Raw genomic sequence first — 72,089 nt, 5'->3', positions numbered from 1 at the left:
TTGATCGTGCATGCAAGGTGTTCGACAAAAGTCTGCAGCAAGCTTGCATACTTGCGCGCGTGCGGCTGACGCCCAGCGCCCAGCCCTTCCCTTTTAGCCCTCCCGACCACATTCCACTTTCCAACACCAAAACCTCTTCACCCCAACCATTGATTCACAAATCCCCGCTCTTACAAACTNTTCAAACCCTAAACCGTAAAACCCTAAACCTTAAACTCTAATCCTAAACCCTAAAACCCTAAACCCTAAAATCCTAATCCCCTAAACCCTAAACCCCTAAACCGTAACCCTTAAACCCTAAAACCTAAACCCTAAACCGTAAAACCCCTTACCCCTAAAACCCCAAAACCCTAAACCCCTAAAACCCTAAACCTTAAACCCCTAAAACCCTGAACCCTGAACCCTGAATCTTAGACCTCTAAACCCTGAACCCTGAACCCTAAACCCTAGACCCCTGAATCCTGAACCCTAAACAGTTAAAACCTTGAATCCTGAACCCTAAAACCACTAACCTCTGAACCCCTAAACCCTAAACCTCAAAACCCTAAACCTTAAACCCCTAAACCCTGAACTCTAAACCCTGAACCCTAAACCCTGAACCCTAAACCCCTGAACCCTGAACCCTGAACCCCAAACCCTGAACCCTAAACCCCTAACCCTGAACCCTGAACCCTGAACCCCAAACCTTGAACCCTGAACCCCTAACCTCAAAAACCTGAACCTCGAACCCAAAACCCAAAACCCTGAACCCCGAAACCCCAAACCTTGAAACCCTAACCCTAAACACGAAATCCGAAACCCCAAACCCTTAACCCTAACGCAAAACCCCAAACCCTAAACCCAAACCCTAAACCCCTGAACCAAAAACCCCTGAACCCTAAACCCCAAACCCTAAACCCCAAACCTAAGCCCCTAAACCCTAAACCCCAAACCCAAAACCCCAAAACCCTGAACCCAAAACCCCAAACCCTAAGGCTTAAAGCCTAAAGCCCAAAGCCTAAACCCTAAATCCTAAACCCCTAACCCCTAACCCCTAAACCCTGAACCCTGAAACCCTAAAACCCTAAAAACCCTAAAACCCTAAAAACCCTAAAACCCTAAAAATCCTAAAACCCAGAACCTTGAACCCTGAACCCTAAAACCCAAAACCCAAACCCCATGCCCTAAACCCGAAACTCGAAACCCGAAACCTCAAACGCCCAACCCCAAACCCCAAACCCCAAGTCAAAAACCCTAAACCCTATACCCTAAACATCCTTAGATTTACCTCTTGTTACTGCTAGTGGAGCCCTAATAACTGAACCTGATAAGATCTTACAAAGAAGACAGAAGAAAAAGAGGAATCAACCTGGAGTGGAGGTTTTAATTCAATGGAAAGGGACTACAGTTGAGGATGTGACATGGGAGGATTTCGAAGACATTCCAAAAAAAAGTTCACTGACCTTGTAGGCAAGGTCATTTGAAGAAAGGAGCTGTGTTATGTGTTGTCAAGCTATTGATGGTACACGTTACTATATTTTAATAAGTGTCATTTCTCTTAACTGTAATTTGACTTGGCATGGTCAAAGTGGTTGTTGATTGAAAATAGAAACAATAATTCACAAGTCATCCCGTAAGTGGAGCCTTTAAACTTTCTAAATTTCTTCCTTCTAATAATACGGATATCTATAGGGTCGCACACATGTGGGTTGAGCTCCCTCCTTCAATGGAATTTTATGGTCATGGCTTCTAGGTGAGGGTAAACTAGTTGGCTCAGAGGAAACTCCTGCAAATTCTTGTAAGAGTACTTGAATACCTTGTGGAGTGGGAATCGTGGATTTTGGTTTGTGAACTTCTAGCAATTGGGGCCATACTCTTTTCCCAAAGTGTCTGGTGCACTTACTAATTTTTTCCTCTTCTTCCAAATTTGTCTTAGAGGGCCTTACACCTTGTAGTCGAACAGTGGAACCATTAAAAGGAAACTGCATGGTAAGGTCTGTAAAATTCCATAAGATTGGTCCAAGACGTCTCAACCAATCCACTCCTAACACCAAATCATAACCTTCAAGAGTTAAAAGATGCAAAGTAGCCTCAATTTGGAAGCCTAGCAATTGGATTGGAACAGCCTTGCAGTAGCCATGGCAAGGAAGATTGTCACCGTTAGCAATCTGAACATTTAGTTGGCTATCTATTATTGGTAGCTTAGCCTTCCTGGCCATATACTGGGATCACAAAACATGGGTACTACCGGTGTCAATAAGAACCATTATTNTTGGGCTTTGAAGTGAAAAATAAATAATTGCAAAATTGCCCAAGTATATATAAATGCAAAAGGTTGCATTTTTGTTCATAACACACATTGTTCACTCAAAGCAAAACTAAAACTCTCTCTAAAAGCCACGACCACTCTCTAAACCTCTCAAGGTGGTGTTAAAGTGTGGAGGTCTCATTACTTTGAGGGTAATCTTCATCAATCCAAAGCAAAGGAGTAGGTATAATCTCTTTTCCAAGCTTTGTTTGAAAACCAGTTTTAGAATCCATGCTTTCAATCTCCATCTCCACCACTCTTCATGCATGCTGATTCTTTCAAGAACAGATAAAAACCTAAACCCATTAAAATGTGGATATGATGTAGGTTACCTGAGCCCATGCCTCCATGTTATATGAGAAACCTGCGGGCTTATTTGAAGCACCAAACCCAGGAAGGTCAATGGCATAAACAGTGTAGTTCTTTTCCACTACAGTAATGTTCCTGATAGAATTTAGTTGACAGATAGATATTGTTGATACAGAAATCTACACCAAGTAGAGTGATCCGATCGACCTTGGCGGGATTAGAACCAGTATGTGCGTGATTCCGGATAACTAGCAATGGATGAATAATGAATGCAGTAATGTAAATGGAAAAAAAGGATTTTAAAATGGTTCGGTGAGATGAACTCTTAAGCCTACGTCCATTGTTCTTTGTATTTGTTGTGTGAGCTTACAGTGGTAATTCTAGAAGTATTTTTCAACCTTTTCCTCATCGTTTGAGGAGGTTTATATACGAAGTTTGTACAAAGGAAAGAGCAAAATTAAGGGATTACAATTAAATTGAAATGCGACTATGATATTCTCGTGATTGGGCACTGTGATTGCGTAAGGATTGTTGTCAATCTGATCATTCTTGAGATATCTTGGATCTAAAATTACATGGGAATTGATTGAATGATGACTCAGATCATTCGCGACTAGCTTGTGCTAGGTTGAGCTATATCTCGATGAGTTTGTGCTGGGTCGGACAATCAATAGAGTCGGACTGATTCTAGGTCGAACTATTACCTCGCAACTCCTTGAGCTTGATGGAAGAATCACACACAACAGATATGCATTTGGATAATGAAATGTGTGGTTGGTATTGCATATAAAAAAAAATTATAAGAATGATAATATTGAAAAGTAACCTGCGTTAGTGAGGAATAAAGGCACCGAAGCCATGAACAACAAGTAGGGAAGAATTGGAAAGTGAATTAGGATTAGAAGAAACCAAGTAATTAATGGAGTACTAGCCCTTCCATTGCCATTTTTCGCATTTTTTTCGTATCTCATCAACCTCCAATACACTAGTACTGGTGTTGGTGCTAGTAGTACAAGTGATAATGTTAAGTCTCTTTCTTCTGCAAACGCAAACTCTTATTATTACAATTCAATGCTCATACACCAAGAGGAAGGGGAGTCCTCACTACCCAGATGCCCATTCCTATTCTTCCGGTGGAATTAAGTACCAAAATCCTCTTTTTGATGCGAGGATGACAAATAGTTTGCCAGATATTGTTATAAAGAGTAGGAATTATTATAAACTAATGGGAAAATAACACTGACGTCCTTAACGTTTATCCTTAAATAATTGGAGTCCATAAGNCGGATTGATTATATTTGTAACAAGCTGGGCATGATTAACATCTATGCTCCATCTTGAGGGGGAGTGTTGTAGATAATCATGCAAAATGTTACAAATATTGCATGATTAAGTGTATAAATCTATAATAGGATATTAGGATTGTAATTAATACATAATAGGAACAAATCTGTAAAATAGGAAGTTAGATTTTTTATTTCCTAGATTAGATTATTTATTTCCTAGATTAGTTCTTTATTTTCCTATATATTGATGTATAATTTGTCAATACAATATAAGAAAATTACAATCAGTTCTCTGTTTGTAACAATATACAAAGATGGCTTACTCTTTCCAGGTGCTAGGAGTGTTTGGTTCCGAGTATCTTGTAGTTTTTGAAAAAATTGGAACCAGATTCGGCCTATGGGAAAATTTAATTACCCCATAATTTTTGAAAAATGATAAATACACCACCAAAAAATTACAAATACACCCCTAATAGTTTACAAAAATTATAATTTAGTCTCTATTCTTGTTTGGGTACCCAGACCTCGATTCCAATCCTGGTTCCTAGTTCCAACACTGTAAGAATCGGAACTGGACCCGGGACCCGGGAATTGCCAGTTCTAATTTTCCAAAACCAGAATAGGATCTTAATGGGGCCGGTTTCAGTTCCTACTTGGAACCGGCGGATGGATACCCGCAAATTCCAGTTCTACCCTTTACCCATGTATTTCTTTTATTTAAGCATGCGATCTATCAGGTAAAGGTAGGTGTAAATGTGGCATGAGTAAATGATGGCTCGAATGCATGCTAGCCACCTGAGCCTAGATTGACTACTAAGAATATGTAGAATAAAACCCATCCAACTTATGAGATGCTAACTTGTTGAGTCAGGCCTTAATACCTAAGATAATTAAAAATCTACCTCAAACTTTATGAAAACTTAGTGGGAGACTTTATGATTGGCTGATAGTACTCCTAATTTGTTTCCAGAACGAAGAGAAGTTATTTTCTTGCTAGTGTATGCATTGAACACCAGTTCATACCAGTCTGTAAGGGTTGCCCGATGTTTCTGCTAACATTACTGTTGTATTTGGGCAATGCTGATCATTTGTATACATTTTTATACATTGCATCAACTTAGTATTTTTCCTGTGAATTAACTTAGTATTTGGGTTGCTGCTGCTGAAAAAGTGATTGAAATTGATGGTAAACAAAGTTTAGTTTGAACTGTCATGCGTCATTAGAATAGTAACTAATGGGAGATAAGGGTCACACAACCGGATTAGTAATCGGTGTGTGGTTCAGATGGAGACAGTAGGATAGTAAGTTATACACTTTTAACTTTCTTTCTTTACACATTTATTTTGAGGAAGGGCAAAGGCCTTTATTAGAAAGCAAATTATAGGAGTTAATGGAAAAAATTCCTGTCAAACTTCACATCTCACCCTAACACAATATGAGAGACTTGAAAATTGTACTTTTAATTATAAACTGAAACTTTGAATTGATTCTACATTGAATTCTTTAACACAAACCAAGCTAAACAAGACTGAAGGGTTTGGTGAGCTTGTCATTCTCCTTTAAGCTAAACGAAGATGGAAGGCTTGAGCTGAACAGCTAGCTGCTGCAGCCACACAAGTTCAGAAGCAACTTGTGCCAAAATACAAAGTTTTGTAATTGTTTCTTAAGAAATTTCACTTTGTATACAAGCAAAGAAAGCAAAACTAATTAAGACTCATCAGTACGAATTCAAACTCACAATGCCACAATTCTAAACATTTTCTTTCAGGGGCTGGAGGCACAAACTAGTTCTACCTCACCAGAAAGTTTTAATTACAGTACTACTAGTTCTTAAATCCAGAGACAAAAGAGATATAGTATCATTGTTCTAATTATAATAAAAAAATTCTAGCTATCTCTATCTCTCTAGGCTTGAAGTCTTCAGTTGTCACCAATGTCTGTTGAAATTATTCATGGTCTTGAGTGTATCAAATGTTTGTTTCAAGTCACATGATTTTAGGGTTTTCTTTCTCATATTTTATTAGTTTCATAAAGTTTTTCTAAAGATATTCATAACATTTATGCATGAAATTGATCACTTTTAGAAAGGTACTTATACATTTGAAATCCGTTTTGGAGAGCTTTTCTTGGAAAATGGGTGAAGTACTTAACGATTATTTTCAGTTTTTTGTTGCTTAATATTTTATTGAATTACTATTGTTTGGTAAAGATTGAATAATCTATGCATGTTCATCATTCCTTTTTTATAGCATTAGTTTTCAATTTTGAGGCTTGCATCCCAGTTCATATGATGCATATTAAGGCACCTATCTTCTGTGGGTTTATTAAATGATTGTGAAAATAAATCATCTTGTTGAGTGGACATATTTCTCTCAAATAGTTGGATTTATGCAACAGTAGTACTTGAAGATGGCTGCAAATGCATGTGGAACATTTTGATTCTTGATCTTTTTATTTTTTCTTATACTTTTTCGTTTTGCTCTATCTGAAGCATTTTTCTTTTATTTATATTTTTGCAGCCAGTTTTGTGCTATGACTGAATACCTAATCAATATCTAGTTGCTTTGCCTGAATATTGCATGCTAGTGTATTGTTAGAGTTTTCACTTACAGCTTAACTCTAAACAGATACTCAAACAACTATGTCCTGCCAGTTTTGTGTGGGTACAACTGTATGTATGCTGCTCCATTGTTCTTTAGAAGGATTGTAGGTGAATATGGTTTATAGGCATGCATAAATCTGGGACTAGGCATCTGTGAAGAGTCAAAAGACCTGGGGAGAGAAAATAATTCTCATATGTCTTCAATATAACAATTTTGTTTTCTTTTGTTGTGTCATGTGATATAATTCCCATTACCATGTACCATCCTATTTCCTTGATGCACGTGCCTTTTTTCATGTAATAACTGATGTTGTGTCGTTCACGCAATTCCTCTTCCATTGTTGCTTTTCAACAAGTGATTAAAGAATCTGTGAATTATAGGTGAAGACTTCTTGACACAGTTCTTGTTTCTTCTTTCTGGTTGATGTATCCTTCTTTTCTTTTTTTCCCATGTTTTCCTTATTTATGTGATTCTTTATTGGATCTTTTGGAATATGGGGATTTGGTTACTTTTTACACAATGCTAGACAAGCAATATTGATGTATTGGATAGTGGATTTTTGGTTCTCTTAATCATTTAAATTATTCTACTCTTTTTTATTATGTTTATTTGGTTTACTCATTGAATGCTTGACTGTATGTGGAGGTGGTAAGCATGAGATATGATTTGTGGAGCAGAACTGGGAGAACATTGTAACATTATATTGTGATTGACCCATGGGGAAGTGCAGACTTTTGGTACACCTTGAACACTAGTTGTACAGCTACTATTATTACCTCTGTTTGAACTTGTTGATTTGATGTTTATATTGTTCTTGAACATTTTGACAATTTCCTTCATCTTCTGCGTTTTAAAAAAAAACAATACTTGATCCATTTGTATGATATTGCTTTTAGGTTTGTATTGAGAGTCCTGGAAAAGGCAAGCTGCGAATGATATTGAGGTTTGAGTTTCTCCTGTTTCGAAAGCCTTTGATGTTCTTGGAAATGCTACAAAGGTATTGCTTGCCTTGCAGTTATCTTTTTTTTTTTTTTTTTTTTTTTTCACCTGAAACTTTCTTAGTTGAAGTAAAATTTGATCTCTTAAATGCGGCAGTTTCTGTAAAAATTATGTTCGGTTCTGCTGTAGAAGTTATTCAATTTTCTTGGGGATAATTTGCTTTCTGCCTTTTTCTTAGAGGTATCTTCTATCACCCAACATTCTGCAATGATGAAGATGCTACCTATCTTGATAAAAGGTCTCATAGGTATAGTTGGAATAATATCTTTTCCGAACCTATTCTTACAAAGATTTACGAATTTCCCAATCATGATTCAACGTTGTACTCTGCTTTTTGACATTGTGTTAAATTTCTGGATAGAAGGTAATTTGGAGACAGATGATAGTCCATATAATGTTTCTGGATTAGGTTTAACAAAGACTCACTAGGTTGTTTGTTATTGAACTTGGGGCTCAAAAAATGTAGTCTCTGAAATGGTGTAGCCTCTGAATGTAGTTAGTACTCTGATATTTATCTTAATGATGACTTTTTAGTGATTGTTCTATAGTAGCTGTGTTGAAGTGCAAGCTTTTGATACAACTGAACTAGTGGTAAGGTTACTAATATACCTTTTTTTGGTCTTCTTAACAAACTAATGTTTATTATGTTGAATTGCATGACATACTCCAATAGCACTGCACATCAATGTTATATCTGCATTTCTTTAATTTTGCACAATTTTCGTTCTACTATCATTAACCTTGAGATAGACTTGAAGTTTTTTTTTTTTTTTGTCAGAAGAATTGTTTGAAGTATCTGTGATGGGAAAGAGTTATCTCAATGATGATTATTGATATGCAATTGGGAAAGAGTTATCTCAATAATGATTATGAATAAGTAATCTTCCCAGGCTGATTCTTTTTAATTTACATGCTTTTTCATGCTTCTGCTGATGCTTGACCAATGTAATTTTCGTTTCTTTTTTGGTGGATTTCATGTAATCATTGGTTTTTTGTTGGATTCCTCCATGCTTTTAGTTATGGGCATTATAAATCAGTTATTTAGTTTCCCCTAATGATCTAAATTGCCTAATATCGATTGAGGATTGCTTTCCTTTTCTTGAACAAGAATTTGGTACATGGGGTGTTGGCTTGGAAGTCTCGATGGATGGGTTGGAAGTCACAAAATTCACCCACTCCTAGCAAATATGTTGTTTTACACTTAGGCTTATGTGTTTATCATTAAAAAGCATGTAAATTCTCAGTGTTTTTTTTTTTTTTTTTTTTATTGATGTGTTCAATTTTCGCTGTCTCTATCTCTCTAGGCTGGTGTGTTTAACCCTGAACCTTGAACCCTGAAACATAAACCCTGAACACTAAACCCTCAACCCTCAACCTTGAATCCTAAATCCTAAATCGCAAAACCCTTAACCTTAAACCCTAAACCCTAAATCCTAAACCCTAAACCCAAAACCCGAAACCCTAAACCCTAAACCTTGTCTCTATCTCTCTAGGCTGGTGTGTTTAACCTTGAACCCTGAACCCTGAAACCTAAACCTTGAACCCTAAACCCTAAACCCTAAACCCTAAACCCTAAACTTTTAACCCTAAACCCTAAACCTTCAACCCTAAACCCTAAACCCTAAACCCTAAACTCTCAAACCTTAACCCTAAACCCTAAACCCTAAACCCCTAAAACCTGAAAACCTGAAAACCCGAAAACTTGAAACCCTAAACCCTAAAACCCTAAAACCCTAAACCCCAAAATCCTAAACCCTTAAAACCATAAACCTTAAACCCTTCAAACCTTAAACCCTAAACCCTCAAACCTTAACCTTAAACCCTTAAAACCTGAAAACCCGAAAACCTGAAACTCAAAACCCTAAAACCCTAAACCCTAAAACCCTAAACCCTTAAAACCTGAAAACCCGAAAACCCGAAACTCAAAACCCTAAAACCCTAAACCCTAAAACCCTAAACCCTAAAACCCTAAACCCTTAAAACCATAAACCTTAAACCCTTCAAACCCTAAACCGTAAAACCCTAAACCTTAAACTCTAATTCCTAAACCCTAAACCCTAAATCCTAAACACTAAATCGTAAAACCCTAAAACCCCTAACCCCTAAAACCTTAAACCCTAAATCGAAAACCCGAAAACCTGAAAACCCAAAACCCTAAAACCCTAAACCCTAAAACCCCAAACCCTAAAACCCTAATCCCCTAAATCCCTAAACCGTAAACTGTAAACCGTAAACCCTAAATCCTAAACCATAAATCGTAAAACCCTAAAACCCCTAACCCCTAAAACCCCGAAACCCTAAACCTTACACCCCTAAAACCCTAAACCTTACACCCCTAAAACCCTATACCCTAACCCCTAAACTACTAAAACCCTAAACCCTAAACCCTAAACCCTCAACCCTGAATCTTAGACCCCTGAACCCTGAACCCTAAACCCTAGACCCCTAAACCCTAAATCATGAACCCTGAACCTTGAACCCTGAACCCTAAACCGTTAAAACCCTGAACCCTAAAACCCCTAACCCCTAAACCCCTAAACCTGAACCCTGAAACCCTAAACCCTTAAACCCCTAAACCCTAAACTCTAAACCCTGAACCCTAAACCTAAACCCTAAACCCTGAATCCTAAACCCCTAACCCTGAACCTTGAACCCTGCATCACGAACCTTGAACCTTGAACCCCTAACCCCAAAACCCTGAATCTCGAACCCTAAACCCTAAATCCTGAACCCCGAAACCCCAAACCTTAAAACCCTAACCCTAAACCCGAAATTCGAAACCCCAAACCCTTAACGCTAACCCAAAACCCCAAACCCTAAACCCAAAACCCAAAACCCTTGAACCCAAAACCCCTGAACCTTAAACCCCAAACCCTAAACCTTGAACCCCAAACCCTAAACCCAAAACCTAAACCTCGAAGCCCTGAACCCAAAACTCAAAACCCAAAACCCTAAATCCTAAACCCTAAACCCTAAACCTCTAAACCCTAAATCCTGAACCCTAAAACCCTAAAAACCCTAAACCTTGAACCTTGAACCCCAAAACCCAAACCCAAAACCCCAAACTCGAAACCCTAAACTCCTAAACCCTAAACCCCAAACACTAAACCCTATACCCTAAACATCCTTAGATTTACCTCTTGTTGCTGCCAGTGGAGCCCTAATACCTGAACCTGATAAGATCTTACAAAGGAGACGGAAGAAAAAGAGGAATCAACCTGGTGTGGAGGTTTTAATTCAATGGAAAGGGACTACAGTTGAGGATGCAACATGGGAGGATTTCGAAGACATTCCAAAAAAAGTTCCCCGACCTTCTTGGCAAGGTCCTTTGAAGAAAGGAGCTGTGTTATGTGTTGTCAAGCTATTGATGGTACACGTTACTATATTTTAATAAGTGTCATTTCTCTTAACTGTAATTTGACTTGGCATGGTCAAAGTGGTTGTTGATTGAAAATAGAAACAATAATTCACAAGTCATCCCGCAAGTGGAGCCTTTAAACTTTCTAAATTTCTTCCTTCTAATAATACGGATATCTATAGGGCCGTACATATGTGGGTTGAGCTCCCTCCTTCAATGGAATTTTATGGTCATGGCTTCTAGGTGGGGTTAAACTAGTTGGCTCAGAGGAAACTCCTGCAAATTCTTGTAAGAGGTTCTTGAATACTTAGTGGAGTGGGAATCATGGATTTTGGTTTGTCAACTTCTAGCAATTGGGGCCATACTCCTTTCCCAAAGTGTCTGGTGCACTTACTAATTTTTTCCTCTTCTTCCAAATTTGTCTCAAGGGCCTTACACCTTGTAGTCGAATAGTGGAACCATTAAAAGGAAACTGCATGGTAAGGTCTGTAAAATTCCATAAGATTGGTCCAAGACGTCTCAACCAATCCACTTCTAACACCAAATCATAACCTTTAAGAGTTAAAAGATGCAAAGTAGCCTCAATTTGGAAGCCTAGCAATTGGATTGGAACAGCCTTGCAGTAGCCATGGCAAGGAAGATTGTCACCGTTAGCGATCTGAACATTTAGTTGGCTATCTATTATTGGTAGCTTAGCCTTCTTGGCTATATACTGGGATCACAAAACATGGGTGCTACCGGTGTCAATAAGAACCATTATTGTCTGAGAATGTATTCTTTCCTTCAATCTCATAGTCTTCGAAGCAGGAGCTCCCACGATGGCATGAAGTGAAATCCCCAAGAGTTCTTCTTCTTACGTTGGAATCATACTCTCAGCTTCCACCTTGATCTCCTCAAGGATGCTATCAGAAGTCAGATTGGGCTCTCCAAACTCCATTCCTTCTAATAAGTAAATTCTAGGTCGAGTGCATATATGTCCGAGTTGGTACTTGTCATCACAATAATAACAAAGGCCTCAGTCTCTTTTTTCTTGCATTTGAGTTGTTGAAATGCATTTAACAGGTAAGGCGGGCTTATGGTTTATTGGATTAGAGGCAAGTGTTTTTGGTGTGTTTCTAATTTGTGAAGATTGAGGGGGTAGTCGTAAAGGAGGAGTTTGAGTAGGCAGCCCAAAAGCATTAATTCTTGAGGAGCGGTAAGCCACTAAGAAATGTTCTAATCCAGAATTCTTCAATGAGCCTAGAAATTTTATTGGATAGAATTTCGAATTGGGTCTGATGATCCTCTATGCTAGTAGTGTGTTTGAGTTTGGTGAAGGCTCCGATAGGATCCTCATATGTCGTCGGTCCAAAGTGGACTGTAAGCGCCTTGACAAATTCTTCTCTAGTATGAATAAGGGTTGCATCCATAAGCTAGCAATACCAAGTGAGTTCCATGTGGAATGCTGCAATTTGAAACCTTGTTCATCTAGAGTATTACTATATGAAAAGAATTGTTCAGTTTTGAGAATCCATTCAGTTGATCCCAGTCCATCAAACTTTAGAAACTCCAATCGCAAAGTTCTGGCTTGGATGGCTCCACCTCCCTCAAATAATGGATTTTCCTTGAGTTGCAAAACCTCATCCTTATAAGATTCCTCACCAATTTTTGAATTTCCCAAGGTAGTAGTTAGCTGATCGTAGCTTGTGGCAAGTTGGTTAATCTATTGTAAAACGGCTTCCAATAGAGTTCTTTGGCATTCTTGTTATGCCTTTAATTGAGTTGTTTCACCTTTTAAAGTGGATACAGCTTCTGTTAGTTGAGCATTGCAGGTCCCATCAGCCATGTCGTATGAACAAGGCTCTAACACCAAATGATAGCTACTGAAAAGGAAAAAAAAAAAAAAAAGAAAGTTTTTGTGCTTCGAGGTGCCAAAGTCCTCCAATTCACACTTGTTTGATTAGAAAAATGGTTATATCTTATTGAAAGCATCAACAGCTTTTATACATAAAAGAGTGAGCTAATTGTCGAAACTAACTCCTAAAATTATTACTAAAATAGAGGAACAAAGGCCACGTGCCTCAATAGTCCAAAGACTTATTCAATCAATAACCACTTTGACCAAGCCAAGTCAAATTACAGCTAAGAGAAATGACACTTATTAAAATATAGTAACGTGTATTATTAATAGCTTGACAACACATAACAATCTACATTTTTCAAGTAAATAGATCAATCCTAAGAAGATGTTTTGTGAGAGATTATATTAAAATGGCAATGGCATTGATAAAACAGCAATATATACCTCCACAACTACATCATCCACATATTCCTTATTTCCATTGATCGACAGTAAAACATTCCTCAGACTATCTCTACATAGCCGAGCCATAAATTTTAGAATAATTTTTTTCATTCCCTTAGACATTTTGAACAATGATCATCGGATTGGATATTGATATACTAATAATACCTTTGTTTCACATCACCCTTTACTTCAACAAAAAAAATCAAAGAACCAAAGCAAAGGTAGTAACAGTTTGATCCTCCAATCATCAACAATTACATTATTGTTCATGCCACCAACACAATTCAACAACACAAGCCCTTGAACAAGATTTTGACTGTACTCTTGTAGGGGAAGTAAAATAAGCCTAAATGCAAAACCCCAAATGATAAAAAGGCTAATATTAGGAGCAACTGTTTTCTTTGCAACCAAGCATACCTAAGTTAGCAATCACACAAGCAAGACTTCCAACAGAGTTCCCTATAAGCACAATTGGCTTCCGAACAACTTCAGCCAAGAAATCCAATATTAACTGTATGCAATGAGTCTTAGGTTAATTAGCAGGAATATTCCCAGTGGATAAGAAATTGATGTGGGTTAAACAAAGGATAAATAATTTAATGATAAAAATTTCTATGATTCCAAGATTTGTCACCAAAACTCACAGACCTCATTAATCAAAACAAATATTCAACAACTTTGAAAACTAAATATAGGATAAAACTCAATTATCCGAAGAACAAATAAAAGCCTGAACCCATAAAAATGTGGATATGATGTAGGTTACCTGAGCCCATGCCTCCATGTTATATGAGAAACCTGCGGGCTTATTTGAAGCACCAAACCCAAGAAGGTCAATTGCATAAGCAGTGTAGTTCTTTTCCACTACAGTAATGTTCCTGATAGAAAAATCCTAATTTAGTTGACAGATAGATATTGTTGATACAGAAATCTACACCAAGTAGAATGATCCGATCGACCTTGGCAGGATTAGAACCGGTATGTGCGTGATTCCGAATAACTAGCAATGGACGAATAGTGAATGCAGTAATGTAAATGGCAAAAAAGGATTTTAAAATGGTTCGATGAGATGAACTCTTAAGCCTACGTCCATTGTTCTTTGTATTTGTTGTGTAAGCTTACAGTGGTAATTCTAGAAGTATTTTCCAACCCTTTCCTCATCGTTTGAGGGGGTTTATATACGAAGTTTTTACAAAGGAAAGAGCAAAATTAGGAGATTACAATGAAATTGAAATGCGACTCTGATATTCTCGTGATTAAGCACTGTGATTGCACAAGGATTGTTGTCAATCTGATCATTCTTGAGATATCTTGGATCTAAAATTATCTGGGAATTGATTGAATGATGACTCAGATCATTCGCGAGTAGCTTGTGCTAGGTCGAGCTATATCTCGATGAGCTTATGCTGGGTCGGACAATCAATAGAATCAGACTGATTCTAGGTCGAGCTATTACCTCTTAGCTCCTTGAGCTTGATGGAAGAATCACACACAACAGATATGCATCTGGATAATGAAATGTGTGGTTGGTATTGCATATAAAAAATATTATAAGAATGATAATATTGAAAAGTAACTTGCGCTAGTGAGGAATAAAGGCACCGAAGCCATGAACAAGAAGTAGGGAAGAATTGGAAAGTGAATTAGGATTAGAAGAAACCAAGTAATTAATGGAGTACTGGCCCTTCCATTGCCATTTTTTGCATCTTTTTCGTATCTCATCAACTCCAATACACTAGTACTGGTGTTGGTGCTAGTAATACAAGTGGTAATGTTAAGTCTCTTTCTTCTGCAAACACAAACTCTTATTATTACAATTCAATGCTCATACACCAAGAGGAAGGGGAGCCCTCACTACCCAGATGCCCATTCTTATTCTTCCAGTGGAATTAAGTACCAAAATCCTCTTTTTGATGCGAGGATGACAAATAGTTTGGCAGATATTGTTATAAAGAGTAGGAATTATTATAAACTAATGGGAAAATAACACTGAAGTCCTTAACGTTTATCCTTAAATAATTGGAGTCCATAAGAATTTTAACAGAGTAAATGACTTTTTTCCACCCTAGGGTTACCTTAATGACACTTTTCCACAAAAACTAAAAAAAGTTTAAAAATACCACTTTAATATTCCATTACTACCCAAAGCCGATTCCGGTGGTAAGAATTCTCTCTGTCACCATCATTTGAACCTTCAGTCTCCTTTCTATAAAGCCCCTCTTACTTCAGCATTTGATTTCTCACCAATTGCCAGCCATTGCAAAGTTAGGGTTCCTGTTCTTAGTTGATTTTCGGTTGATTCCAACAATGAATATTTAATTAGTCACAGCCATTCGATCTACCAGCCTCTACTCAACAAAACCCCTCTTACCCTGTCTTGGTAACTCGTCGAACATCAACTAAGAAACTGAAGTGTATTTTGGGTATTAACAGAATATAAACTTTAGGTAGAAAAGTGATATTTTGAAACTTTTTGGGTGAAAAATGTCATTAAGGCAAACCTTGGGTGGGAAAAAAAGTCATGTACTCAATTTTAACAACTTAACGGATCTTTATAAATTAGTGTTGCAAATTTAAATTGTATCATGCAGATAAGTTCATTATTTTTCCCCTCGGTTTCGGTCTATTATTGTCAAGATCCTTCAAATACTTGTAAATTCTCTCCTGAAATGACAAAAATTACACCAAACAGTAATGCTAAATATTTATTTAAATATATTAAATTTATAAATTTAATTAGATTTTTTTGTTTATACATCTTTTCCAATATCAAATTTGAACTTAATTTTCTTCTTTACTTTTTCTTCTTCAAATTTAAATTTATTTAAATGACAAATTTAGTCAAAAAAATCCAATAATTAACCAATTATACGTTAATAAAACAACAAATGATACATTCCTAATATATAACGTTAAAATATGTTAGACTCGATAGTTTAACTCGATTCTATCATTTAATTGTACAATTTAACATTTTAGTTAAAACAAGCTCGACTACGTTAGATAATGCTAGACTTGGTTGTCTAGCGAATTCTGGCCATTTTTGTCCTTGTTATTTTCATTACGGCAATTAAGTTAAGTCGTATGATTTTATAGTTAAATATATCCTTTAAAAGTTTTGAGAATTAAGATTAGTAAAAATAACTTAATTGAATTCTGGCCATTTTTGAAATATTTGGGAATATTTCAAAAAATTAAAACAAAATGTTAAATAGAATAAAGGTGTATTTAGAATTTATAATTTTGGTTTTAATAATTTTTAGGAAGACTGATAAAGTGGATTTCAAATTCATTATCGAAATCTAAATTTTAATTTTGAATTCTTAAATTTAATTTCAGTTTAAATTTCTATTTCTATTATTGTTCTTGTTCTATTTATTATTCAGATTCTAATTCCAATTCCTATTCTTATTTTATTATATATTCCAATTTTAATTCTCGTTCTTATTTTAGTTTCAATTCATTTTTCAATTCTCGTTCTTACTCTAATTCCTACTCTTATCTGGATTTACATACTCATTCTTATTCTCATTTTCATTGACATCACTAGTCATATAGTCGTATATCCCATTTTTTTCCTATTCTACTTTCTTTCCCAGAATTTATTCATATTCCAATTTTTATTGTTATTTCTATTTCTATTCCGATTTGTAGTTGTATATCAGTTTTTATTTCTATTATTGTTCTTATTTTATTCCTATTCCTATTTTTATTTTTATTCTATTTTAGTCTCTATTCGTATTCCAATTCTTATTTTTATTCCATATCTATTTCTCTTCCCTTTGTTATTTTTGTTCTATTTTCCATTTCTATTCTTATTCCAGTCCCCTTCCTATACTAATTCCTGTTTCAATTGCTATTCTTAGGCTCTGTTTAGTTTATCATTCTGATAGTTTTTAGAATAATCTTTTGAAAAAAGTTAAATTGAGCGGGTATTACGATGTAGGATTTGGAAATTAATAAAAATATCCCCTATGTTTGTTTATTTACTAAACACCCCTATAATAAAATATTAAAAGTTAATAAAAACAACCCAAACCCACCCATTAAATACGGACAGCTGACCACCACCGCCGGAGGGTGGCTGGAGTGTTTTTGTAATTTTTAAAGAAAACATTTGGGAGTGTTTAGTTAAATTAACAAATTTAGGAGTTTTAAAAGAAATTGAAAAATATAAAATAATATTTTGGGAATAATGACATTTTACTGTTTAACTCTTTGGGAACCAAACGAAGCCTTAATTCTTATTCAAATTCCACTTGTATTCGTATTCTTTTTTTTTTTTTTTTTGATAAGTTATTCGTATTCTAGTTGCTATTGCTATTGCTATTGCTATTTTTCAATTTCAATTTCAATTTCAAAAAGTAACTGTTAGCAGTGTTATTAATTGTATTTTTACCTAAACACGTGATTTATAGATTTTATGGGTCTTTTTTAAATCAAATTAAAAGGATTACTGTATTTTTGTCCAAAATCAAAACGGTAACAATCATTTCCACGAAACCATCTTAACAAACAATTGATGGGGCCTGTTTCGGTTCACTGGCTGTAGTCTCTCTCGTCTCTTTCAACTTCATTGCTCTCGTCTCTCTTGTAATTTTTTCTTTAATTTCTTGGTAATTCGAAATTCGAAACTGATTTCACTGATCAATGTTTTCTTACCGTCTTTGTATCAGTTGAAGTTCTTGATGATCTCAGCCACCTTCAACATTTATGGGATACTAAAGTGGTGAAGTTCATAAATAGCGGAATGAGTTAACAGGTGGAGATGCCTTAGAGAGAAGTTCCTTTTATAAATCGGTTTGTACCATTGATGGTGTTACTGTTCCTTCCTTTCTTTTGCTGTTTACTTTTTATTTGTTATCACTGTATTTCTACTTTTATTATTCTATCATTTTGTTAGACTATATCTTTGATTTTTTTTAGTTGTTTTTATTATCTTTTTTGTTGGATGAATCTAGATATTGTGGAATTTTACTCTTAAGGGATTCTTCTACTCTGTTCAGTGGCTACAAAGAAAAAATTATCCGGACTCATTGATTAAACGCTGACCGTTTAGAGTAAAGTCTGCTGTGTTTTGTTCTTGTCTCTGTGCCTTTAATTTGATATAGGAACAGGCAATTTATGCACTTGATATATTTAATTAGCTTTGTGATTGAAGTTAAATATCGTTTTTAATCATCTTTAAATAATGCAACAAAACCCCTCTTACCCTGTCTTGGTAACTCGTCGAACATCAACTAAGAAACTGAAGTGTATTTTGGGTATTAACAGAATATAAACTTTAGGTAGAAAAGTGATATTTTGAAACTTTTTGGGTGAAAAATGTCATTAAGGCAAACCTTGGGTGGGAAAAAAAGTCATGTACTCAATTTTAACAACTTAACGGATCTTTATAAATTAGTGTCGCAAATTTAAATTGTATCATGCAGATAAGTTCATTATTTTTCCCCTCGGTTTCGGTCTATTATTGTCAAGATCCTTCAAACACTTGTAAATTCTCTCTTGAAATGACAAAAATTACACCGAACAGTAATGCTAAATATTTATTTAAATATATTACAATTATAAATTTAATTAGATTTTTTTGTTTACACATCTTTTCCAATATCAAATTTGAACTTAATTTTCTTCTTTACTTTTTCTTCTTCAAATTTAAATTTATTTAAATGACAAATTTAGTCAAAAAAATCCAATAATTTACCAGTTATACGTTAATAAAACAACAAATGATACATTCCTAATATATAACGTTAAAATATGTTAGACTCGATAGTTTAACTCGATTCTATCATTTAATTGTACAATTTAACATTTTAGTTAAAACAAGCTCGACTACGTTAGATAATGCTAGACTTGGTTGTCTAGCGAATTCTGGCCATTTTTGTCCTTGTTATTTTCATTACGGCAATTAAGTTAAGTCGTATGATTTTATAGTTAAATATATCCTTTAAAAATTTTGAGAATTAAGATTAGTGAAAATAACTTAATTGAATTCTGGCCATTTTTGAAATATTTGGGAATATTTCAAAAAATTAAAACAAAATGTTAAATAGAATAAAGGTGTATTTAGAATTTATAATATTGGTTCTAATAATTTTTAGGAAGACTGATAAAGTGGATTTCAAATTCATTATTGAAATCTAAATTTTAATTTTGAATTCTTAAATTTAATTTCAGTTTAAATTTCTATTTCTATTATTGTTCTTGTTCTATTTATTATTCTAATTCTAATTCTAATATTCAAATAAGTATGTCTTGCCGGTACAAATATTTGTATGTTGTCCCATTGTTCTTTAGAATGATTGTAGGTGAGTTTGGTCTATAGGCATGCATAAATCTGGGTTTAAGAGTGAAATTCGGTTCATGATTCTTCAGTAGAGTAGGCATGTGTGAAGAATCTAAAGACCTGGGGAGCGAAATAATCCATCATATGTGTAACAATTTAGTTTTCCTTATTTGTGTCATGTGATATTCTTAACATTACCATGTACTATTCCTATTTCCTTGATGCATCTGCCTTGTTTTATGCATTAGCTGATTTTGTGTCGTTCACGCAATTCCTCTTCCATTGTTGCTTTTCAATAGACAATTAAAGACTCTGTGAATTATAGTTCAAGACTTCTTGAAACAATTCTTGTTTCTTTTTTCTGGTTGATGTTTCTTTCTTTTCTTTTTTTCCTATATTTTCCTTATTTATGTGATTTTTTATTGGATATTTTGGAATACGGGGAATTGGTTAGTTTTTATACAATGCTATACTAGCAATATTGATGTATAGCATACTGGATTTTTGTTCCCTTAATCGTTTAAATTCTTCTACTCTTTTTGATTGTTGGTGGACACGTTTCGATCATATGAGAGGTGAGAGATTCATGAGCTAATGAGATAAAGAAGGAGAAAACATTGATGGGGTGATGAGATCAAGAAAATGATGTCACCAGTCTGACCTGCCGATCGAACCGGTTCAACCGGTCAACCTGGGACTTGGTCATCTGTTCGGGTCACTGATCGGGTCGGTTTTTAAAACATTGAGTTCTTGAGGTTCATACCCTGGAAGTCATTTGTTCAAATATCATCTCCACAACATTCTATTTTGTTTTGATAATAAAAGTAGGTTTAATTAACAATTGTCTTTTTTGATAGGAGGCTTTACCTCAGATGATTGTTAATAGTACTCTTATAGACAAATGCATGATAATTCAAAAAGCACTATATGCTTGAAGCTTGTTATTTTCTTTATTTTCTAGAGATTTGTCTCTATTTGCTTTGATATACTGTTTACGTGCTAAGTGTTTAGGTAGTCTCTTGGGAGCACAAATAACTTTTCCCTCGTAAAGATTTATACACTTTAATCTTTTTAGTTGGGTGTGTGGTAAATGCTAGCTAAGAATGAGATTAAGATTTGAACCCCACCTTTTTGAATATTGATGCTATATCCTTCCCTTTTTTTTTCCCTTTTTCTTTTTGATACCTTATGTAGCTTTGAGTTGTGAATTTGACATTTTCTTGATCCATGCCTCATTGGTTTGTCTATTATTGCATTTGGTTCAATATCACTAGACTCTTTGAACTCATGGTGCAGAGACAATTTCCTTTTTTAATTACTTATAACAAAGATTATTTTATAGTCAAAGGTCCGACTAGTGTTTCTGATTGCTGATTGTCTTGAATCCCAATATCTCTTCTATTCTTAAGGTTGTTTTTGTTGTATTTTTTGTTTCTTTATGGTGTCAGTTTTATAAATGGCTACGCATATAGCAGGATCAACAGCATAAATGTTGGTAATTATTATGTTGTAAACTTTTTATTTTTTCTTTGGTAATTTCGCATGTTATCCCTTCCATTTTGAATTTTCCTGTCAGATTGTTAGCAGCTTTGCTTGTCTGCTGTTGCTGACTTAACAGGTATACTCTTTTCTAATTCCCAATTCATAAAGCAATGCAAACCTAAGTCATAACATTGGTAATATGTTCGTATAACTGTTCTGTTAGATATGGTATCTTAGTTCCTTGTTATGTAACTTGAAGACATTGTTAAAAGGTGTCAGCTTTGTCTTGTCTTCTTTTGCATTTTTGTGACATAAGATTAGCCCTGCTAGTTTTGGTGAAGTACTGCTTTTATATGATCTTCTGTAGGAGTTTGCATGATGCTACAAGTACTTTTTCTATTTTCCATTTTAGAAAGCAGCCAGTGAAAGGCCAAACATTGAAAATCCATTATTTTATCTGTTAGAACTTTCAGTTTCTTTGGCTTTGTATAATTTCTTTAATGTGTTTATTCAGATGTAGGCTATAATTGTTGAACTTGTACACTGAAAGATTTTTGTAACAAGTTTTGTTTTATCTTGTTTGCTTATTTGGATACTTTTGATGTATGTGAGGATGTTGGACATCTGTTATGACAAGTAATGAGCTTGTCATGGACACTTAGATGTGGTATCTTTCATTCTAGTAATGGTCTTCTAACTAGCCACAGTTTTTTTCAATATGGTATTGTATTATTACATTCTTTACCCTTTTCCTTTTAAGAGACCTGAAAGATAAAATGGTTTCAAACTTATTGAATAATCTGGAGTTGAGCCCTGGTGTTGGGCAGTTTTGGATCCCTTTTCTTGTTATTTAAGATTTTGGAACCAGGGAAATTTTCAACGGATGTCTGAGAGAATGTTTAACTTTTTTTCCATGCCTTGTTTGTAGTTCTTGTTGTCTGTTTAATAATTAAAGCTACTCCACTTTTCTGTTTTCTCATTGTTGTCTGACATTGTGGGAGAATATTATGTGCTTAGTTTGTCAGTTCATTGCTAAACAGTTTGGTTTGGTTCTCAACAAATCTCTTCAATTTTTTATTCAAGTGAGAATCAGCTGTTTGAGATTGTAATTTGGTAACATTCTTTTCCACTTTTCCTGATTTGTGCTGCACTAGTTCAAAGTAGTGTTCATAACCCCAATTTACCTAACCTTTTTGATTTACTGATGATTGTTATGATATACAAAGATGGCTTACTCTTTCCAAGTGCTAGGAGTGATTGGTTCTGAGTATCTTGCAGTTTTTGAAAAAATCGGAAGCAGATTCGGCCTATGGGAAAATTTAATTACCCCCTAATTTTTTGTAAAATGACAAATACACCACCAAAAAATTCCAAATACACCCCTAATAGTTTACAATAATTATAATTTAGTCTCCATTCTTATTTGGGTACCTAGACCTCGATTCCAATCCCGGCTCTTAGTTCCAACAATGTAAGAATCGGAACTAGACCCGGGACCTGGGAATTCCCAGTTCTAATTTTCCAAAACCAGAACAGGATCTTAATGGGGCCGGTTTTAGTTCCTACTTGGAACCAGCAGATGGATACCCGCAAGTTCCGGTTCTACCTTTTACCCATGTATTTCTTTTATTTAAGCATGAGATCTATCAGGTAAAGGTGGGTGTAAATGTGGCATGAGTAAATGATGGGTCGAATGCATGCTAGCCACCTAAGCCTAGATTGACTACTAAGAATATGTAGAATAAAAGCCATCCAACTTATGAGATGCTAACTTGCTGAGTCAGGCCTTAATACCTAAGATAATTAAAAATTTACTTCAAACTTTATGAAAACTTAGTGGGAGACTTTATGATTGGCTGATAGTGATCCTAATTTGTTTCCAGAACAAAGAGAAGTTGTTTTCTTGCTAGTGTATGCATTGAACACCAGTTCATACCAGTCTGCAAGGGTTGCCCGATGTTTCTGCTAACGTTACTGTTGTATTTGGGTAATGTTGATCATTTGTTTACATTTTTATACATTGCATCAACTTAGTATTTTTCCTGTGAATTAACTTAGTATTTGGGTTGCTGCTTCTGAAAAAGTGATTGAAATTGATGGCAAACAAAGTTTAGTTTGAACTGTCGTGCGTCATTAGAATAGCAGCTAATGGGAGATAAGGGTCACACAACCAGATTAGTAATCGGTGTGTGGTTCAAATGGAGACAGTAGGATAGTAAGTTATACACTTTTAACTTTCTTTCTTTACACATTTATTTTGAGAAAGGGCAAAGGCCTTTATCAGAAAGCAAATTATAGGAGTTAATGGAAAAAAATTCCTGTCAAACTTCACATCTCACCCTAACACAATATGAGAGACTTGAAAATTGTACTTTTAATTATAAACTGAAACTTTGAANCTCAACAAATCTCTTCAATTTTTTATTCAAGTGAGAATCAGCTGTTTGAGATTGTAATTTGGTAACATTCTTTTCCACTTTTCCTGATTTGTGCTGGACTAGTTCAAAGTAGGGTTTGTAATCCCAATTTACCTAACCTTTTTTATTTACTGATGATTGTTATGATATACAAAGATGGCTTACTCTTTCCAAGTGCTAGGAGTGATTGGTTCCGAGTATCTTACAGTTTTTGAAAAAATCGGAACCAGATTCAGCGTATGGGAAAATTTAATTACCCCCTAATTTTTGAAAAATGACAAATACACCACCAAAAAATTACAAATATACACCTAATAGTTTACAAAAATTATAATTTAGTCTCCATTCTTATTTGGGTACCGAGATCTCGATTCCAATCCCGGTTCCTAGTTCCAACACTGTAAGAATCGGAACTGGACGCGGGACTCGGGAATTGCCAGTTCTAATTTTCCAAAACCAGAACAGGATCTTAATGGGGCTGGTTTCAGTTCCTACTTGGAACCGGCGGATGGATACCCGCAAGTTCCGGTTCTACCCTTTACCCATGTATTTCTTTTATTTAAGCATGCGATCTATCAGGTAAAGGTAGGTGTAAATGGGGTATGAGTAAATGATGGCTCGAATGCATGCTAGCCACCTGAGCCTAGATTGACTACTAAGAATATGTAGAATAAAACCCATCCAACTTATGAGATGCTAACTTGCTGAGTCAGGCCTTAATACCTAAGATAATTAAAAATTTACTTCAAACTTTATGAAAACTTAGTGGGAGACTTTATGATTGGCTGATAGTGCTCCTAATTTGTTTCCAAAACAAAGAGAAGTTGTTTTCTTGCTAGTGTATGCATTGAACACCAGTTCATACCAGTCTGCAAGGGTTGCCCGATGTTTCTGCTAACGTTACTGTTGTATTTGGGTAATGCTGATCATTTGTATACGTTTTTATACATTGCATCAACTTAGTATTTTTCCTATGAATTAACTTAGTATTTGGGTTGCTGTTATTGAAAAAGTGATTGAAATTGATGGTAAACAAAGTTTAGTTTGAACTGCCATGCGTCATTAGAATAGTAGCTAATGGGAGATAAGGGTCACANCGAACCTATTCTTACAAAGATTTACGAATTTCCCAATCATGATTCAACGTTGTACTCTGCTTTTTGACATTGTGTTAAATTTCTGGATAGAAGGTAATTTGGAGACAGATGATAGTCCATACAATGTTTCTGGATTAGGTTTAACAAAAACTCACTAGGTTGTTTGTTATTGAACTTGGGGCTCAAAAAATGTAGTCTCTAAAATGGTGTAGCCTCTGAATGTAGTTAGTACTCTGATATTTATCTTAATGATGACTTTTTAGTGATTGTTCTATAGTAGCTGTGTTGAAGTGCAAGCTTTTGATACAATTGAACTAGTGGTAAGGTTACTAATATACCTTTTTTTGGTCTTCTTAACAAACTAATGTTTATTATGTTGAATTGCATGACATACTTTAATAGCACTGCACATCAATGTTATATCTGCATTTCTTTAATTTTGCACAATTTTCGTTCTACTATAATTAACCTTGATATAGACTTGAAGTTTTTTTTTTTTTTTTGTCAGAAGAATTGTTTGAAGTATCTGTGATGGGAAAGAGTTATCTCAATGATGATTATTGATATGTAATTGGGAAAGAGTTATCTCAATAATGATTATGAATAAGTAATCTTCCCAGGCTGATTCTTTTTAATTTACATGCAGTTGTAGCATTGTAGTTTTTCATGCTTCCGCTGATGCTTGACCAATGTAATTTTAGTTTCTTTTTTGGTGGATTTCATGTAATCATTGGTTTTTTTGTTGGATTCCTCCATGCTTTTAGTTATGGGCATTATAAATCAGTTATTTAGTTTCCCCTAATGATCTAAATTGCCTAATATCGATCGAGGATTGCTTTCCTTTTCTTGAACAAGAATTTGGTACATGGGGTGTTGGCTTGGAAGTCTTGATGGATGTCACAAAATTCACCCACTCCTGGCAGATATGTTGTTTTACACTTAGGCTTACGTGTTTATCATTAAAAAGCATGTAAATAGAGGTGGAACAAATGGGTCGGGTTAGGCGAGTCAACACTAACCTGGCTCGTAATGAAGAGGGTTGAAGGCGGGCGGGGTTGAGCCCAAACCGCCAGCAACCCCCAGGCGGGACGGGTTGCAAAGTGGCAACCCGATGGCCCGCAGGTTGCTAATTTGTCCTCTCTGCAGGAGGCCCACCAACCCGACGGGTTGCATGGGGGTTGGCCCGCCGGGTTGGCCGAAAAATAAATTAAAAAAAGTAAAATTAATTTATTTTTTAAATTACGCTTTTACCCTTGAAATATAGCCGTTTTATAGCCGTTGGAGGGGTCTTTTTCGTCATTTTCTTTCCCCATTTTTTTCTATAAATTGGCCTTAAACTCTCATATTTTTCTCACAACTCAAATTCTCTCATTCTCTCATATTCTCTAATCTCTATTCTCTCAATTATTCATTTATTCTCTTAATCTTTTTGTTATCAATTTGCTCTTATTTTAATTTTTGTTAGTTTTTGCAATTTTCAATTCATATTTCCAATTTTCCAANGGGCTCAAAAGATGTAGTCTCTGAAAAGGTGTAGCCTTTGAATGTAGTTAGTACTCTGATATTTATCTTAATGATGACTTTTTTGTGATTGTCCTGTAGCGGCTTTGTTGAAGTGCAAGCTTTTGATACAACTGAACTAGTGGTAAGGTTACTAATATACCTTTTTTTGGTCTTCTTGACAAACTAGTGTTTATTATGTTGAATTGTATGACATACTCTAATAGCACTGCACATCAATGTTATATTTGCATTTCTTTAATTTTCCACTATTTTCGTTCCACTATCATAAACCTTGATATAGACTTGAAGTATTTTTTGTCAGAAGAATTGTTTGAAGTATCTGTGATGGGAAAGAGTTATCTCAATTATGATTATTGATAATTAATTGGGAAATCGTTATCTCAATGATGATTATGAATAAGTAATCTTGCCAGGCTGATTCTTTTTAATTTACATGCAGTTGTAGCATTGTAGTTTTTCATGCTTCTGCTGATGCTTGACCAATGTAATTTTAAATTCTTTTTTGTGGATTTATGTAATCATTAGTTTTTTGTTGGATTCCTCCATGCTTTTAGTTCTGGGCATTATAAATCAGTTATTTAGTTTCCCCTAATGATCTAAATTGCCTAATATTGATTGAGGATTGCTTTCCTTTTCTTGAACAAGAATTCGGTACATGGGATTTTGGCTTGGAAGTCTTGATGGATGGGATGGACATCTCAAAATTCACCCACACCTAGCAGATATGCTTTTTTACACTTAGGCTTATGTGTTTATCATTAAAAAGCATGTAACTTCTCAGTGTTTTTTTTTTATTTTTTTATTTTTTTTTATTGATGTGTTCAATTTTCGCTGTCTCTATCTCTCTAGGCTGGAAGTCTTCAGTCGTCACCAATGTCTGTTGAAATTATTCATGGTCGTGAGTGTATCAAATGTTTGTTTTAGGTCTCATGATTTCAGGATTTTCTTTATCATATTTTGTTATTTTCATAAAGTTTTCCTACAGATATTTGGAATATTTATGTAGGAAATTGATCACTTCTAGAGAAGTACTTATACGTATGAAATCCCTTATGGAGAGCTCTTCTTGGAGAATGAGTGAAGTACTTAACGATTATTCTTAGTTTTTTGTTGCTTAATAATTTATTGAATTACTGTTGTTGGGTAAAGGTTGAATAATCTTTGTGAAATCAGAAAGAAAACACTTGATAATTTTTATTATAGTAGTCTAGTTATATAGACTTTATTAGGATATCTAGATAACTCTTAGGTCTAGGGTCATGCCTTTATTCAAACAGATTAAATTAAGATAAATTCTAAGTTTAAAAAACCCTTATTGTGCTTATCAAGAACTTCTACACTCCCCCTTAAGCTTGTGGGAAAATATTTAGCATTCCCAACTTCGAAAATAGATTGTCGAAATTCTATCTAAACAATGCTTTTGTAAGAATGTCCGAGTCTTTTGGCTAGTAGGTAGATAGATAACATATAACAACTTGTCATCAATCTTCTCTTCAATAAATTGCCTATCAATCTCCACATGTTTGGTTTTATCACGATGTATTGGATTATGTGCAATCCCAATCGTAGCCTTGTTATCATAGAAGAGCTTCATAGGATCTTCACTTTTGATTCCTAGTTATGCCAAGAATCTTTTTAACCATATCAGCTCACAAATACCTTGTGCCATTGCTTGAAATTCAGCTTCTGCAGTGCTCCTTGCAACCCAGTTTACTTCTTGCTTGTCTAAGTCACCAAATTTCCTCAAACGAAAGTACAATACCCTAAAGTTGACCTTCTATCACTCACTGAACCTGCCCAGTCTGCATTCGTGAATGCCTCCACCTTTCTTTCATTAGTTTTTCTCAAAAAACAGTCAATTCCTAGGTGTCACCTTCAAGTACCTTAAGATTCTATTTATAGCTTTAAGATACTTCTCTTGTGGGTTGTGCATGTGCTGGCTTACCACACTTATAGAGAAGGCTATGTCAGGCCTTGTATGAGGCAAGTATATCAGCTTCCTAACCAGTCATTGATACCTGCCTTTTTCAATTGGTGTATCTCCACTGTCTTGGTCAAACATTACATTTGGCTTAATAGGAGTCTCAGTAGGCCTACACCCTAACATTCCAGTATCTTTTAACATTTCCAAAACATATTTTCATTGAGAAACAAAGATTCCCTTCTTACTCTTGGCAACCTCCATCCCTAAAAAATATCTCAACTGTCTTAGATCCTTTATCTGAAACTCCTTGGCAAAACATTTTTTACCATTTCCATTTCTTCCAAATTGTTTCATGTAAGAATAATATCAACTACATATGCTATTAAGACAGTAATCTCTTATAAGCAAGTTTAACAGCTTGTAAGTTTAGACAAACAACCCCTAAGTATTCCCAGCTTTGAAACTAGATTGTCAAAACTCTACCTAGACAATCCTTTTGTCAGAACTGTTGGAGTTGTCGATACTTCAGCATTAATGGGTAATGCAAACGCACTCAGGGTCCCACAGGCGGGGGTCGCGGGGGTAGCGCCCCGAGCCCATAGGCGGTTTTGGGCTTTTCCAGTACGTATAACCGTTGTAGGATTTCTTTTAAGTACTAATTCCTTATTGGGTTGGGCTTAGGAATAGGAATCCTGTAAAACTAGGTTTAGTCTCTTAAACCTAGTATATAAACATACTTTTCTCTTGTTATGTGTGGATAGCAAATCATAGGGCAATTCATTCATTGTAAACGAGAGAGGTGGCATATTGCAATAATATTGACTCTGTGAAACTATGTGAATCACATTAGAGAGTAGAAGAAAACAGAGGAGAAAGAACGAAGAAAATTTGTATAATTTCAAAGTAAAGTTTCCGATACTGTACACTTTATAACATATTTTTATAAAGAAGAAAGACACGATAAGTGTCCTAGTGAGCTGCCTAAAGCAACCATATACATACAGAAAACGCTGTCGTATCACATTCTTAAACGGTGCAGTTTTGTTCTTCAGTCCAACAGCCTCCCTCAAGCTGAACTGCTCTGCGTTTAAGCGTGCACAAAACAACAATAACAACAATAAAAAAAAATCAAACAAAGACACACTGCCCCAGCTTAATCTATCAACAGTTTGCAACACTTCAATTTACTTTTCAAGCTACTGCAAATAAAGACAGCAAAAAACCTTTACTTCATCTTAACTGCTCTACAATACTTCAATATGCCCTCAAGTATGTTAACAAAGACAGCAACAAACCTTACTTCATTCTATCAACTATCTGCATACTTCAATATACTCCTCAAGCTACTGTAAACAAAGACAGCAACAAACCTGCTCTGCAACACTCAATTTTACTTTCCAAGCTATGCAGTTAACTGACCCCAAGCTACTGCAGTTAACTTCCTCAATACTACTGCTAGATTTTCTTTCTCGCAACACTCAATTTTACTTTCCAAGTACTGTAGTTAACTGACCCCAAGCTACTGCCAGTGTAACTTCCTCAATACTACTGCTGGATTTTTTTTTGCAACACTTCAATTTTACTTTCCAAAGCTACTACAGTTAACTGACCCCAAGCTACTGCAGTTTAACTTCCTCAATACTACTGCGATTTTCTTTCTGTAACACTTCAATTTACTTTCCAAGCTATTGCAGTTTAACTGACCCCAAGTACTGCAGTTTAACTTCCTCAATACTACTGCTGGATTCTTTCTCTGCAACACTTCAATTTTACTTTCCAAGCTATTGCGTTTAACTGACCCAAGCTACTGCAGTTTAACTTCCTCAATACTATTGCTGGATTTTCTCCTCTGCAACACGTAGTTTACCCCTCATTTTTCGCAATGAATATCCTCAACCAACTGCAAGTATTGGCTACAACAATAGAAACAACATTTAGTTTTGCTCTCAATTCAGCAAATTGAGCAGCCGAAAGGAGCTTCGTTAAAATGTCAGCAACTTGTAGCTTTGAGGGAAATATTGCACAACAATTTTGTTGGCTAAAACCTGTTCTTGATGTAGTGTGTGTCAATTTCTATGTGCTTGGTTCTAGCAGAAATACAGGATTAGAAGCTATGCTTTAGCACTCACATTGTACACCTATTACAGGAATTTTAGTAATTGACAGACCCAATTCATTGAAACACTGTTAACCAGGCAATTTCAGTGGCTGTATGTGCCAAGATCTGGGGGCTGTTTGAGCCCATATAAGCTTTGTTAATTGGCACACATGCTATGGTTTCATAGTATCTTCAAAACCAGGAGGTGCAACATGTAACAACTTCATTTAGAGTTCCATTGAGAAAAGCATTGTTCACATCAATTTGTGAACATCCCAATTGTAGGTGACAGCCAAAGTGAGGATAATTCTAATTGTTGAAGTTAATAATGGACTAAAGGTATCAAAATAGTCTATACCGGGGTTTGTTGAAACCCCTGGCTACAACCGAGCTTTATACTTTTGAAGAGAGCATCAGCATATACTTTACTCTAAAAACCCACTTGTTTCCAACACATTCATTTTGATGAAAAAGGTACAAGTGTCCACGTGTTATTGAAATTAGAGCATCATATCACACTGCATTGCAGTTTTCCATTCAGTACTCTTCAAGCTTCTTGAAAGAATTTGGTTCTGGTATAACTAATCCAGTAAGTATAAGAGCTATATGGTGTTTTTAGTTTGAGTTGAACTGTATTTGATGTGTAGGCTGGATGAGGGTGAATTGATGACTTTTTAGAGAAAGAGTGTATCTCAGCCAGTTAGACCTGTAATCATTGGATGAACTAGTGGAAGTATTTAAGATGATAGATGCTAACAAACTGTGAAGGAGGCAGATTAACTTCAAGAGAGCATAATGGTGCAGTTGTTGCAGTTGGTATAGGCCTGATTGTTGGAAATTGTGGTATTGATTGTGAAGAGGATGTAATCATGTAGTTGGTGTAGGTAAGGGTGTTGTTCTGGTTGCAGAATTGGTGCTGTTCTAGTTGCAGAATCTGTGGCTGAATTTTTTGAAATGATTGGGTGGTTGTTGGACTTTTGCTGGATTTGATGTAGGATATGATGACAGATTGTAGAGATTGTTCTGCTGGTTTGTGTAGGTAATTGATTGGATTTGGTTGTGAAAGAAGCTGATGTTGAGGACAACAATGGTCTTGATAGGCTGTTAAATCATCTAATGTTCCAGGCAGATGTGATGACTTTGATGAGATTTGTTGGTGAGGTGAAGAAATGGATTGGATGAGTGAGGGGTGTAGGATTATCAACAAGTAGCAGTTTTATTCCATATACTAGATGAAGGAGAATCGTTAGAAGAGCTAGCCACTGCAGGGGCAAATTTAGCAAGACCAGATTCAGCTGATTGATATGGGACTTTGAGGGATTTGTTGACACAACAAGAAAAAAATTGTGGTGTAGGATTAGAAGGCTCTACTGATGGTAAGTAGTTGAACTATATTTGAAAAACCAGAAGAAAAGGGAACTCTTTTTCATTGAACTTAACACTTGGGGTGACAAAGATTTTGCCATCTGAATTGAGACATTTGTACCCTTTGTGAACGAGACTATATCCTACAAAGACATTTTGAGAGTGAAAGCTAACCTATGTTGGTTGAAGACTCTTAAAAAAGGGAAACAAGCACATCCAAAACTTTTAAAGTATCATACAAAGGTGCAAACTTAAACAATACTTGATAGGGTGAAACCCACTGTAAATTTCAGTTGGCATTCGTTGATAAAAAACACTGCAGTTTCAAAGGCTAGCCACCAAAAAAGCAATGGCATAATGCATGAGCTAATAAGGTTAAGCCGGTTTCTACATATATGTCGATGTTTCCTCTCCCTTCGACCATTTTGTTGATGCACATAGAACATGAATGTCTAAATTGAATACTTCACTAGTAAGTAAGGAATTAAGCTTTTATATTCACCTCCTTGATCAGATTGATGCATTTAAGTTTATGGTTAAATGTCTTTCGGCTAGTGATGAAACTAATGAAACAGATCTGACTTCGCCTTGGTTTTAAGTGGAAAGAGCCATGTAAACCTACTATAGTCATTCAAGAAGAAACAAATATCTAAATCCTTCAGTTGAAGGAATAGGGGCAGGTCTCCCACCATCACTAGATGAGTTCAAGGGGTGAACTGGCTCGAAATGCTGACCTAGGAAAAAGTGGTGTGATGCATTTTCCTATTGACAAGCATCACAAAACTCAACAGAATTCAGATGTGATTTCTTTAGCATCAAATTTATAATATGTTGATAGCTTTGATGTGTGGATGTCCTAACTTTTATGCCAAATCATAGAATCGGAACAATTATTCATAGTTAAGCAACATGTTGACATGGTCAGTATGATATGCACAATGAGAGAGAATTTTCATGATTGATGCATTCATGGATAGAATTGCACATTCTTGTTATCATAACACACAAACAGAAGGCATTATGAGCACAACAGTCAACTCACAACAGCTCTATTGACATTCTGATTATCACTAAAAAGGAAACATCAGAGTCCGTATATCACTGTTTTTATTGCTAAAATCTGAAGTACGAAGAGAGATATGTGTTTACTAAAATCTGAAATACAAGAAGATCATGTTGTGTTGCTCTGATTCAGTAGCACTAGAGCCGACAGCTGGACCTATTATTATTTGTATGCCAACTTTATTCCTAAAACGGATCTAATGATGAGCTTAAGAACTAGCATCATGAATGTGAGACAATACTAGGTTTCCAGATGGTGACCTTAAGGAGAGAGTTTTCTAAGGGAACAGAGGGTTGAACTGAAAGATTTGGAGGTATCACCAGCTGATAAAGCCCTGCCTTAAGATCCCCTTGCAGTAGTGTTGCCATGGTAACTTTGTCCTTTACAACACAGCAATGAGAATTAAACTCCACACAAATTGTTATCCTTTGTAATTTAGAAATGCTAAGTAGATTTTTGTAATTTTGGAACACACAAAAATATTCTTGAGATATGACATTTGGAATGTAATTGTTGGGTAAAGAAGAGGTACCAGCGTGAGAGATGTGCAACAACTCACCATTGCCCACTTGCAACTGATCTGTCCCTTCATATGGCTGCTAACATTCAGGTGAGCTGGATCAGATGCAATGTGATCAGTAGCCCCTGAATCCATGTACCAGACTGGATTAGGGAGTGTTTGCATTTGCAAGGGAAGATCTGAATACTGTTGTGGATGCATAGCTATATGTGCTTGCGGACCAAATTGAAAGCTAGCAGATGACGTTGAATTGGTAAGCGGTATGAACAAGTTGATCAACTGAGAAAGTCCTTGCAACTTGATTAGCACCCAGCCTGAGACAGAGGGATTATACTGGAAAACATCAGACATTAGCAACCTGTGATGGGGATGAAAGATGCCAGATGATAATTGTTTCTAGACTGAAACCAGCAACTACTAGATCCACTAGGTCGAAAACGTTCTGAAAACCTCCAACACCAGATTGAAACTGGTTTCCAGATTGAAAACCTCCAACACCAGGTCCACTGATGAAACTGGTTTCCAGAGTGAAAGCCCCCATGTAGGATGAATCATAACGGTGGTAACACTGAAAGCAGTGTGTCCCGGTTTGCCCACAGACTTGGCAAATTGGTCTCCCTCTTATGAACTTACCTCTGCCTCTGCCAAAATATTATGCACAGCAGGTCTATCTTGTTCCAAGGACCTTCATATGAAAAAATAGGCTATTGATAGGTGCTAGAAGATCCAGACTGAGTTGATGAACTAAGGTACTGGATAAGCAGAGTGATGAGTCTGATGTTGATGCGCATCAGATTGAGTGAGGGACCAATATTTTCACATTTTCTAGAGAGGTATTTGCTGACTAGTAGTTGCTAGTTTGCGGAACTGTTAGAGGAATTCCAACGTGTTGAACTTTTCTAGCCTAACCTCTACTTTTGCAACAAAAACTTTGCTTTTGTAAACTCACAGGTCTGATTTAGATCAATTCTTGATGTGAGATTAACAACTGCTGCTCATATTCGGACCAAGTCCATCAAGAACATATAAAGAAGATCTTCATCCGATACAATCTGTCCACTTGCAGACAGACTTGAGGCTATTTCTTTCATTTTTTAACATAACTATCGATACTAAGGTCTTTCTTCTAAGTTGTTTGCAACAAATTTTTAAATGAAGTGCTCTAGCTCTAGAGTCAATCTCAAATTATGCTCAAGAGCAGACCAAATTCATGTGAGTAGCGACATTTTGATACATAATCGAACATGCTCTCAGAAATTGAAGCTAAAACAGGTCACTAAGAATTTGTTTGTACGTTTCCAACTAAATAGGCTGGATTTATTTCTTCCTTAATTTCATTTTCTTTATCTTAGCACCATGAATTGACTCCAGGAACAGTCTGTTTAGTAACAATTATTGGAGAAGGACAAGGTATATTACCAATTAAGTAGTCTTCCAACTCGTGAGCTCCAACAGCGAAAAGAATCTGTGACCTCCGGAATCGATAGTTGTCGCGGTAAGTTTAGGGTTCACGACTTGTAAACCAGCGAAAAAGCGAAGGAACAGAATTAGTTGAGCTGGAGCTGTTCAAAACTTTAGAGTTGAAGAACATAGAAGGATCAAAGTTATCAGCATTGACGTTAATCAAGGCTCTGATACCATGTGAAATATATGAATCAACAGTAGAGAGTAGAGAAAACACGAGGAGAAAGAACGAAGAAAATTTGATCTAATTTCATTAGTAAAGTTTTCTGATACTGGACACTTTATACCCATATTTTTATAAAGAAGAAGACACGATAAGTGTCCTAGCTAAGCTGCCTAAAGCAACACTCTAACATACAGAAAATGCTGTCGTATCACTTATTCTTAAACGGTGCAGTTTTGTTCTTTAGTCCAACAAGCTGGACGTAGCCCCACATTGGGTAAACTAGGGTAAATCGCACGTGTTATTTCTTTGTTTACTGTTTGATTTGTTTTACTATATTTTGTTCCTGTTGTTGCCTCTATTTCGTTCAAGAACATCCACAATCTGTGCGGTACTCTAATAGTTATAAAATTTATAAGTTCTTTTGTTTTTTAAGTCTAATTTATTTATTATGTTTAATTTTCAATTAGATGAATGGTGGAGATCATTTGGGTATAGTACTCCAAATTTGCAAAAGTTTGCAATAAAAATTCTTAGTCAAACTTCAAGCTCTTCTGGATGTGAACGAAATTGGAGTGTTTTTGAGCGCATACATACTAAAAAGAGGAATAGATTGGAGCATCAAAGGTTAAATGATCTTGTTTTCGTTCATTATAACTTGCGTTTGCAAAACAGGTATAAAACATTGTCAATTACTCAATTATGCATCACTCTTATTGTTATTATCTATTATTTTCCTTGATATTTTTAGTTGTCATGCTTTTAATATTTCTTTATGGTATTTTAGGAAGTGTTACAAGAGAATAAGTTTGGATCCTATTGATTATGAAAGTATCGACAAAACTGAAGGTTGGATAGTTAACGATGAAGAGGAGGAGGTCAGTGAACTTAATTATGAAGAGTTGGAACAAATGTTATATGGAGAATGATCTATTCCTACTGGAGTTGCTGATCACCCTTCTTTTTATGATTCAATAGATGGTTCAGAAGGTTGGTTTCAATTATTTAAGCAACTTAGTATCTATTTAAATTAAATTACAAGTTTTAATTTATGATTTCTATTTTTTACTTAAATTTGCATATATGGTGGTGATGGTTATGATGATGATGATGATGATGAATTTTGATGCTAGTGTGTGAAGCTCAATCAACATGGAGACGGATCAAAGAAAAAACATTTGCATCAAATGTTTTGTTACTAATTAGTATGTATTTTGACATTTAATATATAAATACAACATCATGTTTGGATTTAGACTTTGAATTGTTGTTAAACACTTAAATTATGCTAGGATTGTTGTTGAATTTGAACTTTGAATTATATTAGATTGGAAAGTAATTAAGTTGTTATTGTCTTATTAAAAAATAGAAATCTAAAAAAAAAAAAAGTTTTTAAAAAAATATGCTGATGTCATCATGATGTGTGATGACATCACCAGTCCAACCGACGGTCAAACCGGTTGGACCGGTTGAACCGTGACCCGGCCATCAGAGCGGGTTGCTCGCCGGTCCGGTTTTTAAAACAATGGTCTGGATACCTCAGTAACTTAAAAAAAAATTAAATTATTGCATTAGTTATAATCCATCCATAAAAATAGGATTTTTAATTTGTAAAATCCAGTTTATTCTTAATTGATTCAAATTTACTATATATTTTCAAAAGTTTTGATTAAAACTCAACCTAATCTAAACTTTAAAAAAAAAGAAGACCGGGCTGCTATTTTAGCTCTTCTCTTCGAAAGAAATTTGTGAGTTTGATGAGTCATCATTTACAATTATTAAGATCCTTATTCAGTGGCTGACTGTCAGGGAGATTGGCAAATGATACAAACGCAAATGTTGTAACACTTTCAAAATGAAGGGAAGATGAAAGATGACCCTTTAAATTAGGAGCTGAATTAAGAGAAGGAACATGAGCTGCAATGTCTGACAAACTCTACAGAGGCTTCATTTTGAAGGTGGTGTAGTAGATTAATCGAAATTTTTTACAGATTTCATTTTGTAATCATAGAGAACAACATAATGAAAGTAAAGCATAAACCGTAGAGAGTGTCACATTCAAAGTAAAAGCAGAAAATTGATGTCAACTTATCAGAGAAAGAGTAGCGCAGCAAAGGAACTTTAAAAGTAGGCATGCCAACAATATCAGATTGTTGAATATGCCTTATCAATACATGATTTTTTTTTTTATGTCCCCTTCAAAAAGTTGAGAGAAAAGAAGAATGTTCATGAAACAATTTTAAAGTTACTTACACTTAATTATATGAATCATTCAATAGTGAAATCAGGAAGAAAACACCTGATAATTTTTATTATTGTATTCTACTTTAGCATAGGTTACAACAGTCTAGTTATATAGACTTTATTAGGATATTCTGATAACTCTTAGGTCTGGGATTATCCCTTTATTCAAACAGATAAAATTGAGATATATTTTAAGTTAAAAAAACCCTTACTATCCTCATCAAGAACTTCTACACTCCCCTTCAAGTTGGTGAGAAAATATTTATGGGGTGTTTGTCTGAGCTTATGAAAATTAGCTTATAAGCAACAAGTACTTATAAGCTAATTTTAGCTTATAAGCATTTGAAATTTTAAGCAATTACGTGTTTGGTTAAAGTACTTATAAGTGACTAATAAGTAGTTGACGTGTTTGGTAAAATGTGGCTTATAAGTACATTTTATTATAAAATGACTAAAAAGGGTACTACATTAAACAAGGGTATACTAGGGAATTTTAAAATTAAACAAGGATAATGTGGTGATATACTTGGTCAAACTAGCTTATAAGCAGAGTGCTTATAAGCAAAAAAAAAAAGTACCTCCCCCCCAACTTATTTTTTTTGGCTTATAAACTCAAAAAAATTATAAACAAACAGCTCAGCTTAATTTTAGAGCTTATAAGCAAGTTTAACCAGCTTGTAAGTTTAGACAAACACCCCCTAAGTATTCCCAGCTTTGAAACTAGATTGTCAAAACTCTACCTAGACAATCCTTTTGTCAGAACTGTTGGAGTTGTCGACTACTTCAGCATTAATGGGTAATGCAAACGCACTCAGGGGTCCCACAGGCGGGGGTCGCGGGGGTAGCGCCCCCGAGCCCATAGGCGGTTTTGGGCTTTTCCATGTACGTATAACCGTTGTAGGATTTCTTTTAAGTTACTAATTCCTTATTGGGTTGGGCTTAGGAATAGGAATCCTTGTAAAACTAGGTTTAGTCTCTTAAACCTAGTATATAAACATACTTTTCTCTTGTTATGTGTGTGATAGCAAATCATAGGGCAATTCATTCATTGTAAACGAGAGAGGTGAGGCATATTGCAATAATATTGACTCTGTGAAACTATGTGAATCAACATTAGAGAGTAGAAGAAAAACAGAGGAGAAAGAACGAAGAAAATTTGTATCTAATTTCAATTAGTAAAGTTTCCTGATACTGTACACTTTATACCCATATTTCTTATAAAGAAGAAAGACACGATAAGTGTCCTAGCTGAGCTGCCTAAAGCAACACTCTAACATACAGAAAACGCTGTCGTATCACTTATTCTTAAACGGTGCAGTTTTGTTCTTCAGTCCAACAGCCTCCCTCAAGCTGAACTGCTCTGCAGTTTAAGCTTGTGCAAAAACAACAATAACAACAATAAAAAAAAATCAAACAAAGACACACTGCCCCAGCTTAATTCTATCAACAGCTTTGCAACACTTCAATTTACTTTTCAAGCTACTGCAAATAAAGACAGCAACAAAACCTTTACTTCATTCTATCAACTGCTCTACAATACTTCACAGCTGAGCATGTATCACATAGTTTATCTTCCGAGACATTCTTCTGAGGTGACGAGTTTATATATAATTGTGAGAGGTACGCAGAAAACAGGGAAGACAAAGAAAGAGATCTAAATTCTTCTGTATTATTACTCTAAAGAGAAGTACAGTACCTGATATTACATAAAAAACAGATCAAAAGACGTAACAAAAACAGAATACAACACGTTCCAGAGAACGTAAAAACAAAAACATAAAAAAAACTACAAAGCTGTACAACGGTACACTTTGACTTAACAACTTTTTTTTAACAACTTCTTAAACTGATTACCAGCTTTAAAAACAAAAAACTGAGTAATAGCTTTAACAAACTTCATTAATCATGACTACATCCGCCTTAACGACCCTACTAACCCCATTCGTGTTTTTATCTTGACATCCTTTCGTAAACGCAAGTCCATCCTTTTTTGTCAGGCATACTAAGTCTAATTCTGATACCTATGTTAGTACAATCCACTTCTCATTACTTGACTGCCGTTTGTAGTTCTTTTGTAATACTTGATACTGATGCAAGCTTCAGTATTACCGAGGCTGATGCGCCCATTATTATCTTACAGATTTACCATACAAACTTGATTAGCAACATCACTCTCATTAACCTGACCTAGCAGCTCTTTTAGTAAACTGATGAAGCTCCCGTATTAGACTGTCTAATGAAAAAAAACAGTATTATCTTACAGAGTTAACAGAGTCAATTCTAAACAGAGAGAGTTAATAAACTCAGATTTCTTGCGGTCAGAGAGCTGACTTTAGAATCTGAGGTTTCCTGTGAGAGAGGAAACACCGTAAGTTTTATATCTAAGAGCTTCAATCTCGTAGTGGACAATGATTTGTAAAAAAATGGTCTCGGTTTGGTGCTCTGTAGGGACATAGCAACTTTTAGCTTTTTGTCTGCACTTTGGTCTCTGAGAGTGCATATCTAACTCAATATGGCTTGGTTTTCGCATGAAAAACTGGATAGATGCAAGTGAGTTAGCACTCTGATTACTCACACCATAACAGGGAAAACTTCAGGAAGATGCGGGTGCCCCATTTCAGTTAAATAAACTATTAAATCCGCTATGTCTGTTGCAATCCTTGAGCAAGAGCTCTATACGCAGCGTCAAGTAGAATATAGGGCCATACTTTTTGTTTCCTGTCGCTCCATTGCAGGCAAGTTCGATCCAAGGAATAGGCAGCAACCGCTGGTTGAATCGTCCTGTCCTGAATACTTCCTGCCCAGTCAACTCATGAAACATCAGATAAATATTTGTACTTTGGTGAACTTGACACCAAATTTGAAGTGCCTTAATATATGCGAAGAAGTCTTTTGCAGCGTTGCCAATGAAGTTGAGTGGGAGCGTTTATAAATGACTTACATGTTTTTGACAGAAAATGCATCTTCCGCCGGGTATAGTGTGAGATATGGGTGTAATGCACAAATGGTCTCCGTAGAGAGATGGGTGTCAACCATGCTCCTTCTCAAATGTTAATTGTTTTTCCTCAAATGCCATTGGTGTGGTCACGGTTTGGAGTCTACTTCCAGTTTTAACATCGTAAAATCCCGTTCCATATTTACTCTTGACTCATATGTACTGCTGAAATCCTAGTCTTTGAACTTCAAATCCAAAAATAATACTTAAGAGCGCCCAAGGTTTTTAAGGCACTCAAGATTCCCTTTTGCAACACAATATCTTAACTAACTTCGTCATACACTTCCTGTCAATAATATGTCAGCAAATATACACACCATATATACAACCTTATTGTTGTGTCGGTAAATAACAGACTATGATCATCAACTGAACAGAGAAAACCCCCGGCAGAAGCATTTTTGATCTTCTCAAACCAGTCCCGAGGGGCTGGCTTATTCCATAGGAGTGCCTTTACCAATTTACACACATGAGAGGCTTTTTATCATCAATGCAACCTTGTGGCTGATCATAAAAACTGTCTCACTAAGCTCTCCATTGGGAAAGCATTATTTACATCAACTTGCCTTATATCCCAGCCTATGTGAGGCCAAGCTAGAACAACCGAATGTAGAGGACTGTATAACGGGGCTGAAGTGTTTCAAGATATCAATCCGGTTTTGTTGAAAAACCTTTTTCAACAAGTATAGCTTTGAAAACGTTTGGAATAGACCCAATCAAAATTTTGTTTTACTCGAAAAACCCATTTACATCCAACTATGTTATTTGATCATCTGAACAAGTTCCCAATTTATGGTTGGCTATTAAGGCTTTTGAAACCATTTCCACATGCACTTCCAGATGGATGGATAGGCTTCAGCTACACTCTTTGGTTCACTTGTATCTAGGTGCGCACTAGAAGAAACTAACATGGATATAGGAATTTTAGCTTTAGCCGGTAAACCTGGGTGAGTATTTAATGATGTGATTAGGACAGTGGTATCAATGGTGGCATGAGTGGACTGGTTGTTTAGAAGTAAGATCTACAACAGAGATTGAATGGATTCAGGAGAACTAGTCGAGTTTTCGGTACTAGTAGTGGGAGAGTTTGTAAGATGTTGACAAAGTGTTTAGTAGGTTCAAGAACTGCGTATGTACAGATGGGGTGGAGAAGACTCTATAAAGGTGAATTTGTACCTGTCCTAGGTGAATGTTGAGGAGATTTCTTCTAAAGGATCGCAGTTAGTGGTTTTATGTGAGGGAGATTGTACTAAGACAGATTTGGACTTGAAATATTAACAGATTGAAAGTTGAACTGGACTTTGATATTGGAGCTATAGATGACCTTGCGACCAATTTGGAGAAAGTAGTGGAGAAAAAGAGACCGGTGCATGGTCAAGGAAGGGTATGACTTAATGAGCTTTTAAGCACAAGATAGAAACTGTGGAGATTGATTTGTTTTCGGACAGAGTGGTGCAACATTTCATTGGTGCAAAGGAAAATGTTTTTCATCACATTTAAGCACTTTGACTATATAAATCTTGCCTTTAGAATCCATGCATTTATCCTTTGGATGCCTCTATATCCCTACAAACGTGCATGTGTGTTGTGACAATTCAAACTTGTGTGAGTTATACTGTCTAAGGTAAGGATAGACCTGCACAACCAAAGACTTTAATACACTTATAATCTTGAATTTGTTTTAACAAATCTGAAATATGGACAAACCCGATAATACCGACGTGGGCAGCCTATTTGTAAGGTAAGCAGCTGTTTTGGAAATAAAGCCACCACAATTTTAAAGGCATTTAGCTTGGCAATGAAGAGTTAAACCTTTTCTACTAATTTCATATGTTTTCTTCCTGTTCAACCCTTCCTTTTGTTGGTGGTTATAAGGCATGATCCTAAACATCCCATGATCAAGAAAATATGGAACAACTCCTATATTCCCCTCCCCAATCTGTTTGAACACATTTTTGTGGAAGTGTTTAAATAAATTGTTTTTCTGCTAAATTTAAACTGTTTGAAGATATGTTGAGTTGTTCTGAGTTGTTTTTTCAGTGGGAAAATCCAAGTGAATCGGCTTATAGTCATCTAGGAATTTGAATGTAATAACGAAACCTTAAGGTGAGGAATGGAGAAGGTCCCCACAGGCTGAATGAATCAGTTCTAGGGGGTTGAGAGGCTCTTGATTGTTCCTAGGAAAACTGATTGTGTGCAAGGTTTACCCATTGACATGCATGCAGAATCATAAGGTGGGTGAACAATCTTGTTTAGTTTTAAATATGCAGAATTTTGGAAAAACATTTGCATTGGGTGACCTAACTTGTGCCACAACATTCCATTGTTTTTGACAGTAACCAGTGATTGAAATGTGTGTGTATTATTTCACTATAAGCATTTACACAAAGGATACATTTTGCAAGAGACTCTCATCTCATTATGAAACTTAAATTGGTTCACAAAAAATCTGAAATTATAGAGAAGAGGCTGGGTTAGGATCGACTGACTTGTGCAGTGTTCTGGTTTGTGGAGTTGAGACGTGTGCTGTAGTTTTGCGAGCATCCGGCAAAGGGAATTTTGGAGTGCTGCCGTTTGAAGTTGTTAAAGGCCATCCTTAAGTCTTCGTTGAAGAAGAACTACTGGATTGTTTGTCCTTAACAACACAATGGTCAGCAAAGAATTCACTATACCCCATTATCTTTAGTAAATCTAGATACCTTAACAGATTTTTGTGGATGCTAGGGCCACACAAGCTGCTTAAGATAAGAGACTTAGATTGACATGGTACATAAGTGAACCAGTATGAGATATAGGTAGAAGCTCACCATTTTCCAACCTGGGCTGCTCATTTCCAGTGTAATTAAATGACAGTGAGCTTGAGAGAGATCAGCTGTTACATGATCTGTAGCTCCTGAGTCCATGTACCAGGAGACATCTTGACAGTGGATGGCAGCACATAATTGGCACACAGTTTTTGTATAGTTTTGGTGATTGTGTTTGAGTTAAAATGCTTGATTGGAGGAGGATGTGGTATATTTGTGGGGATTCATCATTTGTTTGAATCTGCCCAGATGATCCTGCGGGAAGTGGCTGATTTTGCATTATGAGCGTAGAATTAGTGTAGAATGGTGGACACCAGCTGATATGTTTGGATTATAGGTAGGCTGAGATGTGTTCTGAGGAGTATGGTGAACCTTGTAAACAAGGTGGTCTGGGTAATTAGGAACAAATTCTGTCTGATCAGTGGATTGATATCTCATGTTAACTTGTGTCAAACCTATGATAACAATTGGAGCCAGTTGTCCATTTTTCCACATACTTGGCTAAAATCTGCCTCCTACCAGATCCACGCCCTCTCCCTCTGCCACCAACTGTGTGAGTAAGCTGGTGGTGGAACTGGGTTACACGATTGTTAGTCCGGAACAAAGTGACTAATCCATAGACAACTTGAGGAGTACTTGAATTGTGGGATGCAAAGCCAAAGGTGGCATAGGTGTAAACCGAGACTGTTGACCATTGAAGGCGTGATTTCACTATGAAATTTTTTGTGATTCCACTAGTTTAAGATTGCAAGATTAAACGACCCACCTGGAATTCATGTTTACCATTGAGTTCATCACTAGATTAGCTTTTTCTACCCTCAACTCATACTTTGTAAATTATCTGTGCTTCCTGACAGAAAGTGGATCAGTCTAGTGGTGATGTTTACTACTGCAGCGTCATATTCAAGTTAGGCCATCAGAATGTAGTTTACAATTCTTCATCATACTGTTATACCACTGGAAAGATAAAACTCAGCAAATCCTTTCATTCTCAAAGTAATCATAATACTAGATTTCTTCCTTTTTTTTGTAGTAAGTTCTTGATATTAAGGTTTGATCTAGATTCAGTAGAAACTCTTTTTCTAAAACAATCCACTTTCGGCAGAAATTGACACTTTGACACAACAGAAAACATTGATTCAGATATGGATCCAAGAAGCCAACTTACTAGTGATTTATCTGTCTTTTTTCCACTGACATAATCTGGATTAGGTTTCTTTTCTGTAACTCCATCAGAACTTTCACTTTGATCTTGATAAGGGGGCTGGACACGAAATCAAAACCGGTGAGATGTTCCTCCAGATCATGAGAACCTGCTGCAAATAGACTGTGTTTTCCAGAATCTATAATTATCTCTGGTAAGTTTGGGAGAGATATAGTAGGTGAAGACGCCATGGCTGGAGTACTGAAGAACTTCGGTTTCAGAAGTCAACTTGTGATTCAGGTATTTGATTGAGAGAGAATTGAGAGAGTAATCAACCATTTATGACGTTTGTCTATGCTCTGATACCATGTGAGAGGTACGAAGAAACAGGAAGAACAAGAAAGAGATCTGAAATTCTTCTGTATATTACTCTAAAAAGAAGTACAGTAGCATATATTTATAGTAAAAACACAAGCAAAGAACGTAAACAGAAACGAAATACAAACTATTACAGAGACGTAAACAGAACGAAAAACAACTACAAAGCTGTTACAACTTAACTGACTTAACAACTTTTTTTTAACAAACTTCTTAACACCGATTAACAGCTTTAACAACTTCATTATCAGTTTACTAACAATACATACATTTTTGATAGCTTGGTTGGAAAAGACAGTAATATACTTTTTAGCTCATGTTCTGTCAAGTCATAACATAATATGCATTTTATTATTGTGACTCACATCTATTATTTATCACTTGAACAGGTTGAAAGAATTGTTCGTCCGTGTGCAACCCGTTTTGCTACAACTTTCATTGCAATGAAAGCATTCATGAGCACAAACTGACTTGCAAGCCATGGTGACAGATAGTCATTTGTCGATTCTCGATATGCAAAAGTAATAAAGGCATTTGGGATGATATGGGTAGATATCCAAAGCTGTGAGTCCATTGATGCCCTGTTGGATTGTTACTCAGATGAGAAGCCACATAGATATTTGTTGAATGGCATTACAGAGCAAAATGCAATTAAGAAATGTTTAAGAATAAAAGAAATTCTACAAGCCTTATACACGAATCATTAAGCTACGTTGGATAGGACATTGTGTCGTGAATCCATGCTGCGGCTTATTATTTGAATCCTGCCTTTAATATTACGAAGATCTTTGCCTCAAGCCAGAAGTCAGAGTGGTTTCTTAATCCCTATGACAGTAAACAATGCTTTCAATTTGAGCAAGACAGTTAATGGAAGAGATATTATAATTCAATCGGGAGAAAGCTTTTCTCGCGGGCTTGCTCTTGAAACTACCAAAACCATACGTCCTAGTACGTAATAGTTATAAAATTTTATAAGTTCTTTTGTTTTTTAAGTCTAATTATTATTATGTTTAATTTTCAATTAGATGAATGGTGGAGTCATTTGGGTATAGTACTCCAATTTTGCAAAAGTTTGCAATAAAATTCTTAGTCAAACTTCAGCTCTTCTGTGTGAACGAAATTGGAGGTTTTTGAGCGCATACATACTAAAAAGGGGAATAGATTGGAGCATCAAATTTAAATGATCTTGTTTTCGTTCATTATAACTTGCGTTTGCAAACAGGTAAAACATTGTCAATTACTCATTATGCATCACTCTATTGTTATTATCTATTATTTTCCTTGATATTTTGTTGTCATGCTTTTAATATTTCTTTTATGGTATTTAGGAAGTGTACAGAATAGTTTGGATCCTATTGATTATGAAGTATCGCAAAACTGAAGGTTGGATATTAACGTGAAGAGGAGGAGTCATGTGAACTTAATTATGAAATTTGGAACATGTTATGAGAATGATCTATTCCTACTGGAGTTGCTGATCACCCTTCTTTTTATGATTCAATAGAGGGTTCAGAAGGTTTGGTTTCAATATTTTTCAACTTAGTATCTATTTAAATTAAATTACAAGTTTTAATTTATATTTCTATTTTTACTTAAATTTGCATATATGGTGGTGATGGTTATGATGATGTGATGATGTGAATTTTGATGCTAGTGTGTGAGCTCAATCACATGGAGACGGATCAAGAAAAAACATTTGCATCAAATGTTTTGTTACTATAGTATGTATTTTGACATTTATATATATACAACATCATGTTTGGATTTAACTTTGAATTGTTGTTAAACACTTAAATTATGCTAAGGATTGGTTGTTTTGAAACAAGAATAAAATGGCTTTAGTTATTTGCATTTATCTTGAGATTACACAGCGGTGAACTTGCAATTGGTTGAGTGATAATTGTTGTTATTTCTTGTGTGATAGCCGATAGGTAGATAAAGATTAAAAATAGACAATGGCAACATCTGGCTCTGGGTCTTCTTCACAATCTAGTAGAGGTAGGACTGATATAACATGGGCATATGTTATTGAGGGTGTAGATCCAAATGGAAGAAATACATTAACATGTCTTCACTGTGGGAAAGTAACTAGAGGAGGAGGTATTTTTAGAATGAAACAACATCTAGCCGGAACAAAGGGGGATGTTGGTGCTTGTAAAAAAGTTCCTTTTGATGTTTAATACTCCATGAGATATTCACTAAAAGACATTGGGATAAAGAATAAAGAGAAGTCTGATTCTAGTAAGTATAATACTCCCTATGGTGCTCCCGTACATGTATTTGAGGGAGATATGTTAAATGAAGATAGTGAAGAGTTTCGTCCATCAGGAATTCACATAAATGAAGGTAGGTTTGGCAGTAAAAAACAAAGTAAAATGCTAGACAAATCAAAGAGAAACAAATCTATTGGGTTTGGTGACTATTTTGCTCCAAGGACAATTGGTGGATCTCAACCATCAATTAGGAGTTGTTTAGCTGGAAAAGATGTGACGTGGAGAGCAGACATGGCTTTTGGAAGATTCTTTTATGATGCTTGCATCCCAATTAATGCTGTAAATTCGATTTATCTTCAACCATTGGTGGATGTTATAGCCGCAATTGGGCCTGGGTATAAACACCCAAATTATTATGCTTTGTGTGTCAATTTGATAAGAGATGCTAAGAAGGAAGAGCAGCTTCTTGTTGATAGTTATAGAAAGATTTGGGAAAATGTTAGATGTACCTTAATGGCTGATGGTTTGACTGATAATTCACATAGGTCATTGATCAATTTTATGGTGTATTGTCCTAAGGGAGTTTGTTTTGTGAAATCAGTTGATGCTTCAGATGTTGTGAAGGATGCTGGGACATTGTTGAAGATGTTTGAGGAGGTAGTTTTATGGATTGGACCAAATAGTATTGTCCATTTTGTCTCAGACAATGGATCCAATTATAAAGCTGTTGGAAGAATGTTGTCTGAGAAATATCCGAGTATTACTTGGTCACCCTGTGCAGCACATAGCATAAATTTGGTGTTAAAAGACANCTGTCTTTAATTCAATGTTAAACTTTCAATAATGGCCTTCTTGACTGTAAAATTACCTCACATTGCATGCATAGTATAGTGTTGGAGTTTTCCCTTCACCAAATTGTAAATAGATGCTCAGATCGAGACAGTAAGTGTGCAATACTCAAGTGTTTCCTGCCAGTTTTCTGAGGGTTCAACCTTAAATATACTGTTCTATTGTCCTTTAGAAGGGTTGAATGTGAGTCCAGTCCTTATGCATGCATAAGACTGGGTTCATGATTCTTTTGTGGACTAGGTGTCTATGAAGAATTAAAAGACCTAATAGAGGAAACAAGTCATCGGATGTCAATTAAAATTCCTTTTTCTTTATTTGTATAATGCGATTTTATTTGTATTGTGTTTATTTCTTGATCCATCTACCTTGTTTTACGTATTAACGATTTTTGGTAGTTTTTACAATTTTTTCGCCATTCTTGTTTTTCAACAAGCGATTAAAGACTATATGCGAATTACAGGTAAATTTTCTTGTTTCTTCTTTATTTTCTTTTTTCCCATGTTATTCTTTATTGATGTGATTCTTTTCTAAAATTATTGATCTAATATGAGGTTTTGGTTAACTTTTTGCCAATGCTATAAAGGTAATGTTGAGGTAGTGTGTAGTCGTTCTGTAATTCTCTTAGTCATTTATATTGTTCTACTCTTTATGATTATGTTCATCTATTTTGCTCATATGATGCTTGACTGGTAGCGATGGTGGTTAGAATGAGTTATTATTTGTGTATGTGAGGAACAACCAAGAGGGCTTGTATACCGTAGGAAGAGCTGGGGTAAAAAGCAGAGGAATAATTGCTGACATTTGTGCGTAAAATGTTGAGTTTGTTAGAAAGGACAGATGGCTTGACAGAAGTGGATGTAGGGGAATTCGGTTAGGAGCACAAAAGTTGTCAGGAGAGAATAAAAACAGAGAGGGGGGAGAAAGAGGGATGGGGAAGGCAACAGTAAATTGGAAGGGAGGTGACTAACCCTCGAAGTCAGTATTTTGTGGAGGTGATTGACCCTCGAAGTCAGCCTTTAGTTTACCATTTTCTTAGTGTACTTGTTGTGTTTTCCAGTTGTTTGCGTATTGAGTACTGATTGAACCTGGCTACTGGTTGTAAGGTTCTGTTTGGTTATTAATACAACTGAGTATTTTCTTATTGATTGTGAGTGTTGGTTGTGTGTTGTGGAATTGTTTGTTGGTGTTGTTAGTAGTTTTTTGCAGGTTAGGTTCTATCAATTGGTATCAGAGCCTTGTCATCTGGGTAATGGTCTTGACAAGGATGGATGCAAGAATGAATAATGTTGAGAGAGAGATTACAAAGTTAGGAGTAGAAATGGGTACCATCAGAGAATGTTTAGTTGAGTTGCAGTCTTGGGTGCGACGCAAAGATAAGGAAGAAGCTGGTAGGGCAGAGATGCGATCAGGGGAGAATGTACAATCTCACCAAGAAGAAAACCCAAACGGAGCCAGTGGGTCGGGAATAGTGGCCGCAGCCGCAGTGAAATGGGGGGACGAAAATTGGAGATGTCGATATTTTCCGGTGAAGATCCTTATGGGTGGATCTTTAGAGTAGAGCGTTACTTCAGTCTCAATGGGATATCGGAGGAAGGAAAATTAACGGCGGAGCCATTTGTATGGAAGGTGAAGCTACAAACTGGTTCCAGTAGACTGAATCCAAAAATCCGGCAAGTTCGTGGGCCATTTTTAAGTTAGCACTATTGCAACGTTTTAGTGGATCACAAGAACTTAACCCATATGAATCCTTAATGGCAGTAAAGCAAAATGGTTTAGTCATGGAGTTTCGTCGCCAATTTGAAGCAGTAGCAACGTTGTTGGTGGGGGAGAAAGAAGAAATATTGCAGGCTGCTTTTGTGAATGGGCTGAAGGTGGAGATTAGGGCTGAAGTTAGATTGGCCTAACGAAATTCTTTAACCCAAACAATGGAATTGGCCCAACAAATAGAAGACAGAAATCGGGCTTTAGAAGAAGCCCAAGTGGGAGCCCACAAGACCTCACGCACAGTTGGGTCTGGGCTGTCTTATGGGTCCAACAAACAAGGATCCAAGAGTGCGACCCGGTTTGAACATAACCCGACTAGTCTGACCTGATTTGAACATAACCCAGTTAATCTAAAATTTCCCAATTCAACCGAATCCCTAAAAACCAATTTGACGCCCCATTTCAATCGTCGATCACCAGAATCCTCCATGCAAGGCTCGTCGACCAACCTTTCCACTCGCGATCAGTCGACGACATCTTTCCAGCAGTTTGAACGTTAGAACTTCCAACGGCGAGACTTTCCCTTCCGTCAAATGACAGATGCGGAGATCCAGAGGAAAAGAGAGAAAGGGATTTGCTTTAGGTGCGATGGGAAATATTCGATTGGGCACAAATGTGGGGAGAAACAATTTCAAATCATTTTGATTGATGACGAGGAAGATGATTCAGATCTGATTGGGACTGGAGATACTGTTGAAACATGAACAAAGCTACAGTAGGAAAATGTGGAGCTTTTTCTTAGTTCAGTGGTAGGGATCCAGGGTCCGAAGACAATGAAGCTCAAGGGAAGAATCCAAGGTAAGGAAGTGATTATGTTAATTGATAGTGGGGCTTCCCACAATTTTATTAGTTCAACGGTGGTAGAACGATTGAGAATTCTAGTGGTAGGGACGCAGTCTTTTGGGGTCAGAATAGGCGATGGGTATAGTTTGAGGTGTGAAGGAGAATGTTGGGATGTGTGTATGGAATTACAGGGGGTGACGATTGTGCAAAATTTTTCCCATTTGATATGAGCAGTGCTGACGTAGTTCTTGGTATTGCTTGGCTTGAGACTTTAGGCGAGACCCTTACGGATTGGAGGAAACAAACTATGAGGTTCACGTTGGGAAACCATACAGTTTGTCTGTACGGGGATCCGTTGCTTAGCAAAACCATGGTATCCCTCAAAGCGATCATTAAGGCATTGCAGAATGAAGGACAAGGCTGTTTGATAGAGTTTGGGCAGATACAGACTTGGTGTGAAAAGATTGGGAGTATCGATGAGAGACTACTAGAGGTTTTGGGAAAGTTTAGCAGAGTCTTTGAGCCTCCTCCGAGGTTACCACTTGTCTGGTCAAGAGATCATGCCATTCAGTTAGTTCCAGGTGCACAACCACCAAACCTCAAGCCATACCGGTATCCTTATTATCAGAAAAATGAAATAAAGCGTATTGTCAAGGAAATGTTGACTTCAAGAATTATAAAGCCGAGCATCAGTCTGTTCTCCAGCCCTGTTTTATTGGTGAAAAAGAAGGATGGAGGGTGGCGATTCTGTGTAGACTATCGGGCCGTTAACAAAGTGACAATTCCGGATAAATTTCTGATCCCCGCTATCAACGAATTGTTTGATGAGTTAGAAGGGGCAACGATGTTTTCTAAACTTGATTTGAAATCCGGATATCATCAAATCCGAGTGAAACCAGAAGACACACACAAGACTTCCTTTCGAACACACAAAGGGCACTATGAATTTCTCGTAATGCCTTTCGGTCTTACCAATGCACCGACGTCCTTTCAAGTAGTCATGAATGATGTATTCAGGCCTTACTTAAGAAAATTTTTATTGTTATTCTTTGACGATATACTGATTTACAGTAGGGAGATGGACGAACATGCGAAGCATTTAAGCATTATTTTGCAGGTATTATTGGAGAATCAACTGGTGGTAAATCAGAAGAAATGTCAATTCGGACAGCTACAGTTAGAATATTTGGGACATGTAGTGTCATCTAAGGGTGTGGCCGTGGATCCCTCAAAGATAGACAGCATGACTAAATGGCCAAAACCAAAGGACATCAGGGCACTCAGAGGATTTCTTGGGCTGACAGGATACTATCGTTGCTTTGTGCGCGATTACGGTAAAATAGCTCTTCCACTCACTGCCCTATTGAAGAAGGATTCTTTTGTGTGGAATACAGCAGCTCAACGGGCTTTCGAAGAGTTAAAAAGAATCATGACCAGTGTCCTTGTCCTACGGATGCCAAATTTCGCTCAGGAATTTATTATAGAGATCGATGCTTCGGGCAGCGGGTTAGGGGCTGTATTGATGCAAGAAGGGCGGCCTATCGCATTTCTCAGCAAAGGGTTGTCTCTCAATTCTAAACTAAAATCTGTCTATGAGCGGGAATTAATGGCGGTAGTATTGGTTGTACAAAAGTAGTGCCATTACCTAAATTGACCCGAACAGCCATCCTCTTTTCAGATTGGTGGGATGCCATCTGCTATACCATAACAGGTTAGTGTTACCTAAATCGGGACCTCACATCCAAAAGATACTCTAGGAATTTCATACTTCACCCATTGGGGGCCATTCTGGATTTTTTCGGTCGTATAAGCGGATCTCGAATGTGGTGTTTTGGGAGGGAATGAAGAAAGATGTCAACAAATTTGTAGCTGCTTGCCGCGTGTGTCAACAAAATAAATACGACGCATTAAGTCCAGCATGTTTGCTTCAACCATTACCTATCCCTAATCAGGTGTGGGATGATGTCTCTAGGGATTTCATTATGGGGCTGCCCAAAGCGAATGGGGTTGATACTATTCTGGTCGTGGTCGATCGTTTGACAAAATACAGCCATTTTGCCACCCTTAAACACCCGTACACAGCCAAAGTGGTAGCGGATCTGTTTATCAAAGAAGTAGTCTGGTTGCATGGGTTTACCCGAAGCATTGTTTCAGACCGAGATAGAATTTTCATGAGCAATTTTTGGGCTGAATTATTCAAACAGTCCGGGACACATTTACACGAGTTTAGCCTACCATCCGCAAACGGATGGTCAAACAGAAGTTGTAAACCGCTGCTTAGAGATGTACCTCTGATGCTTTGTTAATAGCACCCACAAAAGTGGCCAAAATGGGTTCCATGGGCAGAATTTTGGTTCAACACCACTTATCATAGCTCCACGGGAATGTTTCCATTTAAGCCTCTCTATGGCCGTGAACCACCAACAGTGTTACGCTATGCGGACCATACCTCTCCAGTTGACGAAGTTGACCAGCAACTTCAGCAACGAAACCATAGTATTGAGGAGTTAAAGGCAAATCTTCTTAAGGCTCAAAACCACATGAAAGTGTATGCTGATCGCCATCGCCATCTCCGAGAGGTTACATTTGAGGTAGGAGACTCTATCTATTTGAAGTTACAACCATACAGGTTATGCTCTTTTGCCCGTCGGTATAATGAAAAATTGAGCTCACGGTTTTACGGTCCTTTTGTAATCACGGACAGAATTGGGGCTGCGGCATACAGACTGGCCCTACCTTCTTCAGCTCGTATTCACGACGTTTTTCATGTTTCGCAACTGAAGAAAGCAACGTTCCCAATTCCCAATAGTCAACCCCTACCGACAGCCCTCAACGAGGATTTAGTGTTACAACTGGAACCTGAAGCAGTCCTCAAAAAAAGGAAACTTCTGAATGGACTGTGGGAGGTGCTGATTCAATGGAAAGGCTTACCGTCCTATGAAAACACATGGGAGGATTTTGACATTATTCACCACCAATTTCCTTCTTTCCACCTTGAGGACAAGGTGGTTCTCCTTGGGGAGGGTAATGATGAACAACCAAGAGGGCTGGTATACCGTAGGAAGAGCACGGGTAAAAAGCAGAGGAATAATTGCTAACATTTGTGCGTAAAAGGTTGAGTTTGTTACAAAGGACAGATGGCTTGATAGGAGTGGATGTAGGGGAATTCGGTTAGGAGCACAAAAGGTGCCAGGAGAGAATAAAAACAAAGAGGGGAGAGAAAGAGGGATGGGGAAGGCAAAAGTAAATTGGAAGGGAGGTGACTGACCCTCGAAGTCAGTATTTAGTGGAGGTGACTGAACCTCGAAGTCAGCCTTTAGTTTACCATTTTCTTAGTGTACTTGTTGTGTTTTCCAGTCATTTGCATATTGAGTACTGATTGAACCTGGTTACTGGTTGTATTTGCACTGGTTGTAAGGTTCTGTTTAGTTATTAATACAACTGAGTATTTTCTTATTGATTGTGAGTGTTGGTTGTGTGTTGTGGAATTGTTTGTTGGTGTTGTTAGTAGGTTTTTGCAGGTCAAGTTCTATTAGTATGACAACGAGGAGAACCTGGTAACATTAATATTGTGCTCAGGAATTCTGTTTTTTGTGGATTTGCTAATGTTTTGGACAATTTTCAACTTTTATGTTCTTAAACCTGATGAAAATCTTGAAGCATTTGTGATAGGAAGAATTATGTCAGGATGATCAATGAAAAGTAATCATTGTAGGCATCCAGCATTGTAACCTTGCATGAAATCTTAGAGTAAGAATTTTTTTAAAAAGCTGGAGTCCTTCATGTTTTGATCTGAACCTGTTCATTTTGTATGTCACAATGAGTTTGGAGATAGCTGTCAAGAAGGTTGTTTTGCATGTTTGGATGGAGTTTATTAATAGATTCTTCTTAATAAATTTAATTAAGTCTGCCTATTGTGGCTCAACTCTTTGGTTTTCCTTTAGTATGTTATTATTATTATGACTTAATGGATTTTGCTTAAATTGCTACTTAACTTGTCTGGTCTTAGCATTTTGGTATAGTTGCTAATTCTTTTGCTCTTCAGTGGTGTTAGAAGTTGAATTTGTCCCATATCGCTCAATAGTGGGCTGTTATAGTGTATAAAGTGATTGGGCTCCCTCCTCCCTTGAACTAGCTTTTGGGGAGTGAGTTCTACCCAAACTCACTTTATCATGGTATCAGAGCCACGTGTGGGTTTGGATTCTGGCCTTACACGCTGGCGTGAGGAGGGGTATTAGAAGTTGAATTGTTCCCACATCGCCCGAATAGTGGGCTGTTATAATGTATATAAGTGATTGAGCTCCCCCTTCTCTTGAGCTACATTTGGGAGTGAGTCAAGCCCATTTATCAAGTGGGGAGAAATTATGCATGCTTTTTTTTTTTTTTTTTTTTTTCGGGGGGTAGAATGTGTACAAGAATGATTAAAATATCCTTTATCTTTCATTAGATCATGGAGGGGCTCCTATACTATTCTGTTTAAGTAGGCTATTCTAATGTATGGATATGCATTAGTGTGCTACATCCTTGTTTGTTATTTGTTGATGTTCTTTTCTTACCGTGGGTTGGAGGAGTTTGATAGTGCTTGAGGTTCATACGCTGGAGCATTTGTTCAGATATCATCTCTGCATCATCTATTGTGTTTGACAATAAAAGCAGGTTTAATTTGTTAACTAACTATAATTAATTATTTTTTTGATAGGAGGCTTACACTCATGATGTTATTAATAGTAATCCTTTAGACAATGCATCATAACTCAAAGCACTATATGCTCGAAGTTTGTTATTTATTTTCTCAAGATTGTCTCTATTGCTTTGATATCTGTTTACTTGTAAGTGTTCAGCTAGTCTCTGGGAGCACAAACAAAATTTTTTCCCTGTTTGGAATTTCAGTTTCATCCTTTTAGTTGGGTGTGTGGTAAAATGCTAGCCCAGATGAGGTGAGATTTGAACCCCACCTTTTGAATATTGATGCTACATCCTTTTTCCTTGATATTGGAGCTTTTTATTTTATGTAGTTTGGAGCTGTGAATTTGACATTTTCTCATCCATGTTCATTATTTGTCTGTGTATCTACTGTATTTTTGTTTTTCTTATGGTGTCAGTTTTATAAATGGGTATGCAATAGCAGGATCAGTAGCATAATTTTGGTAATTACTCTGTTGTAAACTTTTATTTTTGCTTGGTAATTTCGCATGTATCCCCCTCCATTATGAATTTCCCTGTCAGATGTTAGCAGCTTTGCGTTTGCTCTTGCTACTTATCATATGATAACTCAATCACTAATGATTACACGCAAGTGTATGTTTATATGATATGCTTTGAGAATTGCAGGTTGATTCTACAAGTGGGTGGTAGACAAATTTGGTTTCTTACCATGACCCTTTCTTTTAACCAACTTGAGACGTCTCATAATATGCTTTGAGATTGGTCTTATTATTTAATAATTGATATCTATTCCTCTACATTCATTCACTTACCTTTATGCCCTTGACTAGTGTTAGATAACGATTGAGAACTGCGATTTTTTTCTTTTTGCCTTTTCCACATAGTGGTATCCATTTTTGTCCATTTCTGGAACAAGTGTCCTTGTTTTATTTTTCCCCTTTTGAGATAGGGCAAAGTTGTCGTCTCAGAGAGAAAAATTACCTGGAGTTTGAAAGTAATTATGCAGTTAAAACAAAATGGTCCTGCCAAACTCGTGCATTTCACCTCGAAGATGGTAAAGTTGCTAGGCCTTCCAAATTCAATGGATTATCATGAAATCCTTAAGCATTTACGCTAGATCTGTTACTCATTTTCATTTGTGTTTTTGTTTTATTTCCAGTTTAATCCAAAGATTTTTTTTTTTTTAATTGTATGATCAACATGAGAGAGGACACCAGATTTTTAGTTGCAAGATGTTTTCATGTCATGGACATCTGTGGAATTTTTTTTTATGCAAAATAAATCTTTGATATTTCATATGTGTATGTCACAGCTGGACCTGATGGAGGATGGATGTTTCTTATGTAATTTCCATTTTGTATGATTGACAGAAGGAGGCCAACCAGTAGTTTTAAATGTAAGTAGTCTTCAATGCATGAGGTCCTGTGGATTTCATCTTTGGTTAACCTCGCATTTATCCTCTTGAGTTGCAGTCTCTTATTGGCTTTCAAGAGATCTGTAACTTGAAGACATTGTTAAAAGTATCAGCTTCGTTTTATCTTCTTTTGCTTTATTGTGACATAAGAGTAGCCATGCTGGTGGTGGTGTGTGTTCTATGGTTTTGGTGAAGTACTACTGTATATGATCTGCTGTAGGAGTTTGCCTGATGTTGCAAAACCTTTTTTTTTTTTTTTTTTTTTTTTTTTTTGGATTTTAGAAAGCAGCCAGTGAAATGCCAAACATTGAAAATCCATTATTATTCTGTTAGAACTTTCAGTTTCTTTGGATAGGTATATAACCTGAAAACTTTGTTATAATTGCTATAGTTGTGGAATTTGATTCTGAAAGATTTTTGTACCAAGTTCTATTTTGTCTTGTTTGCCTATTGGACACATTGATGTATGTGATAGGTATTGTGATGATATTTAACATCTGCGAGACAAGTTATGAGCTGTTCATGGACACTTCGACGGGTACTTTCATTCTAGTAGGGGTCTTCTAACTGGCCACAGTTTTTTGTATGATATTGTATTTTTTACATTCTTTACGCTTTTTTACTTTTAGAGACCTGAAAGCTAAAGTGGTTTCAAATTTATTGAATAATATGGAGTTGAACCCTGGTGTTGGGCAGTTTTTTTCCTTTGTTTAAGATTTTGGAACTAGGGAAATTTTCGGCGTGGTATGAGAGAATGTTCAACCTTTTTTCCATGCCTTGTTTGTAATTTGCTATCTGTTTTCAATTTAAAGCTACTCTACTTTTGTTTTCTCATTGTTGTCTGACATTTTGGGAGATATTATAGTCTTGTGCTTAGTTTGTGAGTTCAAGCTAAATAGTTTGGTTTGGTTCTCAAAAAATCACTTCAACTTTTGATTCAAGTGAGAAATCAACTGTTGAGACTGTAATTTGGTAACATTCTTTTCCACTTTTCCTGATTTGCTGCGGACTGTTCAAGTAGGATTTGTAATCCCAATTTACCTAACCTTTTTGATTTACCGATGATCTTATGGTATAAAAAGATGGCTTACTCTGATCAAGTGCCACGTGTATTCTTTATTCAAGTAGAGATGTATCAGTAAAGGTAGGTAAAATGTGGCATGGATAAATGATGGCTTGATTGCATGTTGGCCACCTGAGGCTCGATTGACTGTGAGAAATATGAATAAAATTGAAACCCATCTAACTTATGAGTGCTAACTGGTGAGTTAGGCCTTAATACTGAGATAATAAAAAATTACCTCAAACTTTATGAAAACTGAGTGGGAGACTTTGTGACTGGCTGATAATGGTCCATAATTTGTTTTAAAGTAAATTATTGATAATATAATATATATATAATATATTATATATATAATATATATATATATTATTATCAATAATTTACTTAAAACATTATGGACCATTATCGCCAGTCACAAAGTTCCACTCAGTTTTCATAAAGTTTGAGGTAAATTTTTAATTATCTCAGATATTAAATATTATCTATACATGGGTTGTATTGTATTTGTTTATTATATTTCTAATAGAGATGTAATTGTTAAGTTAATAATAAAAAGTGTTTAATTTAATTAATATTTCAATACTTCATATTTTATTACATTTCATAGAATTATATTTGTAATAATACAATATAAAATGTCACTAAAATAACATATAAAAATAAACGTTTTTTAATTTTTTTAACTTGTTCTGGGTTGCGTGTCAGCCCACATGCCCCAGATATGTCCCTAAAACTAAAATCTAAAACTAAAAACTTAAGCCTAAAACTAAAACTCTCAAATCTCAATCTCACTCTCTCGTCTGAGTCATCTCTCAATCTACTCTAATCTCTCAACTCAATACCCACCACCTATACTCCTTGAGAAAGTGAGCAATCTCTCAATCTCACCCTCTCATCTCTCATCTTGATCTTCATCACCCCACCCCAATGCCCTATGAGAAAGTGAGCAATCTCTCAATCTCACTCTGAAAGAGACAAATGTTCAAACTTCATGTACACAACGTTTGTTGGCTTGCATTGCATGAGGGAATTCACATAATAAAGTAAACTAGTGGAGCTTCTTGTTGAAAAAAAAAAAATAAAACAGAGAGAAAGGAGGGTTTTTTGACGGAAATAGGGGAAAAACAAAGAAGAATGTGAAGAAAGCGAGAAAAATAAGGAAAGAAAGGAGACTTGATGAATCAACACATGACACTAAAGAATGAAAGAATAGGATGGGGAGGAAAAAAAAGAATAAAATTTGGATCAACTTGGATGTCTGGTTACTTGATCCGGATTTGGATTAGATAAAAAATAAAGCCAATTGGATCAGATATTCGAATTTGCAAAGTCCTACTTAAACTTGTCTTTTTTTTTTAAATAAATCATGAAATTTCAAACTCGAATATAAATATAAAATAGTCAATCTACATGGACCTATACTCTAAATTCAATTATTTACCCAAAATTTATATTTCGATGTTTGTATGTTAAAATACCCTGCGTACTTATTCTAAATGATGCATCATCTTACTATGATATACATTCATTTATCAAATTTATTTCATTCACATGTCAACGTCAACATAAGAACACAAATATGAGAAGAGGTTATTGACATGTCAACATCACGTAAGAGGTGTTTGGCTCCATTTGTTTAGTTTTGAAAATAGATTCTATAATGAATATGATTTAAACAAAAGGATAGGATTCTGGAATGTGTTTTGTATATTTTTTAAAAACATTTTCTAAAATTATTTTAGATTATTTATAACGAACTCCCTACATTTGTTAATTAACTATACATTGCTCACAATAAAAGTTATAAATTAACAAAAAAAACACCACCACCTACCCAATAATGCAATGGCACGTCACTATGTGGACGGTGACTGAAGTTGTCAAAATAGCGTACGACTGGAACTAGATTTGGTTGGTCATGCACCAATCTAGTCTTTTCCGACTAGATCTATGGTCAGATGTGGCCATCAAGAAGAACAAGATTATGGCGTGGGGCTTGGAGAAATTGGCTAACCATACTAACTGCAAAGGAGATATCTGGTCTGGTGATCGTGAGATAATTCAGCTTACCAACCAATCTCGATACCTTCCGGGTCTTCCATGGCTCCCCGCCAAGAACAAGTTTGACATTGGATCCATAGGAGAATCCACAGGCTTACAGTCTAACATACCTGTCTCCTCAAGAATGTCCAAGGCATACTTCCTTGTGATATAGCAATACTAGTCTTAGACTGTGCTACCTCAAATCCCTAGAAAATACTTTAGCTTCCCAAGTCCTTGGCTTGAAAGTGGCAAACAGATGCTGCTTTAATGAGAAATCTCATCTGGTCATTACCTGTTATGACAGTGTCATCAACATAGACAACCAAGTATATAAATTTACCATGACATTATGCGGGAAAAAACTAAATGATTAGCTGTACTTTGTGACATCCCAAAATGTTGAATCATAGAACTGAACCGTCCAAACCATGCTCTAGGTGACTGCTTGAGACCATATAAAGACGTGTAGATGACACACCAATCTTGACTCCCCTGAGCGACAAACCTGGCGGTTGCTCCATATACACTTCCTCGCAAGTTGACCATGCAAGAAGGCATTTTTAATATCCAACTGATGAAGAGGCCATGATACATGGCCACTAAAGTGAATAAGGAGGCGTACTGTAACAAACTGCTGTAAACTAGTAAAATGCTTGCATAATAATAATAGAAATGGGCCTAAAAACTTTTCTTTCATTAAGTAATAAGTCTTTTATACACAGAGAGCATTATTTACAAAATGCCATTTAAAAAGACAAAAACAGGGGAAACAGGTAGCTATTGCTCTTCGCTTGCGACGCGCTTCCGACTGCATCATCACCTAGATCTGCATCCACAAAGGAAAATGCGGGGTGAGCACAAAATAATGCTCAGTAGTAAACCTTATTGTCTATCCCCGTAACTATTTCTTAATTCTTCCCACACTTCTTTCTATTGTTCTACTAACGTTATGGCATATCTTACGGAGGTACGGTAGGATGGCGTTCACACAAAACCATCTCACTCTCATGATGTCGGGTGGAGTTCACATAGCACCAATCCGCTCTTAGTAACTACGAGTGGGATCACAAAGCATCTACCTGATTTTCATAACTATCGGGTGGAGACACACGCACCTACCCGTTTCTCATAACTTTCAGGTGACGATCACAAAGCATTAACCCGTTCTAATAAACTATCGGGTGACGAATCACAAAGCATCAACCCATTTCTAATAACTATCGGGTGACGATCAAAAAGCATCAACCCGTTTCTAATACTCTTCTCATTCACTCTACTCTAGCACTTCTCATTCTCTCTACCCTAGAGTAGTTGCATTCACAAAGTTCTCTATATCCTAGAGCAGAAGTGCATACACAAAGTTTTCTACTCTTTCTTACATCACTTCTCAATGCACAATTAATGCTATGGATGGTTCATCTCCACATGCACTTAGAAATGCTAACATGCAGTGTTGCAGAATTAAGGTTCACTACTCATACTCAAACCTCTATTAGGCATTCATCAAACAACTCAAGTGCATAAAAAGACTCTACTATAACAATAATTCTAGTCTTCTCTAACCATCCAAAATGGGAGAAAACTCCTCACTAGCCATAAATCCGCCATAGAATAACATTTCCAAAAAGGATTCTCAATATCCTTCAATTCCATCTCAAACTACATTCCCAACCACAATCATTTCTCATAATTGAAGTGTATGAAACAACCATAAAGCAATAATTATCTCCATTTAAATCTATCATAGCATAATCACATGTAATACATACATACATAATGCTATAACTCTCTATTCAAGAAAGTTCTCAAATCTCTATTGGGTTGGGATTTACTACCATGTGATGGAGAGATTTCACTAGCACTTCCTTTCCTTGGTTTGCTGATTTTTCTATACCTTTAAACATTCACCAAAAGACCTCAATATTCAAATATACACAAAATCTCAAAAACTTCACATCCAAAGCAAGAATCCTTACCTTAGGATGCCTTAGATTGATTTTCTACCCCAAATCACTCCAAAAGCCCTCTAAAAATCCTTGAACAATTGAAAGAGAAATTGAGAGGAAGTAAGACAGGAGAGTGGCGGTGGAGAAGAAGAATGAAGGGTTTGCAATGACTTAATTCCTTTTAATACAATTTATGCACAAGCATTCCCATTTTGCCCTTACTCTTCCTTAGGAATTCCATCTATATCCTTTGATTCATTACAAACACATCCCCATATTAACATATTCTCCAAGAAAATTTCTTACATTTTACTCCACACTTTTCCTACTAATTAGGGGTAGAATGGTCAAATTTCCCTTAGGGAAGAAAATATCTAAAACTTAACAAACATTTTGGTCAGCACGTCGCCGCGGCGAACAAGCTTCTGTCGCCGTGGTGAAACTGTCCAGCAGCTTCCCCGTGGGCTTCAACACCTCTTCGCCGCGGTGAAGCCTGGAACACTAACCTTATTCTATTTTCAACCAATTTCAAGGCAAGTATTCAACATACCACTCAATCAAAGGCCAACCAAACAATAATACTAATAAACCGACTCAAATAAGAGCAAAAGAAGAAACATTAGTTACATACCTCAAGTGGGACGTTATATGTACCGAAGTAATCTTAGCAACAAGAGAGAAGGTATCACTGTAGTCGAGCCCATAGATCTAAATGTACCCTTTTCCAACAAGATGAACCTTCAGTCGATCAACTTTGACATTAGGACCAATCTTAACAGTGTAAACCCAATGACACCTAACAACAGTCTTGCCTAGTAGTAAGGAAACCAACTCCCAAGTACCATTATGATCTAGAGAAGTCATCTCCTCAATCATGGCAGCTCTCCACCCTGGATGTGCCATTGGCTCGCTAACAGTGTTAGGTATAGGGATAGAAGACAAGTTTGAAATAAAGGCAGAATAAAATGGAGATGAATGATCATAACTGAGAAAATTATAAATAGGATGTGGGTTTCGAGAAGATCGAATACCTTTGCAAAGGGCAAGCGGAGGAGTTGCCTCGTCTACAGGAGACATGACCGAAGCAGGCGACGGAGGAACAACAGATGGGTCATCATGATTGACCGAGCTACCTGTATCAAGAAGGGAAGTACCATTAGGATTAGTAGGAGAACAAGGATGACGAGAATAAACTTGGAAAGGAGGATGATCCATCGACGAGGAAAGAGGGATGGGGATGGGGATAGGTAAGGTGGTAGGGATAAGATTGCTATTGACGGTGTTTTCAAAAAAGTATGGAGATGTCTCAAAGAAAGTTACATCTGGAGAAACAAAATATTTGTTAGTGGTTCGGTCATAGCAACGGTAACCTTTCTGGAGATGAGAGTATCCGAAGAAGATACACTTAACGAATTTAGGCTGTAATTTGTCTTTGCTTGGACTATGATCATGAACAAAGCAAATGCAACCAAACACTTGTAAATGTATTGGGTATGTGTCTTTACCAGGAAATAGAATAGAGTAGTGAGGACTCTTATGTTGCAAGATAGAAGAAGGCATACGGTTAATCAAGAATAGGTGGTGAGAACTGCATCCCCCCAAAATCGAAGAGGAACATGATGATGTATAAGTAAGTTACGGGCTGTTTCAACAAGATGACGATTTTTGCATTCGGCGACCCCATTCTTCTGAGAGTATAGGCACATGAGGTCTAGTGAATAATACCCTGAGAAGACATATACTTAGTAAAGGGAGAAGATAGATATTCCCTAGCATTATCACTATGCAATATCTTAACAGAAACACCAAATTGATTACGAATCTCAGCACAAAAATTATGAAAGATAGAAAATAACTTAGAACGAGTTTTCATTAAAAATACCCAAGTATTACGAGAATAGTCATCTATAAATGTAACAAAATAATAGAAACCCAAAGTTGAACTAACAAGACTAGGACCCCAGATGTCGGTGTGAACAATATCAAACATTGAGATGGCCCTATTATTGACTCACTTGGGAAAGGAAGCTCTAGTTTGTTTTCCAAGTTGACATGACTCACAATTAAAAGAAGATAATGTAGATAGACTAGGTACTAATTTCTGAAATTTGGCAAGACTTGGATGACCAAGGTGGCTATGAAGAATGTCGATAGATGCAGCGGAGGCAAAGGCAACTAGTGGATTTGGATCGGAGAGGTGGTACAGTCCACGTGATTCATGTCCTGTTCCAATCGTCTGACCCATGTTCCGATCCTGCACCACAACAGAGTCAGCAAAAAAGGTGATAGAATAGTTAAGATATTTGGTTAACTTATTAATAGAAATCAGATTGTATGGACATTTAGGGGAGAATTAGATTGAGATTAAAGAAATGGAAGGAAGTGGTCAAGCTTCTCCTATCCCTTTGACCATAGTCTGGTGAACCAGAGCAGAGTAATTTTTGATATAGTGGGAGAAGAGGATAATTTGAGAGAAAAAGATTTTATTACCAAGGAATGTGGTTAGATGTTCGGAATCTAAATCCATGGGCCAGTAGAGGAGGTCACGATTTAGATAGGAAAGGAATTAACGTTTGGGATGGGTACCAGATGAGGATGACTGCTGCTGACAACTTGATATTGAAGATACTTATTGTATCAGCCTAGGACAATGTAATGGAGTTGGGTTTTTGGGTCTGTAGCATCGGGTGGTAAGGGAAGAGGTCCACTATCCAGCTGCTTAAGCACATGACGATGGATCGATTAGAAGATTGAAGTGGTGGCTGCCAGCAAAGCCAACAAGTGTCTCGGTTGTGGCATTCTTGTCACAATAGGTGCAATGTGGTCTAGATCCCTTTCGAGAACCACTCGTCCTGTGATTTCTGCTTGAACAGCTAATTTTGATGCTTATGCCATTGTAATCAAGAGAAGTGAGAGATAATACGAAACTGTAGAAAACACCTCTGTCAGAGTTGAATCACCAACAAGAAGGAAGTGGAGGAAACCGATTGCCTGAAAGAACCAGAAGATGCCGACGAACAGGAGAATCGAGAAAAAACTCCCCAAAAGCAAAGAGGAGACATCTCCTTTAAAGATGTTTAGGGTTTTTTGAATAGATGGATTAGAAGAAGAAGAAGGCCAAGAACAGAACAACCTGACTCTGATACCATGAAATAACAGTGTTATGATATTGTTGCTTGATTATTTCCCCAAGCAGATGGGAATTTTACAATGTACAAGTTACATGAATTAGGAAAGAAATGATCCTAAATAATCAAGGATATTACACAATATTAGTCTTCACATATTTCAAATCAATCTAGGAAATACTATTTCGATATTGTCCTAATATATCGTTTAACAGTCATCTAGGAAATAATATCTCTATTTTCCTAATACATCTTACACTTATACTTCACGCTATAAGTTGTTGTCGGGCGGGTTTCTTTGCATGAAGAAGCAGTCTTGGGTTTTTCAGAAATGGAAATTAGCGGGTTTTAGTTGCCAGAAAAACATTTAAAGGGTTTTACTTATAATGCATTGTTGATGTTTATGGAAGGGCGGCAGCCTAAGAAGCCATGGAGGTTTAAAGGGAGAATGGCGAGTGTTATGTTGGATCACCTGAGTATGTGACTTACACTTCATTGATATTAGCTTTTGTCAGAGTTGCGTTGTTGGAAGAGGACGATGCGCTTAAAAACACAGAGGTGGGAAATAGGGATTAAGCCTGATTTTTTTTACTTACACCAGCCCTCTTATTCGGGTTGAGAAGCTTGGAAGGATGAGTCCGCAGTGAGTTTTGAGGAGGAGAGAATGTCAGGGTTGCCGGAACAGCCAGATATTTGTACTTTAATGCTTTGATTAAGATGCTGGAAACCGTGGAAAGTTTGTGGAGATGATGAAGATTTGTATTAGATCAATACATGGAATGTAAGCCGGTACATTGTGTATCTTGGACAAACACTTTTGGCAGTAGTTGGGAAATGGATGTGACTTGGAAGTGTAGGTGTGTTCAAGGAGATGATAGAGGCAGGTTCAGTACTGAGAGACACTTTCAACACCCTAATTAGTTATTCAGTCGCCCCCTGGTTTCTTTGTGACCAAGCCATGGCTTGTTATATCTAGAATGTTGGAAGTGAGGTTACACCGGGATCTTTGTACCTACATACTTTTTGCAACAACATTGGTCGGGAGGGATGTCGGGAACAATTGAGAAAATACTTGCTGAAATGTAAGGATGTGTGATGAGGGAACATAATGTTTCTTGCTTCAGCTTTTGCCAATGCCAGAGATTGAGCGGATTCTTACTCTTGCAGAAGATATTTCTCTGGGTCTGATGAAATCATGTTGTGCTCTTGAAGGACACCTTGTTTATGTGTTAATAGTAAAAGTGACCTCCTTATAGAAACAGCGTGCCTTCTTATAGTGAAGAAAAAAGATTTCCCCTGACAGATCCACTCTAAATGCCATGATTTCGATTTATGGCAGGAGGCAGAGGGTACCAAGACAAATGAGATCTTCAACTTCATGAATGAAAGTGGGTTAACTCTTTGGTTGACAACCTACAATAGGTTGATGTATATGTATAACTTCTGAAAATTTTGAGAAGTCCAAGAGAATTTTAAAGGAAACTTTCAACAAGGATTGAAACCTGATATAACATAAATACCTGTCATTTATGCCTATTGTAGAAATGGTCGATGGAAGAGGTCTTTGAGGATATTTCGGAAATGAGAGATTCTGGCTTGTTCTAGAGTAATCACCTCCAATACCTTTGTTTCAAGTTATTGAGCGCCGATTCATGTTTTGTGGGGCTTATGAATGTGGTGGATACATGACCAAGCAAGGATGAAACCAAACCAGAACACATACAACTCCCTTGTAGATGGTTATTGATCGTCGAGATGAAGCATCACGTTTGTTATAATCTTTCCAAGCTTGATCCACACGTCTAAGAGGGAAAAATAAGGTTAAGACCGCATAGCAAAGAAATGGTCATATCATAGACATTCCTCTTCTCCAAAGGGATAGCAGTTCAGTTTGTGTGCTTTTCAAGACGTCAGACACTTGTCATCCAGTACAATCAACCTATGTACCAGTGAAATATGAATTGATACCTACTATTGGCCTGTTGTTTCTATGCAAATTTTGTGATGAAATAATATTTTTGATAGGTTTCACATGTGCTGCAAATGGCATGACTATTATCAACTAAAATCGTATATCAAATTTGTTAAGGTTCTTCAGAATATTTGAGGTAAAAGGAAAATTCATTTATTTTCTAGATGAGCAGGAGATTTGGTGAGGGCACTTCATTTTAGAACACCTTTTTTTTTTCTTCTTTTTAGAAGTAATCCATAAATTTTGATACACATAAATAGCATTCAGAGATACATAAACAGTAACATCCAAAACATTACAATTCAATAGATGATATATACATGTCTGTTGAACACTAAACCCTGGATTGGTAAGTTTTGGCTGCCTGGATTATGCAAAAGTTATAGTCAAGTAGTTACGATTGCAAAATAGAAATATAACGTTCTAGAAATGGTTGGACTATGGGGTAGTGTTAATTCACCCATAAATATAAACAAACATTCTAAATAAATATGTCTATTTTATATAATTGTTAAACTAAAAAAGTGTCTTTGGTGGGATCTAATTGAGAAAGTGCTTCCACTTGAATGTTTCTCCGCTATATATTGCTAAAGGAAATTGTAGAGATAGAGAGCATTAGAGTGGATCATTTTGATACCATATATTACCTAAAATTTCCAACAACTGGAATTAATGCTAACACTGGATTCTGGCAATTGGGAACTAATTAATAATTAATTAAGGAAATTTAATTAAAGTGTTATACATAAAATAATTATAGACACTTTTTAACATTTTTATTTAAGTTTTAATTTTATTGATTAGAGGTATTTCAGGTAATTAAGTTCATGTGTTTATAAAAGTTTGCAGATTTCAGATTCAAGTCAAGAAATCTTTTTCTAGAATTAATTGACAATTTGAAAAATAAAATGAACAATCAAAACTCTAAGTTTAATTAGATTTGACTTATAAATGGTAAAATCACAAAAACTCTTAGTAATTAGTTGACTTCATCGATGAATATATAAATGGTAAATTTGTAATGTCTGTTTATGATATATAGAAACATAATGTGAATAATGTTATTAAAATGTTCTCACAAGACTTTTTAAAAAGGATTATTAAATAAATTTTATTTATTTTTTTAAAAAAAGACAATCACTAAGTGAAAGATTTAATTATGTCATAATTTAATTTTAATTATGTCACAAAACAATTATTCTAAAATAAATTGTAAATAATAGAAAAATTCAATTATTTATAATAATTTAATGATAATTAAATGCAGAAATAATATTTAAAAATAATATTTATGGTGACATTCAATTAGGGGGTTCGGTTCGGATACCCTGCATTTTTTGAAGGAACTAGAAATCGGAACCGGAACTGAAGTTCCTTGAAATTTGGAACCAGAATCAGAACAAATAGTTTCGGTTCCAGGTAACCAAAACCTGAACAACGGTTCTGGTTCTGGGTACCTATAAATTTCAATGACCCCCAAAAGTTTTAAAATGGAAAAAAACCTTAAAAAATTTACAAATACCCCCCCTCCCCCCCCCCCCCCCCCGCACTTATTAACTAAAATAAAATTAGAAATTATGAATTCAAAAATTACAAACTCCATTCTTTGTAAGGTAGATTCTCAAAAGTCAAACCAACTTACTTTAAATGTTATGAAATATATAAATTAAATGTATTCACTACTTTTCTATAAAAGTTTTTATTAACCCCCTTAATCTTTAATTTTATACATTAGTCTTGGTTCCTAGTTCCTGGTTCTGGTTCTGGTTCCTAACTATAGGAACCAGAACTAGAACCGTACAGTAACGGTTCCAAAATTTGGAACCAGAACCACCTATTGACGGTCAGTTCTGAGTAGGAATCAGAACTAAACCCTGGGTACTCACTGGTTCCGATTCCAAGAGGTCTTTTTGAATACCCTAGTGATAATATTAACATGATAATAGTATACAATGAATTCTCACAAGCGTGCAGAGTGGTAAACCCACAACCCAAATAAAATTACCCAACCCAGCCCAATATTAGATACAAGAAATGGAGTAGGTTGGGTTGCCCCAAAACCCATAATTGCCATCCCTACATAGTAACATTCTCACAAGCAAACTCAACTCTAAGCCACAATCAATTCTAAAGAAACTATTCTAATATAAGAGCACGAATATAAATATGTTCTCTATACACAATCTCTCTTTCTAGCTCCCACTTGTTTAAAAGGAAATTCCCAAAAGGTCCTTTTTTTTTTTTTTTTTTTTCATATCGCAAAACACCAAAGCATTTGACAAATTAATATCTTATCGTGGTAAACATGTGACTGTGATATTTGCAACCTCAACCAAAAAAACTTGGGTTATTTTTCATCCTTAAGGTTTGAAGTATATTGAACTTACTTCCAAAACCATAGGAACAAACATTTTAGTCTAGTCAGGTGAAAATTTTCAACAAAATTTCTTTAATTCCCCCATTGTCTTATTTACATGTTATTAGAAATGAATAAAATGTTAAAAAAAAAAAAAAAAAAGCATATGATACGCTTACAGAAAAAGTCAATTTCTCATAACAATGTTTTGAAAACAAAACTGGATCGATCGATCGGTTTGACTGTCAACCAACATCCTCTCCGGTCTAAATTTCTAATTTTACTATTCACCCAAATCCCCAATCTTACCACCGGAGAACGAGGGGCTATCAAGTGCCAAGGTAGGAAGGCTGGTGGTTCAAAGGTTAGTGTCGGATTGAATTTTGGACACCAAAATCAGCCGAAATTTGACCCAGAAAATCAACCCAATACGTGAGTCACGACCAGCGAACGGGAGGCTACCAAGTTCTGAGATTAGAGGGGTTTTGTAGAGTGAAAGACGGTGGTTCAAGTGGTTGTGTCGAATTGAATCGAATTGAATTTTGGCCACCAAAATCAGTTAGAATTTGGCCAGAGAAGTCAAAACCCAAACAGATCGCAGGTAGGACTGTAAACGAGTCAAGCCAAGCAAGCTTTTGGCTTGTCGTGCTCGGCTCCTTTACAATAGGGTCAAGCTCAAGCCTGGCGAGCCTTAGAAATGAGACTCGAACTCGAACTCGACTGAGTTCCAGTTGAGTTGCTAGCCAACTCAAACTTGAGCTCGCGAGCCCCAATCGAGCTTCAGCTCATTAAGGCTTGATCAAACCCAGGTTTAACTGAGCCAATGTCTCATTTTTTATAGCCTGCTTACAGTATTCCTACATATAATATTCCTTCTTTACATCCAATGTTGAATTTAGCAAAAAAGTAATAACCATGACAGTTTCGGACTTTACAAAATGTCTATTACTTTACAAAATAAAAAAGCAGTTCTAAATATATACAAATAACATTCCAAGATATAAAAATACAATCCACCAATTAAAATCACTATCCACCAATAGTCTGCAGTAGCCTATCTTCTACCAAAACCACCATTTCCCCCTAGTTGTATAAAATGTTCAATTTAGTAAGTATTTTTTATTGTAACTATGACAAGAGAAAAATAGTTATAATCATAAAACAAAAGCAAAAGGAATCAAACTTTTACCTGTGCATGCCTCCTACCACAGCCAAACCATGCACTGAATCCTAGGAACTTACGAGATAGGAAGGTTGATCTCCAACGGTTGATGGTCTTCTTGAAAATGACAAAGAAGGAGTAATTGAAGTTTAGTTAGTATAAATATAACGTAATAATTAAATTTAATAAAAACAATATTCAATATAAGTATATAACCTACTTTACATCCTTTCTTCACCCCATTCAAAGTCCTGCACCAATCACATCCACATAAGAGCATCTCCACTGTGTCGGGAGACAACGATGATCGGTACGTGTCAATAACCTTACTGTCGGAACTGAAAGCAGATTCATAAGCAACCGTAGTGATAGGGATGGCTAATATGTCACAAGTCATGGTAGACAAGATAGGGAACTTTGTTGAATTAGCCTTCCACCATGTCAAAGCATCAAACGCCGTAGGGTCCCTGACACATTTATGGCATCCCTCTCCTAGGTAACAGTCTAACTCTAATTTTGTTGGCTCAACTGTCTCAACTACATCCAGAAACTGACTAAAGTTATCCCAATCATCTGCCCTCTCTGTCGCTGCCCCGACCCCTCACCAACAACCTTAACTCCATCCCCTGTAGATGTAGAACCGCGGGCAACAGTCAATGCTTTACTGGCATTAACATACTCTTTATATACCTCATACAAGGCATCTCGAACAACATCAATATTTTCTTGCGCTTCACGCTCAGGATACATTTTAGGGAATGCCCATTGAATCACCCTCATCTTCAGTTTGGGGTCTAAATAGTAGCCACACCCATCAATAGATTACATTCTCCCCAATATTTGTCAAACTTTTCTTTCATTTTCCAAATCATGGACTGTATAAACTAATCTTCATCCTAACTCTTACTATCCAACATAATTTTGATTGTACAAACTTGTTTTAGAAACAAGTTTAATGTCGGATAATCACTCCTCGATATGAGATTCGATGCACCACTGAACACCTTCAAAATTGAACAAATTTTCTCAACTTTGTCCCAATCCTCCTCCTTGGGACAATAATGATAACTCAAATCCCTCTCCTTCAAACAAGGAAAATGCCGTTGTCAACATATCATATGTTGAATTCCACCGTTTTTTGCAATCAAGAATAAGCTTGCGAAATAGCAATCGTTGCTGCTGAACAATCTCTGCGAACACCTTTAGTCTACTCTATGATGAATTGATATAAACCACGCTATCACGGATGTCCTCAATGATGTGTCTAATCGGATAAAGACCATCTTGAACAACAATGTTCAAGATGTGTGTACAACACCTCACATGAAACATCTCGCCCCCACATATGAGCTTCCACGTAGCTTGGAAATTATCTTTCAACACTTTTACTACAACATCATTGCTTGAAGCATTATCCACCGAGATTGTGTGGACCTTAGCTTCAATTCTCCACTCTATCAAACACTTGAAATTGCATCAGCAATGACAACACCAGAAGGAGGAGGAGGGAAATGAATAAAGTTCAACACCAGTCTATTAAACTTCCAATTATCATCAATCTAATGCCTAGTCAAGACCATGTATTCTATCATTTGGTTACCTAAATGCCATAGATCTGTGGTTAAACTTATCTTTCTAACACCCTTCAATAGGGTCAGCAACTTCTGCCTCTCATTTTCAAACACTCTCATACAATCATTCTTACAAGTATTATGGGAAATCGAAGTCCATTGAGGAATCCTGTACTTCATCATGTTGTTCAACCTCTCTTCCTCCACAATAGAAAACGAATGCTCATGCATCAACACCTAATATGCAATAAGCTCCCTTATCTTCATCATATCGAATTGGCCCCGTAGAGTAGGCAGGATAAGGAAATTTATTTGTTGTTGCCTCAAGTTAGCTATTCTCTTTGCACACCGTTTCAAATGTCTATTGAATTATGTAGTACTTCCAGTGGCAATCATTTTTAGCTTTATTTTATAATGAATGCACTCTGTCTTCCTTGTACCACTAGGGAGAACCACTCCCTAAATTCTGACCACACAGTTGATGTCTTCGCTCTCTTCTTCCTCTGTAGTGGACTGTCATTGTCCTTTACATTTTCGGGGTTACTCACACTTTGCTCCGTACTAGTACCACATGTGCTTGTATAAATGTTACGCCAATCGACTGCTTTTACCGTGACACAATTATCGATGTCATCCAATGTAAGGGTGCCTGAGGAACTGTCTCTCGAGGCCATACCTATAATTGAAAAATAAGACACCATTATAGAGCAATCCATGTCACAAATTTCAAATATGGTACTAAGCAAATATCCAATGCTACATCCCCAAGTTTAGAATTACTACTCATTACAAAGCAATCCATGTCACAAATTTCAAATATGTTACCAAGCAAACATCCATACCAACCATTTGAGGAATCTAGTTAACGAAGATGGAATTTGATAAAGCATAAAATGGTAATGCCATTTTAAGCAAGTCCATGAAGTTACAATAATATGTTTACCAAAAGGTTAGAACCAAGATCATTTAAAGGATTCATCATACCATGAGATCTTATAAAAGTTTTAAAGATCGCTTTTGTTTTCATGGGACAATTAGATGAATCCCAGACTGATTCAA

The 72,089-nt window shown here is 36.3% G+C and overlaps 1 protein-coding gene and 1 pseudogene across 1 annotated transcript; one reads left to right on the top strand and one right to left on the bottom strand.

Moving 5' to 3' along the window:
• Positions 1-11,189: 11,189 nt before the first annotated feature.
• Positions 11,190-15,000, bottom strand: LOC116136407 (annotated as a pseudogene).
• A 31,056-nt stretch (positions 15,001-46,056) lies between these two features.
• On the top strand, positions 46,057-47,136 carry LOC116136406. The gene is made up of 2 exons (XM_031422126.1): positions 46,057-46,201; positions 46,307-47,136. Exons 1-2 carry the CDS (start codon positions 46,057-46,059, stop codon positions 47,134-47,136), a joined length of 975 nt encoding a protein of 324 aa, XP_031277986.1.
• The last annotated feature ends 24,953 nt before the right edge of the window (positions 47,137-72,089 follow it).

The sequence above is a fragment of the Pistacia vera genome, unplaced genomic scaffold (genome assembly GCF_008641045.1).
Source record: "Pistacia vera cultivar Batoury unplaced genomic scaffold, PisVer_v2 Contig312, whole genome shotgun sequence".
NCBI lineage: Eukaryota > Viridiplantae > Streptophyta > Magnoliopsida > Sapindales > Anacardiaceae > Pistacia > Pistacia vera.
This window is presented reverse-complemented; position numbering and strand designations above follow the sequence as displayed.